The sequence below is a fragment of the Thamnophis elegans genome, chromosome 1 (genome assembly GCF_009769535.1).
Source record: "Thamnophis elegans isolate rThaEle1 chromosome 1, rThaEle1.pri, whole genome shotgun sequence".
Classification (NCBI taxonomy): Eukaryota; Metazoa; Chordata; class Lepidosauria; order Squamata; family Colubridae; genus Thamnophis; species Thamnophis elegans.
Window position 1 is genome coordinate 70,361,742 of NC_045541.1, and position 60,948 is coordinate 70,422,689.

Genomic DNA, 60,948 nt, shown 5'->3' on the forward strand with positions numbered 1-60,948 from the left:
AGCCTTTTATAAAGCCATTTTTCGCCCTCCCCAGGCTCCAGAGGCTTTATAGAAGCCTGGGGAGGTCGAAAGCAGCCTCCCCCTCCCCTCCCAGAGCCTCTCTAGAGGCTTCAGGAGCTTCCCTGAAGCCTCCAGAGGGAGGGCAAAAAAAATGGCCCTAGGGGCAAACCGGAAGTTCGGGAACAGATTTCCGGTTTGCTTGTAGGGTCATTTTTTGCCCTCCGGGGCCTTCAGGGAAGCCTCCTGAAGGTCCCTAAAGCCTCCAGATGGCCTCCGGGGGGCGGGGGAGGCCTCTGGAGCTTGGGGAGGGTGAAAAAAGCATGCAAAAAATGGGGGGGGAGCGCCTGTCATGCACGCATGCACACTGGGGAGGTGTCATGCATCGCATTATGGGTGCGGCATGCCTGCGCACGACCCTCCCTAAGGCCTAAGCTCCCCCAACTTATGGCATGTGAGCCAAAAAAGGTTCACCATCACTGGTATAGTTTATTAGAAGTCAAATGAATTGCAGCAATGCATAGCCAGAACTGAAAATCATGCACCAAAATCCCCAAGTCCTTAGATTTTATTGTTTTTTTACAATAAATTTCTAGAGGAGCTAGGATCGCAGAAATCATTTCATTACACTTTCAGAAAAGGCCATTATATTTCCATTACTTTGAGGAAAGTACCATTTCACAGTTATATGATGGTTTAGATTATTATAATAGATTTTATATTTACAAAATGCTTTGTTCGGGACTTTTGGACTTCACTGTATTTCTCCCACTCCTACAAAAAGAAGAAAAAATATACAAACATATATAAAGTAAGTGACAAATTGATATATTTATGATGCATTCCATAAAGAACCCAAAGGTTCGGTATATCATAATAATTAAAAATGCCTTCATAGATGATGTAGGACTCACATATTTTATGTTTATTGTAGATTTACGAGGGTATAAATTCTAGCCCATAAATAACTAAATGATAAGATATACTACTCCCAGACTTTTAGACTTTGATATTGCAAAATCTTCTGATGGTTTGATCAACCAATTAGTTAAGAGCGTACATTTTTTTACTAGGGAACAAAGCATTAGACTTGGAATTACACCAATTAAGTTGACACGAGTTGAAATTATACCATAGAATCTTCTTGTATTACCAGTATTGCTTAATATGATTGCTTAATATTTATAGACATTTATGGAATGTTTGTGGTGACCTTAATAGGTGAATTAGTTGGGAGTAAGGGGAGGGGGGTGTTTGGCATGTCATCCATGTTATTTGTTGACTAAACACCTGAATGATCTGCGGTCAACGTTTGTTAAATTATAAGACGCCACAAGGTCTTGGTTCTGAAAAGTAATGTACAAAAGATTAAGATGTTTGTCTTTGACAGGGAAAATGGCATGGATGACTGCCAGATATATACACTGTAAATGGAGAAAAACTAGAGCAAGCAAATCAATTTGTGTACTTTGGTGAAATGCTTACTACATATAGGGAAATAGAAAATTTTTAGGATAAATGCTGGCAGAAATAGTGTCTCCCCCCCCCCCCCCCCAAAAGTTCTGGTATGAGATTGTTATGTATAAAAATGTGCTTCTGCCCAATTTGTTATAGAGGTGAGAGGTGGATGTTAGGAGAAACATAAGAACTTGGTTGCAGCTAGAATGGGATACAGTACTTAAGTATATGCAGCAAAGGAAAATATTGTCAATATTGAGGGTTGTTGAGTGCATTTGGATTGAATGCAAAAGTGAAATGGTTTGGTTATTTGTGTAATGTCGTTATTTATGGAGAATGAGAATCAAATATCAAATATACAAAGAAAAAAAAAGAGAAGCTGAAGAGGAAGCTGATGGTCCAAATAAACAGATGTGGGAAAATGTAATGTAAAAAGAAAAAAGCTGCCTATGAAGAGATGAATGGGAACAGTGGAACCAAAGATGCAAGGATAGAAAGATTTGGAGAAGTCTAGTGAGCAGTTTTCGTGTAAATTGCAGCTTTTTCCTTTTCTATCTTCCGTCTCTCCCCCCCCGCCCTCCATTTCTTATTCCTTTCTACACTTTATGAGGTTGCTTAGCTAGAAAGTGTCATGTCATGGATATATATATAGATATGAAGTTATTACATATTAGATCAACGTTAGGAAAAATTAGTGTTAAATGATAATTTAAATTATTATTGGCTAGGCAGTAATGTATATTGGAAAGGATATAGAGAGAATGGAGAGACAATAACACAATAATAAATGAGGAAGAAATGAATCATGAAAATTAAAATTTAGAGAATAGAGATGCTTCAATGTTAAAAGAATTGGAGATGAGTTAAATCTATTGGTCTATGGGGGGGGGATATGGTCACAAAAATATATCTTTAAGAAAACTAAAGGTCAGCTAGCACAAGAGTTATGAACCTGTGAGATAAAAATGAAGCCTTATTGATACAATATAAATCAAAGAGAACATGTTGCGAAATTTCAAGTATAAATTAACTGCAACCTTATTTCCAAAATCCATAGCCATACAATTCTATACAGTTCATCAAATTTTATTATCGTAATCAATTACATATATGCAATTTCTTCCATCAAGCCTGAAAGTCAGTCAAATCTATTGTTCATTTTTTAAAATATAAATTACAGACAAGCAAGAGGATAAAGTGCTTAGCAAAACTATTTTGTTTTCCATTACATCTCCTGCATTCTATTAAAAGCCAGTGTTTCTTCTTCTCAACCAAAGTGGAACAATGAGCAAAAAGAAGGGAAATGCCTCCGTTTTCTACATTCCCTGTAAAATTAAAATATTAAAGAAATGAATCTGGATATGATGGAAACGACAAATCCAAATTCCTGAGAAGGTTGTCACAATCAATAATGTAGGTAGGACATTACTTCATTTATTCTCCAATATAAAAAATGCATAGTGATTTGGCTTTCTATTAGTCTATAATGCTAGCCAACTGCCAAGCAATGCCAAGATCACAAGTTCCTTAGGTCAAACAAAATCATAAAAGCAATTGTCCACATGCTACGTATGGACTGAAGAAGTCATGGCAAGTTTTGATTCATGGTATGAAATCAAAAAAGTGCAAGGTATTTAAGTGTTATGGAAGAAAAGGAGAATCCAAACAATGGCAGATTTTTTTAAAAAAAAATGCAGTGTGGGATGAGAAGCACCTTGTGGACTTTGTGGAAGCTCTCGTCACAAATTGCAAAATGGGTGGACAATGAGCATAACTGAGCAGAATAGTTTTGGCCTTTGGTGCTGACCTCATCCATTGTTGTTAATGCAGTTCTATGAAGAAACATGCTCCCTTAGACTGACAAGGGTTCTCCAAAGCTTCCGTATGGGAACATCCAGCAGCAATTGTTTGGTAATCTGCTGTGGCTACGATCACATGAAGACTGACTGACTTACTTACTTACTTACTTTCTTTCTTTCTTTCTTTTTCTTTCTTTCTTTCTCTCTCTTTTCTTTTTGTTTGTGGAGTTAGAAAACATACTATTCCTATCAAGGAGGTATGTCCTAATGCCAGGAGAAACTTTAGACTTCTTTAGAAAGCATGTTTTATATCAGAAAGGCTTAACTGATTTCTCAATCAGATTCTTTGTAAGAATATAGGTATATCGAACTTTTTAATATATTTTAATATACTAAATTAGAAAACTACACACACACACACACGCCCCCACACAAAACCAGATCCAGGTTGCTGTCAATTAAGTCTTCTTTAAAGAGCTTAGCAAGCACAGTGCCATGATAAGAGCTCTGGGTTTTTGTATGTATTTTATACTATGGCTTGAACTGAATGTCTGGTCAATACTGATTCCATTAAGGCTGCCTACCTATACTTACAAACAGAACCATCAAACAGTGGCCTTCCTTTACAGTTCTTAACAGTATTATTCCATCATTTATTCCATCAGTGTAATGCTTATGTATATATGTTTCTCAGGATGCCCCTCCCCAATTTTCATCTTGGGGTTCATTAGCTAGCAAGACACCATTTCATCAGCTACCATGTAAAATACTGCCTGGAAAGCTGGTCTAATATCCAGACCAAGTATGGCCCCGAGGGGGAAGAGGTGGTGGCAGATACCCATAAGATGGAGCTGAACCTGGAGGATATGGAGGCTGGGAGGGAACAGGGAAGCCAGCCGCTGAAGATTGAGTGGGGTAAGGACAATGTGGTGTTCCTCCTGATGGAAAATAGGGAGGCTGCATAGGCTGAGGAAATCCTGGTGCTACTGATGGAGCCCTGAGAGAAGGCTGTGGATACCCTGGTCCAGAAGATGGTGTTCTGGATGGAGACCAAGAGTACCTGGATGAAGCCAGATCACCTGTCTGAGGCTGGGGTACTGGATTACTTGAAGGAACAGATGGGTATGGTTGATATGGAAATGGGGGCTGGGCACTTGGTTGAGAGGAAGCAGCATGTCCCACTGTAATTGGTGCTCCTCCAAAGGAGCCTGGCTGGAGAGCCCCATGAGCTGAAGGGCCTGTTGGAACACAAGGAGATAGACCATAAGGTAAAGGAAAAGCTGGTTCCCCAGCTGAACGCTTCTGTGGCTGCTGATTTATAGGTCCAGAAGGTACATGGGAAGGAGCCTGGTGGTTAAATTCATTATCATTTGCTGGCTCTGGCATGGACTGAGATTTTTGCAGCACTTCTTGAAGTTTTTCCACTTTTACACGTCGTAGATGAGATAATTTCCTCATGGTAGAAAACTGCTCAAGAAATGTTTCCAAAGGCAACTCCCCCTCCAGGAACTTTTCAGCCATCATCTGGAATGAAAAATAAATTAAAACAATGTTTCCATCTGCATCAAAGGGAACATACAGATAACCATTTATTTGGTGACCGTTCAAAGTTGCAGGAAGTGGTATTTACAATTAGGCTTCAAAGTTTCAGCTGTCCCAGCATCCTCATGGCCACGTGATGATCTGGGCATCTGGCAACCAGCTTGTGCTTACTTTGTGGTTTCCCCTGCAGGCTCCCATAAGTGAAGCCAGCAGGGAAGGTCACAAGTTGCTCGGCTAAGTGTCTCCCAAGCTAAAATGGTGTGGAATTGCTTAGCAACAGAAATGCCAGCCCCAATTACCATCAGACCCCAAGTACTATTGTATTCTAATTCCCCGATGATAAGACTTCCTTAACCAAGCTATTCAAAATCTCCTGAAAATTGTAGGATAATGCAAGAAAAAACTAATGGTTATTCTTTTCCAATTTACAAAATAAAAGGAAGAAGCTTGAGACTTAAGTTAAATGGATGAAGAATTTGAGTAAAAGTTGCAAGTTCTGTAAATTTCCTTTCATTCCTAAATAGCACAGAGAACCCATTTCCTGCTATATTTTAGTCTGCACTCCACTCATCCTTAGGTGACTAACCTCAATTAGACTCCCAAGTAAAACTTTGCTTAGGTGAAACAATCCCTCAAAATAGATGAAATGCTGAGATGAGATAACAGAACACCTCCTTTTGATGCCTCACTGAATTTACTTGAAAACTAGTAAATTAGTTGCTATAGACATAGTGAAAGATCAAAAGCTGGTAAAAATACTGATTTATTGCAAAGAAAATACCTACCAGACCCAAGGAGGAGAAGTTGAGGAAATATACTCCATTTCTTTCATCACTAGCCCAGTGGAATTTTCAGATATAATGGATATCAATTTCAAGGGTAAATAAGGGATGTATTTAAGGGCCATATAAAGATCACAGGTATTTGCTTGTGTTGTATAACAAGGACAAAATGTGGAAAAGCTCAGCTAGACTGACTTTTAAAGTTTAATTTCTGTCAATAAAAACAATTAAAATAATTTATTCTCTCTGGAATTTAAATAACAGACTAACCTCAGATTCTTCTTCAATTTTGAGTCCTTCCACTTTCAGAAGATTTAACAGGGTATCAGGCTTTGTTGCTGCTGAGAATTGCTCTGAGAAAAAAAATAGACACTAAAAATTAAACAAAAACACATCTCTCTTCTTCTTTTAATTTCAATACAAGCACCAGGTCCTTACATGGAGGCTATCAACTTCTAAAAGAATTCTGTTGCTTTAAGACAGTGGTTCTCAACCTTTGGATTGGGACCCTTTTGGGGGTCAAATGACCCTTTCACTGGGGTCGCCTAAGACCATCGGAAAAAAACATATTTTCAAAAAAATACAGAAAACAAAATAATTTTATGGTTGGGGGTCACCACACCATGAGGAACTGTATTAAAGAGTCGCGGCATTAGGAAGGTTGAGATCCACTGCTTTAAGAGCTAGTGTCATGGAATCTGAACCCATAACCAAGAAGGAAGAGGGGAAAGTGATCAATTAAAACCAAAACTCTTTTACAAGTGCAGTTTTTGAGTAACCAGATGGTCACTGACACTATAATGCTGTGCAGGCTTGACCACTGGGTGGTATCAACAAATGCATCCAGATGAGACAATGTCAACCATACCCTCTTGCCATTCTATGCCCCAAGACTAAGATGAAAGAAATGCAAAAAAAAAAAATCTTGGCTAGATAAAATCTATTGGCTAATTCTATTCCACCTCTATCCCTATCAGCCACAGCCATCTGAAAATTTACCCAGCTTTGACTTTTGCTCCTCGCATCGCTCTATCAATTTTTGTAGATCTTGATATCTGTCGGAGAGGTTTGCACGTCCTGTTTCTAGGGGATCCTGGAACTTCAGGTTTTGCTCCGCAAGACTACGATTTGTGGCTAGAGCCATCTCCCTTTGCAACTGTACATTCTGGACCTGAATGAATGAAATGTTAGGCAGATGTAGTTCATTTAAAAAATGGTTTCTCTCTTCAATAACTTCCATATTTATCAATGATTACCTCATCTGACTCCAATGCCAACCGTTCAATCTCTTCTAAGTTTTCCTGCAGTTCTTTCAATTCATCTACAGTCTTGTCTCTGAAGGTCTCCATCTTTTGGGAGGGTTCATCAATTCCTTTGGGATTAAGAGAAAAAGAAGATGAAGTACTGTATATGTAGGTAAATATATCATACAAACTACTGTTTATCCACTTTAAAAGAGGGACCAAAACAACTGGAGATAGATGCAAGAAAGTATAATTCATTGGCATACAAGAAGTATAGTGATCCTTGGGTTCTTTGCCAAAGAACTGCAGAAGAGCCCCAAACAAACAACATTGCAGATTATACAGTTTTGGTATATCTATAGTAGAAACGAGAAAGAAAATATTGTAAATCACAGCCTGACCTTTACAGTCAGAATATAGCAACTGATAATGTCATGGGGTGAGCTTATTACGATCTGACCCAATGCTTCTAAATTCTGCATTCCTGCCAACTTCTAACATAAACAATATTTTATATACACACACACACACATGTATGTATGTATGTATGTATGTATGTATGTATGTATGTATGTATGTATATGTTTTCTCCCTCTCATCTCTGGGAATTAGCTGAAAAAACGTTATGCTGAAGCCTAAGCAGGATTTTGCATGGAGCATTTTCAACCATCCCCCTGAGTTGAAAAGACTCCCTCTGCCAAAATTCAAGCAGAATTTTCAGCCAATGAGGATTTTCAGCTTCAGAGAATTCAGAAGACTGAAAATCCAATCAGTTTCGAGGACCTTGTACACTCTCCCCATATCTCCTCGCACCCTATCCCACCCAGCAGAGTCTCGAGTTTGCAATCTCCTGCCAGCTTCCTCACTGATTTGATTGTGGGAAGCCAGCAAGAAGTTGCCTCATCTAACAACCAGGGCATTCACTTAACGACAACCAGGACTGCTTGGATTGCTGTTGCTAAGCAAAGTGGTTGCAATTTAAGACTGCATTGCTTAATAATAAGAGTTCCTGGTTCCCATTATAGGTCAATGACTATTTGTATGATTATCATGAAGATCCATGATTGAATACCTGTTCTGACATTCCTGAGACAGTACAAAGCACAAGCTTAGTCCCCAAAACCCTCTTTTTATTTCAATGGCTGTGAATTAGTCATTCACAGCCCGTAATGAGTCACAAATAGTTTGTAAAGAGTCCGACAGAAGTCTGCCAAAGTCTTTTGGGATAAGGCTGCTAAGCACTCACCTTTATCTCCCTTGAAACAATACTAAAGACCTAACTGCCAATTAGCTTCCTGCAAAGGCTCATGTGCCTTTGCTCCTCCTCTATGTCTTATGGTAGGGGCCAATCATCTCCAAGCCTTACTCCTGAATTGCCCCTTTTGTCTTAACTGTTCTTCCCTTCTAGCAGCTCTATGCATGCACGTACTGGGAACAGGCTCCCCCTGTTCCTCTGCCTCGCTGATGTCCGACTGGAGGCTCCGGAGGCAGCACATTTTAAATGCTTTTACTTGTTGTGAGCCGCCCAGAGTCCCTAGGGAGTGGGTGGCATACAAATTCTATTAAAGTTTAAAGTTTAAAGCACATAAGTCCCAGATGGCCCTGATCCCCTCTCTGCCTCTGACCCAGAGCCCTCATCCGAGCCTAACCCAGACTCCATGACTGGCCTATGTTCCTCCTCAACCTGCTCACTGCCGATTCTGCTGCCAGCTCTACAGACCGCCAGCAGATCATAACAATACCATAGAGCCCGGGCTTCCAGTAAAAAATACCTCACAGGATGGGGATAAATGAGAGAGCTATATAGACTGACTTAAGCTCTTTGAGAAAAGAGGAAATATATCTCTAACAAATGAATAATATTCCTAAAAATGTAACTTTCCTCTTCAGGAAATACAGGTAGTCCTCAACTTATGATCACCTATGGAATTTCAGTCATAAATCATTGTGATTATAAGTCAAGGCACCACGTGACTGAACTTGATTTTATGAATCATAAAGCAAGTCACTGTGGCTGTTAACTGAACCATTTGGTTGTTAAGCAAATCCAGAATATCCAATAGGCATTTATTGTCATTTTCTAAACTAGCAAAAAACATTGCAAACCATGGTCACATGCCTGAAGGACATTGATACTGGTCATAAATGTGAGCCAGTTGCCAAGCACTCAAATGTGATAACATGACCATGAAATGGGGCATATGTATATGGCAGTTGCAACTTTGAGGGTGGGTCATAAGTAACTTTTTTGAAGTCCATCATAACTTTGTACAGTCATTAAACTATCAGCCATAGTTTGAGGACTGCTTGTATATTTTGGCAATCAAAATCCTTATTATGAAGCATTAATTTCAAAAGGAAATGACATGAGGAAAGAAAAATAACTATAGAAAGATAAAAATGTCTTTTAAAATAGCCATGAAAATATAATCATGGATCACATATACTTTAGTCTCTTTTATTTAACTCCAACATCTCAAGCTCTTGTAAACTAGACGATAGATAGATAGATGATAGATAGATAGATAGATAGATAGATAGATAGATAGATATAGATAGAATGATAGATAGATATAGATAGATGATATAGATAGATGATATATAAGCTGGAAATATTGGAGTTAAATTGAGATGTATATTAAATAGATATTAAAGTGAGATACACACACACACACACACACAGCATCTTACGCTCTGCTACTGATTGTTCTACCTTTGATTCAAACAAAATGTTTCACAGACTTGTTTCTGAAGAGTCACCATCAGTATCTGGAAAAAAAAAGCCAAGTTTCTATTCGTTTCCATAGTTCCCAAAGTGAATACTAAATATCCTCTGGCTAAGGAGTTAATATAAGTAATAATTGGGTTGTTCTCTCTTTATTGAACACTAATTCTTACTTTATGAGTAATGAATAAAATGCTTTACATATAACTTGAAAATGAAAGTGTGCTTTCTGACAACTTGTTCGTGCATAATATAATTAATATTTTCAAGAAAATGTGTAAGTCAGAAATAGTTCTTTTAGTTCTTTTTTTAATAAATATTTAGCTAACATCTCCAGATCTTCTTGTATGATATTTAACTATTAATCACAGTTAGCCCACTGCAATGAAAAGACTCTTGGAGGCTTACATAGAACACAAATCAGGTAAATTTTTCCTGTTATAAAATTCCATAAAAAGAACAAAAATGAAAACCCACCAAACATAAAAATATAAAAAATGAAAATAGAAATTAAAGATAGGATTAAATCAGGACAGCGCTTTCTCATATATAATGATACAAGTACAGGACCATTTACTCCTATTTACCAATGCCCTTGACCCCAAAAAGGAATTGTCTAATTGGAAAAGAGGAGCCTGTAAAATCATTTCCTGTGCAAAATATATTTCCGTTGTGTCAGATGAATCCTTTCTACAAGTCAGTATTTTCTACTGATACGTCTGTCACCTTATAATTTTGAAAATTATAAAACTGGGAATAACTTTTATGGTACATTTGAGAATAGCAAAAGAAGAGGAGTCAGTTATCAAGTACCAGTAGAAAAATGACATCTACAAAACATTAATTTCCATGGAAGTTGCTCTTTATACTCCTTATATGCTCTTTATAGTATACTTTATACTATATGAAGCAAACACAAATACCTCAGAATGATGCCACTGCCAAATCTCAAGTGCCCACCTGGGGTCCAACAGGGGATGAAGGGCAGATAAATTTGGTGCTGCATGAGATAAATGACAAGAGACCTTATCACAAACTAAGCATAGTATTATACTCACTTTCACTATAATTTTAGTGACAAATTACAGTACAATAAAACAATTGGCACACCTCCCCCAAGCCTATCAATACACTCAAAAGAACACAATCACCCACCCCCTTTTTAATGTAAATTAAACATTTACCCTGGAAACTGTTTGGTCACTGATACAGCCTTGCCCCAACCTTGCTGCATTACAGCAATCTACTACAACCCCCATAATTCCCAGTCAGCCCGCTCAATCCTGGACTTGCATCTGGAGGACCCCAGATTGAGATTCATTGTAAATCCGACTCTCCCACGAAGGGTTCCCCCCCTGATTCAGCCCCGAGGCTGCCGTCACAAGGGTGGGGCCTTCCAGAACGGAGCTAACGCCGGTAGCCTCCCTAACGGACGCGCGGCGCTTGGAAGGGAAGCATTGTTTCCCTCCCCCCTCCCCACCCTGGCCAGCTGATGCGCGCGGGACTGCCAAGCGCGGGGGGTCCGGGAGGCGTCGCGCGGACATCCAGCGACCCTCCACCCGCTGAGAGGGTCGTTCCAAAGAGGAGGGCGGGGCGGGAAGGGGGCTTTCCTCTTTTCTCGCGAGAAAGGCTTCCAGCGATTCGCCTCTCTGACCTGAACGATGTACCTGGGAGAAGCCGGGAGAAGGAAGAACAGAGGGACGTAACTCCTGTAATGCCGTCAAGTGAAGTTTCCGGGAGAAAGCCGGAAATTGCGTCCGCTCAATGGTCCGTTCAGGTTACTACCATGAACGTATGGAGGAGCGGGGGAGTGATTCAAAGGTTCTTATTACCCGGAAAGGAGATGGTTTAATCCGCTGACAGAGGCAACGAACCGGCGCTCTTTCAATTGAGAAGCCTTTGTTTTCAGCCGCGTTGTGAATTAGACAATTTGAAAATTGGTCTCTGTTCCGCGGATCTCTTGTCTTAAAAAATAGAGGCCTGTTAAAATGCAATGTAAAAATATGTATCGCATCCAAGATACGATTTGTGAAAGACAGTCCTTTTGCATTTCATGGCATTCTAATCTCATTGTTTATTTTTAGCTGCTGTAGAGTTAAGATATTCGCATTGCAAAACTCCGGACAATCATTGGATGGAAGCAAAGAAGGATACATTTTCTGTATCTCTTTGCCACCATCTAGTTACACATACAATGAAATTCACGTAACACACAGAGACCAGTCAGTAACAATCCCCAAAACACATACACACACACCAAAAAAAAAAAAACCCACCCCTGAACCACCCAAGCATCCACACAACAGACTGTCCAATAGTGCTGTCCAATAGCTCACTGATGGTGAGTGACCCTTTAGTTCATTATTGAGTGCAATTATAGCTCTGGGATAAAAACTATTCAGAAGACGTGTAGTCCTAGTTTGAATTGTTCTGTATCTTCTGCCAGAAGTCAACAGTCTAAAAAGATTGTAAGTAGGATGGGAGGAGTCTCTGAAGATGTTATGCATCTTCCTCAAACAACGAGATGTGAAGATGTCGTCCAGGGCCGGTAGCTGGAGCCTAATGATATTCTGGGCAGTTTTAATAATTCTCTGCAGAGCTGCTCCCATATCATGCAATAATTTCATATGTCTAAGGTGACCAGATTTTCAGATTGGTAAAGAGGGACACTTGGGGGGGGGGGGGTGTTGTTGATTAAAAAGTTTATACGGAGCAACAAAAATTTTCATACAACGCAAAAATAGTATTGTAATGTTTTTTTTATTTCAACATAACTACAATTTACAAATATAAATTGTAACTGTTGCCAAACATCTGAATTTTGATCACGTGACCATGAGGATGCTGCAACGGTTGCCCGGGGGCGGGGGGGAGGTCCGTTTTGTTGCTTTAACGTTTTAATATCTTCAATGAAAGTACTGAGACAGAGAGAGGGGGGAATTAGACAGGATGTCTTTTGTCTTGCCCCGGTTAGGATTTCTTAAGTAAATCCACTGGGCTTTCAACATGAAGCCAGAAAATCGGGACTTTTTTAAAAGGCGGAGGGACACGGGAAAAATTGTTATAAAGCGTGCTTGTCACGCTGAAATCTGGTCACCCTACGTATGTCAGGACACTCTCAATGGTACTGCGATAGTAGGACAGAAGTAGATGCTGAGATAGATTTATCTTACTTAGCATTCTCAGGAAGTACAGCCTCTTCTGTGCCTTCTTCAGTTCTAGTACTATATCGCATCCATACCCAACACGGTATTGCATTTCAAAGTAAAAGCCAGAAAAGAAATAGGATATAATTCATACAAATGAAAGGCATAAGATACCAAAAGGAAACGGCTATAGCTAGTTACTTCCCCATGCCTACCCTTGCTTGCGAATCATTCATATACTTCAAATTGTAACTCTGATATAGCTAGTTTAGCCAGAGAAGCTCCCTTTTTTGTTTTGTTTTTTGTTTTGTTTTGGTTTTGTTTAAAACCCTTTATTTTGCTCATTTATGTTCTTGGATATTTTCTTGGGTCTTACATCCTTGATCTAAAATTCCTGCAAGGCCATATGATATCCTTATCAAAGAACAGGTACCATTCCTTGCAATCGCACTCTTTCTGAGAGAATGGCTTCAAAGACCAGATGACTAGAAAGAAATGACCAGATGGCTGCAAGGACTATGAATCCTTCCATTCTACATCATTCAGTCAGAACTGAAGAAACTTCTTGAATGAGAAGCAAAAAGCCTTCTATCAATAAAAGAAACTCCAGTTGCCTTCTAAAAGAAAGCTACCTTTGGAATAAAGCAGGCTGTTGTATTTTCTAGCAATGTAAAAAAGAGGCACTGCTGAACATAACAACAATTGTTTATGATAACCAATGCTAGTATCAGAACAGAAGAGCAGAGGGAGAGACATATTTGGAAGTATAAACATTTATAGTCACCAGAATGGCTGCCACAATAAGGCCAGCACCTTCACCTAATCTGATATAGCATTCTTTGTATGAAGATTGTATAATAAATTCTTATAAAGATTTATAATTTATAACCCTGTAGACCTGCCAACTCTTTAACATTTGTTTGACCAGGAACTCAGTAACCTGTAAGTCTGTGCATACCAATAAACTATACTTTGTCGTAATATCTTCAAATGCTTTAGCTCTTTATTTAATAGACATATTTTCCACACAAGATAAATAACACACATGTTATTTATAGATAGAAAAGTGATTCAGCCCCAGTAGCTACAGCATGAATATGCCCTATTGACTTTTTAAGGGACTCGTGCTTGTGATGGAGCTTTTGCCTTGTCCCCCAGTCCACCATATTTAGCATTTCTATTTTTATTATTTTTTTCTGATTCTACATTCTTATACATGCATTCTACAATGCCTTGTTAACAATATAGATCATGCGATGGAATCTTGCATGTATGTTCTTACTGGGGGCTTTCCACCATTGAAAACCTCACAAGTTGCTAAACAAAGTATTTCATACAATATTCCTTTTTGACTTGGGCTGCTGGAAAATTCAGGCCTCTGGCTTCTGCAGAATCATCTGCCTAAATGATGCCTGACTGGCCTTTTCAAACTACCACTCCAGCATTATGTGAGCTCCTTATGGAAAAGAGTCTAGGATTCTTCTAGAAAACCATTAGATCAATTTTAGCAATGTTAAACAGTGTTTTGAAACAGCATTGCATCTGTGTTTTAAATAGCGACTTGAGCTGTCAAATGGAAGGTTTGATTAAAATGGGGAAAAGGTTGGGTTCCGTCAACAATGTGTTGGAAGAAATGTCCTTCTTGGTTCAGTTCCAAGTGGGGAAAAAGATACTGGAAACATGGAAGTTGCTTGAATGGTTTAATGGTAACAGAATCACATGGCTTGAGCTCCAGAACAGAAAAGGGGGACCACATGCTTCCAGATGTTGGGTGAAGCAGAAAAAGAGAGCAAGATGCTGAAAGTTCTTGGCTTTATGCCCTCTCTGGCCTTTGATCTTGATCTTGTATTCTGATTGGTTGTCAGACTCCTATGGGGCCATGCAGGGGCAACTCTCTAGGCTGTGTTTTGAGTCCAGGTTTGGTTGAGCATTGCTTCTTCCCAGGTGCCCTGTGGTGAGATGGGTAAAGGGCTAATACTATCATGCCTTAATCCCATCACCCTGGAGCTGAAGGGGATCTTTGTTCTGTAGAATAGACTGGTTTAGGAATTTTAATGGCCCATTGACAAAGTTGGGGGATATTAAGAGTGAGGTTTTTTTCCTACCTAAAACATGTTTCTCCCTTTCTGATCCAGGGAAATATAATATTCTGCCTTTTCAATATTTCCCAGGATATTTCATTTTTCTAGGATGGGGAGGTGTTAACTTCCTACAAATGGATGGCTGGTTCCATCCCAATTGATTGCATATGGTTTCCACTGCTTCCACTGGCAAGAGGTTTCTTGTGGCTGGCTTTCTAGTGTTTGTATTGCTACAAGAGGGGAGCATTTAGGGTTCTTCCAGCACCATTTTGGAATTCTACTAGCCACAATCGCATTAATAGATTTGGGATATTTGGAAGCTGGGTAAAATTGTCAAGAGTTCTGTCAATTTGCCCATATATCCTCTGTATCTAATCTGATGAGAGATAGAGGCCCAATATAAAACATCAGGGGAGAAGTCTCTTGGTGTGCCTTGCAAGCTCCTTCTTGCTTCATTCCACATGATTCCTCTAGTCCAGTGTTTTTCAACCTTTTTTGTGCAAAGGCACACTTTTTTCATGAAAAAAATCATGAGGCACACCACCATTAGAAAATGTTTTAAAAAATTAACTCTGTGCCTATATTGACTATATTTAAGGTGTTTTTCCCACGGCACACCTTACACTATGTCACGGCACACTAGTGTGCCGCGGCACAGTGGTTGAAAAACACTGCTCTAGTCTACCACAACAGCCTATCACCCAAGGCTGTTTTAGAAAAGGCACAAGTGACAGGTTTACTGCTGCAGAGCATTTTTGTGCTAGCAACCTCTCACTCGGGAAGTCTGAAAAAATGACTAAATCCAGGCATCTACTCCTAATCGTTTAACCCCATGTTAAGGAGAATTATCTTTCTGACTGGGTGAATTTAGGAAATTAAGCCAGAGAGATCCGCCAATCATTTTCTGTAAATTACTCCCAGTGAAGCTGTAAGAACGCTCCTCCTTCTCATCCCTGAAGCAGGTGAGAGCACAATCATTAGAACAGCATAAATTATAATTACATATCTTTCTGCTGACTTAAGGAGAAAAAGAAAAGAAGGGAATGAACATTAACACTATTGTGTTAATTGCGTTAAAAGTAACAGAATATTTTAATATCATGTGTGCAAAAATAGTCCTGCAGAGATCATTATAATATTTTGGAATCCCACAAATGAGAGAACAATAGCTCTAAAGAAGAGAAGAGGGAGCCAGCCACAGGTAATCTTTCCAGGGCTTGTGGAAAGGAAACTAGCACTTCATCAACCTCCTGTTTCTCTTTGAAAGTTTCTCTCCTGCCTTTATCTGCCTTTATCAGTCAGATAAAAAATGGAAATGATAACATTGTCCTCCAACATCTTCTTTCTTTGAAGGAAAATATCTTAGAGACTTTAAAATGTTCCTTTTTTTCATCCCTTTCTCCCCCGCAAACAGTGACAAAAGCTGAAAACAGTCATGTAAAATAAACCGAGAAAAAATATGAAGCACATTGATTTCCATATTATTTATTTCCATACTATTTATTTTATTTCTATTTATTACTATTTAGTTATGGAGGCATCAAACAAGAGAAAGACTATAAACCTGAATAGCATGAAGATGGGGTATTTGATTTTATCTTGTCATGGTTTTCAGGCAGTAGAAGGTAATTTTTGATGGTCGATGAGGGAGATTAATAGAACAACTGAATTGAAAGGGACGATGGAGGTTTTCTAATTCAAACCCCTGCTCAGGCAGGAAATTCTATGCCACTTCAGACAAATAGTTGTCCAATCTCTTCTTAAAAACCTCCAGCTTCAGAACACTCACAACTTCTGGAGGCAGGTGGTTCCACTGATTATTGTTCTAACTGAAGGAACAGCAACAAAAAATCTCAATAATAACTGCTTTTTCTAGCAGTTAGCAGTTAGACTTATATACCGCTTCATAGGGCTTTCAGCCCTCTCTAAGCGGTTTACAGAGTCAGCATATCGCCCCCACAGTCTGGGTCCTCATTTTACCCACCTCGGAAGGATGGAAGGCTGAGTCAACCCTGAGCCGGTGAGATTTGAACAGCTGAACTGCAGAACTGCAGTCAGCTGAAGTAGCCTGCAGTGCTGCATTTAACCACTGCGCCACCTCGGCTCTTTTGTTCTGCAAAGCCATTCAAATAACCTATAAAGATAAATTGGTACAAAACACTTGGGGGGGGGGTGGTGTCTTGATATATTAAGAAAAAAACTGCCACATTACATATTTTTCCCATTGTCATTTCTCAAGGTAATCTTCTGAGAGAGATTACATAAACAAAAGTAAAAGATATTTCTTTCTAACTAGGTGTAAGAATTTACATACACAAACTTGCAGTATGTAGTTTGTTTATTGTTTGTTTGGGATCGCACTGGACGGTGGGAGGCTACCAGTGGCAGTAGGTGGTCTCACAGGTATCCTGGACGTAAGCCATGGAGCGCTTTAAAGGTCATAATTAGTACCTTGAATCGCACCCGGAAGACAACCGGCAACCAGTGCTGGCCGCCTAAAAAAGCACAACATGGGAGCACCTAGGTACCCCAATGATAACCTGCGCAGCTGCATTCTGGACCAGTTGAAGCCTCTGGGTGCTCTTCAAGGGTAGCCTCATGTAGAGAGTGTTACAATAGTCCACGCGAGAAAGGACGAGGGCATGAGTGACTGTGCACAGAGCATCCCGATCCTGGAAGGGACGCAACTGACATACCAGGTGAACCTGGTAAAAGGCCCCCCTGGTCGCGGCCGTCAGGTGTTCTTCTAAACTAAGCCATGAATCCAGGAGGACTCCCAGATTGCGGGCCCTCTCTGAGGGGGCTAAAATTTCTCCCCCTATCATCAAAGATGGAACAAGATGCACAAATCGGGATGACGGAAACCACAGCCGCTCAGTCTTGGAGAGATTGAGCTTGAGCCTGTTCCTCCCCATCCAGATCCGCACAGCCTCCAGGCATCAGGACATCATGTCGAGGGCATTGTTTGGGTGGTTTGGAGTAGAGATGAAAAGTTGGGTATCATCAGCATATTGATGATACCGTACCCCAAAACCACGGATGATCTCACCCAGTGGTTTCATATATATGTTGAACAGGAGGGGTGAGAGAACCGACCCCTGGGGCACCCCACAAGTGACGTGCCTCGGGGTCAATCCCTGCCCCCCCAGTCAACACAAACTGCGACTGATCCGACAGGTAGGAGGAGAACCACCGTAAAACTGTGCCCCCCACTCCCAACCCCCTGAGTTGTCGTAGTAGGATACCATAGTCGATGGTATCGAAAGCCGCCGAGAGGTCTAATAGGACCAGTACAGAAGAACAGCCTCTGTCCCGGGCCCACCAGAGATCATTGACCAATGCAACCAATGCCGTCTCCATCCTGTATCTGGGCCTGAAACCTAACTGAAACAGATCCAGGTAGACAGCTTCATCCAGGTACTGGGGAAGCTGACATGCTACCGCACTCTCAACAACCTTTGTTACAAAGCAAAGGTTGGAGACCGGACGATAGTTTGCTAAAGAAGCTGGGTCCAGGGAAGGCTTCTTAAGGAGGGGCCTTGCCACTGCCTCCTTCAAGGTGGTAGGAAAGAACCCCTCTCTCAACGAAGCGTTGGTAATCACCTGGAGCCAGCCTCGTGTCACCTCCCGGGAAGCCGAGGCTAACCAAGAGGGACATGGGTCCAGCACACAAGTGGCAGCACTGAGTCTCCCCATAATCCTGTCCATGCCCTTGGGGGTCACAGGGTCAAATTCATCCCAGATGGTCTCCACAAGATTCATCCCCATCGACTCGCCCGAATCTACCCAGTCAGAGTCCAAGCCTGTCCGGATCTGAGTGATTTTATCCTGCAGATACTGGACAAATTCTTCAGCCCTATCCTTCAAGGGGTCTTTCCCAGTTCCTTGGTTGAGAAGGAGCGGGTCACCCTAAACAGGGCAGCTGGGCAGTTATCTGGGATGCGATAAGAGCAGAAAAATGTTGCCGTTTTGCTGCTTTTATCGCCACTAAGTAGGATTTAATATGAATTCTTACTAGTGTTCGATCAGATTCGGACCAGTTGACCCTCCAACCACTCTCTAGGCATCTTTTCCAGCATTTCATCTCCCCAGTAAACCAGGGAGCTACCCGGGATCGACACCGGGTCAGAGGCCGCAAAGGCACAACACGATCCAAGACCCCAGTGGCCGCCCTATCCCAGGCTTCCACTAGGACTTTGGTCGAGTTGTGAGCAAGGGATTCAGGAAAAGTCCCAAGCTCCATCAGGAACCTTTCAGGGTCCATCAGGCGCCTGGGGTGGAACCATCTAGTCGGTTCCGCCTCCCTGCAGTGAGGGGTAGCAGTATGGAAGTCAAGCCTGATAGTTAATAAAAAACAAGTACGCTAATATATTCCAACTGACATTAAGATAAACTTCTGCATCATTTGCCCTTCTTTGCAAATCTAAGATATAATCATCTTAAAAAATGGCATTATCATAAAGGTGACTATAAAGTAAAGGGTTAACATAAAATGTAAAGTTAAGCTGGACAAGAATGCCCTGAGCTTTATCCATTCCACAGGGGATTAAATACTTTATCTACCTGACTAGGTCTAGGCGGGAAATTGGTAAGATTCTATCCTCATAAGGCAATCAAGATATCCTGTCACTAGGGTTAAGGTGTACAAGGCATACGTGACACGGGAAGAATGTGTATTTAGGAGAATGATCAATATCCTGCCTGATAAAGTATAAAAACCTGTAACAAACTGCCCTTTGGGGTTCAGATTCTGCTTGAGCTATCACTGCTGAACCTTGCGCAATAAACCTTTCCCTTCGACAAAGAGCTGGTCTGGTGTCATTTCTGCAACAACTACATTATGACCATTTTCTATTGCCAAAGTGAGCATGTGCAGGAATCTTTGGCAGTCTAAGATGGAATTGATCTGGTGCATATTTTTCTATGTTTTTGAATACTTGTGAGACACACAGCTTATGCTGTTGTTTTGTAGGGGAAGGTTAATAGTTTTCACTTCCGAACACTATCAAAAGCACAATTTAGCCCTGACCCAGATTTCGCCTTTTGTGCTTGATAATTCAGGCTCTCTGTTAAAAAAAGTTCTCTGGGGAAAAAAAAGTTAAAATTGGATTCCACCCAATAGCAAATACAGAGTGCCAAGCAGCAACTGGTGAGTGTTATTTGAAATGCCATTTTCATACAATAGGATAAAGGAGGGCAGATATGCTTCCACGGCCAGCACAAGAATGTGAAGATAACACTGCAAAAGGACTTTTAATAAAGGTTGTTCTCAGATGTTGGAAATTTTCACTTCGAGGAGTCACACAGAAATCAACGTTACTTAGCATTTGCTGGGTCTTAGCAAGTTGCCAATTATCCTAAATGGAAAGTAAATTCTCTTGTCGAAACTTAATAGGATACTAGTGATAACTTTGGGCTTGGATCAGGGGTGGGTTTCAAAAAATTTTACTACCGTGTTTCCCCGAAAATACGACATGTTCTGCTAATAAGCCCAGGCCTGGTTTTTGAGGTGGGTGTAAATATAAGCCCTCCCCCCCAAATAAGCCCTAGTGAAAGGGTCCGTGGCAACTACAGGAGGAAGCCCTTCCCTTCCCCAGTCATCTCAGGGCTTCTCAGCTCCTTAATTGGATCACTTGAGCCGATCTGGCTGCCATTCAAAAAGCAGCTGATTTGCGGGTGCTGTTCAGGCAGAGGTGGGTTCCTACCAGTTCACACCTATTCGGTAGAACCGGTTTGTCAAATCTACTGAACTGGTTAGAAGAGGTTCCACCAGTGGACCCGGAAAGCATGCTACACCTACAGAAGAGGTTCCGAATTTTTTTGAAACCCACCACTGGTCCTTGGATATGATTATTCTACACTATCATGCTCATATTTATAAAACTCTGTGCCTCTGTGAAAGGTAAGGATGACTACTGCGTTTGTGGTGCAATCAGAACATTATGTGTGTTGAAGTTGTTTTAACGCAAACCAAAGATGCCTTTTAAAAAACAAGTTTACATCATATTCTTATGCATGCCAGTGCTGTGTGTGAGGTAATTTAAGGTGGTTCTGACAAGTGTCCTCGGCATCTTCATATCCGGTCACATGGGCAGCAAGCCACTCCCATCTGGTCACATGGGTGACAAGCCGCTCCCACAAAGGAGGCCACACCCACAGAGTAGGTTCGAACAATTTTTGAAACCCACCACTGTGTTCAGGTCACGGCCTCTAGCAAGTGTGGCTGCTTTTGCCATCAATTACGGCCACAAAAACATCAGGAGGCCAAGTGGTGCACTCCACGCGCCTTGCACTGGCCTTCCAAAGGGTACTGTAGCAGCAGTTATCCACAATTTTTTAATCATTATTTTGTCCCAACCCTCATGGCCCAGTGAGCCACGTGGATCAGGACAAAATAAGGATAAAAAAATTATGGATAGCTGCTACTACAGTACCCTTCGGAAGGCCGGCTTGAGTCTCCTGCTGCAAAAGTAGCTGCACCCGAGACTGCTTTTGGAAGAGGAGACAAAGGGGAAGCAATCAGCTTCATCTCGCCCTTGCCCTCAGCCCGCCCCCCCCACCTTTCCGCTGAGCTCAAGCAGAGAAGTGGCCCGCACGGTTTCAGGAGCAAAGTTGAGGCTGACAGGAGTCAGGGCGTGGGGGGGGGGGGGATGTCCAGTGCGGTCCCAATGCTCTTTCCTTGGAAACGGAATCTTGGGAGTGGGAAACGGCATTCCCAGGAAGGGTGGGCATGTCGGTATGTGTATAAAAAACACAAAGCGAGGGAGACAACAGCCGCGGATTAAGGAGCTTTTTGAAATGTTACACCTATACGCAAAGTTTGGCAAGGGAGGGAGAAGAGATACTTCCCTCTCTTGGCAGTGTTTTGCTTGAAAATATTTGAGAATCAGCCAGAGAGACGGAAGAATGAGCCCTGCGAGGAGATGTTGTCAACACTGTCGCCTGCGGACACACAGACAGGGCGAAGTTCATTGAAGACCTCTCCGGCCAGCCCACAAGACTGTCCGAAGGTGGAGGGGGGGGAGATTTCCTGCACATCGGCAGCGGCGTCTTCTCACAAGGCTTCTTCCGACATCCCCAGTTGTATGGATTTCTATACCTTCCTTTACGGGATGTTGCTTTGCACCTGGGACATCGGGAGAAGCCCTGTGAGGAGACGCCGCTGCCAATGTGCAGGAAATCCCTCCCCTCCCCCCCCCCCCCCCCCCCCGCAGATCATCCTTTCAAAACGTAGCTTCACTAGGATGAAGAGGTGGCTAGAGGCAGCGTTTGCATTGGGTTGGGCTTTCTTTGCAAGGCGGACAATCTGGGGAGCAAGAGATTTAGGAAGCCTGGGCTGGCATGGGTCTGTTTCTCCAGTGAAGCATCTGATTCATCCCCAGGGGTGAACGTTTTACCCTTCATCATCTCTCTGCCCTGGCCTGGAAGCTGCAGAGGAAGCCCAGTGAGGGGGGGGGGGAGGGGGGGAAGAGAAGTGACAGCAAGAGGAGCCATGTCTCGCTCCACTCACTTCTCCCCTGCCTCACCTGCCACCCATCTCGCTAAAGAGATGGTGGGGAAGGGAAGCAGCTTGGGCGGGGAGGAGTTGGGCTGCGACACACGCATCCTACCCAAGATTTGCAGCTCCGTCGTGTTCCTCCCTGTTTTGTCCAGAGAAGTTGAACTTTACCTCTGGTCCATCCAAATTCAATAGCATCTTGACTGTAACCCACAGTCTGATTGCTCTGATTACCTCTGCAACTGGGTTTTAATAGTTATACGTATCAATTTCAAGTGTATTGTATATCTGGGCCACTGGTCATGCAACTATCATCGTGTTTAACAAGATGTTCTTGTGAAAGAACATCTTAACAAAACAGTGAAGGTGAGCTGCTTCCTGTTGGTCAGAATTTGAATGGACCAGACAGAAGCGGAGAATATTAGGCTTGTGCTTGTTGAAAGAAGACTTTTATTGCACAACATTTTGCAAAGGATAGAAGATTGCAACCTCTTTTTTCTTTCCTATACCAAATGGCTTCAGGACTTTTCAGACACCCAGCCTCTATGTCTTCCAATTCATTTGACTCCAAAATAAAATGCATCTAGGATTGATTTGTGCTGTTTCCATTGATTATCAATCCATTCCTCGCCTTACTTTCCTTTCAACTTTTCCCAAGCAAATCTTTATCGGAGAAACATAGACCTAAGTGAAATTGACTAGAACTTTTCTGGTTTGGTTTCATTTTCTGAGGAGGTTATAAAGAAAACAGATGGTGGGTTTTAGAGAAAATTATTGGCTACAGGCACAAGATTCTGAACAGTGGTAGACTGCTGCCAGTTCAGACTGGTTAGGGCGAACTGGGGCACGCACTCACATTTTCGGTGCAGTTGTTACATTGTATGATGCCCGCCTTTGATTCTGAATCACCAGAGGATTTGTCTCTTGTCAAAGCCAGGACTGAAACTTTGTGCAGTAACTTTCTGTACCAGCCATTTCCTGTGGCATTTTTCTTTCCAAATATCTCTTCTGGTGAAAAAGAATGGCTGCACCAAATCTTTTCTCTGGTAGTGTTAGTACCAGAAACCCTCCATTGGAAAAGTTCTCTAATTGTGGAAATTGATATCACGGGGAGAAGTGAGAATGGTAAGTCATATCTATATCAAGCAATTCGCAAAAAATAACATAAAAACCTAAATAAAAATCATTATTGAAGACCTTGTTAAAGGACATGTATAATTAGTAGTTGAGTACAAACCAGTCATAACATTCAGGAGAACCACTGGGCAGGTTTCACATCACACCTGAATCCCTGAATAAAGTCATGTTTCAGAATCTTCTGAAAGGCCAATAGAATCAGGGACTGTCTCATCTCCAAGGGATGATGCCCCCAAAGATGGGTGTCATGGTAGAAAGGGTCCTTCCACTCAAATGAAGCTCCTTAGTAGATGGGACCCCAAACCTGCCTCTCCTGCTGTACCTAATGGTACAGGTAGATGTACCTGGGTAGAGATGCTCCTTCAAATAATCCAGTCCCATGTCATGTAGGGCTTTATAGGTATTTACGAGCATTTTTAATTGAAACAAGGAAGCAAACCGATAGAGGAGCTTGTAGAGGGCAGGTGTAACATATACTGATCAGCCTACACCTATGCATTTTGCACTAGATGAAACTTCTGTAAGTTGCAGAATGTTGCAGTCCTGAAAAGGCTACCAACCTGTCTAAAATATCTTTTCAGAAATTGAACGATGCTGGGTATACTATATCTGAAGCCCCTAATTGTAAACATTAAATTTATGTTTAATTCATTATATAGTTTATTTTCTAAAAAATAAAATTCCATCCAGATTACTTTAAAAAGAAAATGTACATTTTTACCTTTGGTTCACATGTTGAAAAGTTATGGAAAACATTGCTTTACTGCGCTTGGGATGTACCAAAGTCTTTGAAATGGTTGCCAATGTCACCTACACCTGAGCCTGTTTTCTAGGTCAAGAACTTAATGCAAATGAAAAGAATAACATGGAGAGTTCTTCTGAAGGACATTTTTTTAAAAGATAATCATATCAGGAATGTTTGCCTTTTTATATGATATGCAAATACGATAAGAGAGTCTTGGAACTATATATGTGTGTGTAGCAAACCTAAGTGTGTTGCTTAGAAGCTGGGACCCACACTTCATTTGAATTAACAACTTGGGGATAAAGGAGTAATCATGAAGTTCCTCTTACTTCTGAGCCTGGTGGCACTTTCCCAGTGTCTGACAACAAAGTGAGTATTGACCATTGTGCTTTCTTTAAAGGGAACATGTACCATTTTCTTCAGAAGGATCTAATTTTCTTTCTATGTTATGTTCCACAAACTCTTTCAGCAAACTTTCTATTGTGTTTGGTGAGCAAGCCACAAAGCCAGAATCTGCCTAGGTTTTCCACTGACAGTATTATTTTCTTTCCCTTTATAACTATATCTGCAAATGTACTGTGTGTTCATCAAGTAGAAGATGCTTCTTTCTCTAAAGAGCATACCTAGATTTCAAATCCTTCTTCCTCAGCAGAAATAAATCTGAACCTAACCTTCCCCATCCCCAGGGCCTCCAATGATATGTTGCAATTATAACTTTCATTCTAGCTGGGAATTCTGAAGGTTGTAGCCCTCTTAAGAGTGTTGAATCAGAGAATACTGTCCAAAATGCATTTTTTTTTCTATCTTTAATGCTATGAGCACTATTTTTCATTTATTAATCATTTCCCTTCCATTATTCAATGCTTAGAGTTCACCTAAGGAAAACAAAATCCATGAGGCAAATCCTTAAAGAGAATGGGCTGCTAGATGATTTTCTGAAGAAGCATCCTTATAATCTTGGCACAAAATATTCCCCCCGGCTGCAAAATACATTTGTTATTGAACCCATGCAAAATTATCTGGATGTAAGTATTCCATATTAGGAGGAGGTGCTCAGCATTTAGCCTATGGACAAGTCTATAGAATCTCAACACCTGTTGATTTAAATCAATAGCCCTTGGCTCTGGAGAGCAATAAAAGAGACATGCGGATTGAGGAAGTTATACTTTTAATGATTGAAAGCGATTTGAGATCGTGGAACATAAACGATATTCTACTGTAACAAATAGGGCATAGTGGCTAAGACACTGAGCTTGTCAATCAGGAAGGTCGGCAGTTCAACAGTTTGAATCCTTAGTGCCGCATAACGGAGTGAGCTCCCATTACTTGTCGAAGCTTCTGTCAACCTAGCAGTTCGAAAGCATGTAAAAATGCAAGTGGAAAAATAGGGACCACATTTGGTGGGAAGGTAATAGTGCTCCGTGCGCCTTTGCCGTTTAGTAGTGCTGGCCACATGATCACAAAGACATCTTTGGACAATGCTGGCTCTTCAACTTTGAAACGGAGATGAGCACCGCCTCCTAGAGTCGGAAATGACTAGCACATATGTGCCAAAGGAACCTTTACCTTTACTGTAACTAATTGAGCAGATTTGTATTGTCTAAAAAGCCTGTCAAACTTGCTTTTGTCTACAAAGAAGTGTTCATTTCTCTTGCTTCAAAAATGTTATGGACATATTTTCTGCTCCACAGCTCGAATACAGCGGCACTATTTCTATTGGCACTCCACCACAGGAGTTCATAGTCCTCTTTGACACTGGTTCTGCCAACTTGTGGGTCCCTTCTGTGTCCTGCTCCAGTCCAGCTTGTAGTAAGTAGTCCCCATAAGTGATGTCTTCAGAAAGAGGCTACTCTAAATTCAAGATATCCACAAGCTAGTACTTTCCAAATGTAATGGACCACAAGCCCCATCACAGTATCTGTGTTGGCATGTTGAGGGGGAATCCTCAGAACTCCAATTCCAACACATTTGAAAGAGATCAAATCAGGGAGAATTTTTTATTCTCGTGTCCATCTATTTATAAACCAGTTTTCATGTTAGCTATGACTGTGGACAGAGTTCACACATTAGAGAATGAGTTAAATGCCAATATTTCTCTTACCCTCTATTGCTCTTTCTGTTCTGTTATATATTTAGTATGCCCACATCATGCTACAATTGCTTATCTTCGCAGCTAACCATCATAAATTCAATCCACAACTGTCGTCCACTTTCAAATCCACCAGCCAGAGCGTAGCCATCACCTATGGCACCGGAAGCATGACTGGAGTCCTAGGCTATGATACTGTCCAGGTAAATTGCTAAAGAAAGTAGACTGAGAACTATCCTTTGGGAAATTAGACTGAGTCAGCATGGGTCAGGTGGACAAACAGGGAAGACCTAATTGAATTCTATATAGAGCTTACTTATGGCAAAAGGTTTTTATCTTTTTCCAACTTCTGTTAATCTCAGAGGCAGCCAAGACTGTGGTGTTTGTTTTGGTAATCAAGAAGAACAAGGAACTTTAAGAAGCCTTGTTATGTATGCACTCATGACTAAATAATTAAAAAATTAAGAAATGCAGTTATATACTAGAACAGGAGTGTCAAACTTGATTTCATTGAGGACTGCATTAGAGTTGTGTTTGACCCTGGGGGAGATGGGGGCCATGGCCAATTCGACGTCACTCATGTTGGGGGCCCGATCGATCTGCCAGTGAAAACAGGCTCCTGTGCTCCATTTTCGGCCGTGACAGCCTCTTGCAACCCTCTGCCAGTGAAAATGGAGCTCATTCGCAGCCCTCCTGAGCTCCATTTTTGCTGGCAGAGGCACTACAGGCCAATTGGCACTACAGGCCAATCTTTGCTGTTTCCAGGGAAGCCCCGCGGACCAGATCTAAACACCCTGCAGGCTGGAACCAGCCCCCAGGCCTTGAGTTTGACACCACTGTCCTAGAAGATCTAAGCGATTTAAATTAGCAATAAGCATTTCTCTTGGGAAGTTGTGCCATAATTGTTTTTTATTTATGATATGAACATTTTTTCCCATTTACTCATGGGCAATTTTCAGAGGCTGACTGGACAAGTCTTGCCGTTTTCTTAGTAAGGTTTTCAGAAATGGTTTGCTATTTCTTGTTTCCTAGGACTGAAAGAAAATGACTGGTCCAAAGTCATCCACCTGATTTTGCTTCTAAAATAGGATTAGAACTCTCGGTCTCCCTGTTTTTAGCATGATGCAACAGACCTAGATATAATTGTGTGTGACAGCTGACAGCATGTATACTAGGGCAGGCAACCTAATATTTTTGACATGTATATAAATGTCACATCATTCAATTGGCAGATCCTTCATAATCCCTTTTTACTTTTACCACTCTCAACAGCAAATAGGGTCATCTCATTGTTCAGCCCTAATGTCAGATCATTCATATCCAAGTGAAAACCATTAGTTCAAATGCTGATCTTTGGAGACCAAATTATGCTAATGCAAGAATTGCCTATTTATTCCTGTCTTTTAAACATCTCCTAGTCCAATGGGGCTCCTGATTCCATGCCAACTGGCTTTAACAAGGAGACTTTTTGAGGATTTTTTTTCTAAGTCCAAGAATACAGTCTCTATTGAGCCACCTAGCTTACATGCTCATTAACACTTTCCAAAAAGTTTGGAAACTTAGAGAATTATTTTCAGAAACCATCTTGGTTTGTTTTCACAAAAGCCCATTTTTTCCCCTACCAACTTGTTTTCTCTTTAATAATGCTTCCAACTATTTTCCCTGGAAATAATAGACTGCTGTCTACTTTTATCTATTCTGGAACCCAAGAAAACAAAAACATGTACCATTTTCAATTCTTTGCCATCAGCTGTAAATTCATGAAACTTGCTGATTGAGCTTATGTTTCCTTTCTTAATATTGAACTTTAAGAAATTTGGAACATTAGCACAGTAGTTTCACTTTCTATTTTTATTTTTATATTGAGCTCTCTTTTACTATGACCTAGCAAAACAGAGTCATTAGCATATTTCAGAAGCAGCACTGCTTATTTTGATTCCAGCTGTCATTTCATTCCATCCTATTATTCTGTAAACACATTGCTGTAAAAGTTAAATGGGTACAGGGTCAATACTGTAGGAGGTTCTTTTCATAACATTGTGAAAACTGATAACAGAGCTGACAGTTGTGACAACAGCCAGGAGTTGCTTTCTGTTTTGTCTTCATAAAAGAGGCAAATGTCCACCTCCTCCCAAAAAAAGCAGAAGGAAGCATGCAGCATTTGCAGCCTAAAATTGTCTATATATAAATGTCTCATTTGAAAGTAGAATGTTTCTTGAGATTCTTGTGACATAAGATTAATTTTTCATCTAATATATAGTATGGATCTGAGCTTTTAGATTCTAGTTGCACAAACTGTTTCCAGTGTAGATTGCAGTGAAAGCACATCTGATGAAAATGTATCCTGTCACATTCTCTTTTTAGTTCTGAATCATTCTGACTGTCCAGATTCACTTCCTATAGTAACTTCTTCTTTACTATAAAGGCTTATCAAAAGAATAATGACCCATTAGTAATATATACCACATTCTGGCATGACCTATAAAGGCTTTGTTTTAATCAGTGAAGTAGTAGCTCTTTCTATTTTTTTGTACTCTTCATTATTATCTGATGTCAGCTAGCTACACCCCCCCCCCCAATACAAATTTGCCTTTTCTGCCATTTACCTGTTCATTTGGCATTTAACTTTAACTTTAACTTTTATTAGATTTATATGCCACCCAATCCCATAGGACTCTGGGCGGCTTACAGAAAAAGTTAATATAAGAAGTTAAAATAAAGAACAATTTAAAAAGAAACAATTTAAAAACAATGCACCATACATTCAATCTGGGTGGGGCTAGATCTCATTCCTGAAATCAACAGCCCCAGGCCTGCCGGAATAGCCAGGTTTTAGTGGCTTTTCGGAAGGCCGAGAGAGTGGGGAGGGTCCGGATCTCTACGGGTAGGTCGTTCCACAGGGCCAGAGCAGCTACAGAGAAGGCCCTCCTCCAAGGAGCCGCCAGCTGGCATTGTCCGGTCGACGGCACCCGGAGCAGGCCCAGTCTGTGAGTTCTTATCGGCCGTTGGGAGGTATGTGGCAGGAGGCGGTCTCCCAGATATCCAGGTCCTGGCTTTTTTTGTGAGTTATTCAATAACACTGCTTGTATGAGAAATTAATCCACTGCTTTGATAATTGCATATTGTCTTGGGTCTCCCTTCTTGGGCATAAACACTTATCTTTTTCACGCAACATTTCCTGTCAATAAAACTGTAAATAAAATTAGATTTCCTTCTTGTCTTGCAGTTTTGAACAGTTCAGTGGATTTTTCATTTGTCAGGATGAAAGTGCTTTCATATCTGACAGCTAGTCTACTGCCTCTTCTATCTCAAATGCTATTTGAGTTGGTTTCTGAATATATTCCCTTTCTCTATAAATGTTCCTGTTACTCTATAATCCCATTGTAAAAGGTTTCATTATAGCATAGTCAACTTCCTTTAATCTATTTTTCTCTATTAGATCTCTTCCACGATTACTGTTGGGTATCCTTCCCTTAGCAATAAGATATCCTGTGAGTGCTCTGATTTTTTTTTCAAAACAAATATATTTGTTTTTCTAGTTATTTTCCTCCATTGAGAGAGTTTTCCCTATACTTTTTTACTTAATAATAATCTCAATTTCAGTCATCATATATTGCTCAAGGCTTTAATTTACTTATCTTTCTCTGGCTTGTTTTGAAAACTAAGAAGATTTTTTCCTCTTTGTATTGGTTTTCCTTCAGTTTTCGATTGTTACGATCTCCTTCTTAGAATACCTCAAGTTGCCTGTCGTTTAAGTTAAAGGTATTAAATAAATGCCTCATATTAGCCCCAGATTCTGTTTCTTTGTTCTTCTGATCAAATCTTGTTGGTGTACCTGTTTTCTTTATTTTTCTGATGTTAACCCATTTATTAAACAGAAATAATTCATGGTCTCTGCTCCATAATCTGCAGCTAGAAGTATCCTGGTTTACAGGATTTCATGTTTCAATTGTTTGTTTCCTCTTGTGTAATTGACTGGATTCAAGGCTTATATCTCAAGTGAAATCCAAGTATAGTATCTGTATTTAAAGTAGTTTTTGTAAATAAACAAATAATTATCTTTACCAAATTCTATTTTTGCTTTATTGTGTTAATTTAGCCAGGGCGACTTTCCTATATTTCCTGGGTTCTTCATATTTTTGCATTCCAACACCCATTTGTAAGATTTATGTCTTTTCCTGATGCTACACTTAGCACTTCTTGTATTATCCATAGAATTCATCCATGTCCACTATTGAATCTGTAGGAGATGTATATACTAATATATAATGTTTTTTTTTATTCAAAAGTTTTATTTCTTTTAAAACACAAATATTTCATCATTACTAATATATAATGTTGATATCAATGGATATCCGCTAATTCTAATGGATAAGATCCAGTCATTTATTGGATTACAGCTCAGTCTATATTCAGCACTGTCTTTTTTGAGACTCATTGCCAATACTTTGCTAGGAGATTAATCTCAACTCTGCGTCAATTACACTTCTTTCAAAATTTAGATTGGGCAGAGAGAAATAGTTGATAAACTAATAGGCTATAAATAGAGATTTCTTTTGAGGCTATTTTATGTGATAGACATTAAACTGCAAAGCAGTTTATTTAAAAGTGGTGAATCAACTAGAATCAAGTGAGTTACATGAATCGTTCAAGGTCAGTTTGCAAACACACATGTATGTATCTATGCATAAATCTGCTTGAAGTTGAAATTAAGATGCCTCGGTATGTACTTCCGACACAAATGTAGTAGTACTGCTTGAAATTAAAAAGGAATTTTATAACCATTTCTCCCTGTTCTTCTGCACAGGTTGGAAGTATTCGGGTCAGCAACCAAATCTTTGGTCTGAGTCAGACCGAGCCTGGCAGCTTCCTTTATTATGTCCCCTTTGGTGGCATCCTGGGTCTGGCTTACCCTAGGCTGGCTGCCTCTGGTGCCACTCCTGTTTTTGACAACATGATGAGTGAAGGTTTAGTATCCCAGGATCTCTTTTCCGTCTACCTGAGTCCGTAAGTAGCAATGATTTGTGCACATTTTTCTGAATAGACTAATTACCATCTCTTGCTAGAAGAGAAAGAGGGCATGGGTACCAACCGTATTACTTCTGGAGAAACTCAGCAATACACAATCCTTTCTGGTTTTACATGTTTTCAGTGCATTACTGTACAAAATAACTTTTCACTATGAGTGGCAGGTAGTGGCATGTAGGTGACAGTGGTTGATCCCCAAAAGACTAAGTGGGGTTAGACCTGTTTAGTATTTGGATGGGGAACTATAATAAAAACATCCAGGACTGTTGGCTAGAATAGGAACTTTTTAAAACAAAAATCCTGCAGTAAGTCAATGGTAAATTACTTTTATCCCATTGAGTTCTGCTAGATTGCATCATCATAGCAGCAGGGATATTTCTGAGAGGGATGAGTGAAGAATACTAGAGGTATATTCCAGGAGTATGTACACTACAGGTAGTCTTGAGCTTACAACTATTAGTTTAACAATAGGATTTTTTTTTTGGTGGGGGAAGAGTGATTTATGACTGCCTTTGCATTTTCAACTATTGCTGCATCCCCCTGGTCACATGATCAAAATCCAGTAAACTCATGAGTTGACATTGTAAAGTGACTGACAATATAAAGCCTGATAATAACCCTTTTAGGTTTGATTATACTCAACATACAACTAAGGAAAAGTTCAGGATCTTTCAGAGTACAGTTTATTTATGACACAACTAGATTAAAAATGCAGGGATGTCTAGTTGCTGATTTTGCCAGGCAGGAAAATAAAATCTGCCAGCAAATCTGCAATAGAACCCAGATCATACCAACCCCAAGAAAGAAAGTTTAGCACTGAATGGAAATTATAATACCATATCCATAATTTCACATGCTAGTAAAATTAAACTTAAGATCAAGCAAGGAAGGTTATCTGGAAGATAATGCCAGAGGTTCAAGCTGCCTTTAGAGAAGAGAATAAGAAATGTTATTGCAATGCATGCTGGGTAATTGAGAAAACTGCAGAAAAGAGTTTATGTGAGCTTCTATAGATTATAGAAAGCTCACTAACTGTGTTGACCATGAGAAGAATGTCCTCCAGAAATTTGGAACCACTGAACATCTTATCTCCTTACATGAAACTTATACATGGGACAGAAATCAGTAGTCCAGAGGGAACATAGTGGAACAGATTGGTGCCAGGTCAGTGAATGATTGAGATAAGCCATATACCCTCTTATTTATTAAAGGGTTAGGGCTGTGATGGCAAACCTATGGCACACATGCCCAAAGTGGCATGCAGAGCCATCTGTCTGGCAAGCATGGCATCACCCGTTCCTCTTCCAGGTTTCTGGCGCATATGCATGCATGACGTTAAGTTGGCCTTCACATGTGTGGTAGTGCCAAAAACTGGAAGAGCTGGTCTCCTGGTTTATGGTGTGCGCATGCACGCTGCCCAGCTGATTGTCACGTGTGCATGCATGACAGAAAACAGAAGATCAGCTGGCCAGTGTGCACTGGAAACCGGTGCACACGTGTCCCCAGGCAGCTCCTCTTCTGGGTTGCAGCCCCAATGAGCACACATAATGAGCCGCCATTCTCCCTCCCTCTTTGGCACTCACTGCTGAAAAGGTTTGCAATCACTGGGTTAGGATATATTCTGAATATATAGGGAAGGGAATGGACTGAAAGAATCTGCAGTTTTACAGCTCATACACCAATTCCCAGAGCTAAACAGCATTTACCCCTGTCCATATGATCACTAGATAGCAGCCAAGAGTTACAACTCTTTGCCAGTAGCTTATAGGGGAAGCAATCAACTAATTAACCCATCGTTTTAAGGATATTATTTTTTAAAAGTTTCAATGGGTCAACGGTATAATAGGAAACAAAAAAAGAAATGAAAAAATATTTGCAATTCCTCTAATTGGCATGTTCTTATATGTTCATTTTTCAGTGATGAGGAGAGCGGGAGCTTTGTAATGTTTGGTGGCATTGACTCCTCCTACTATACTGGAAGTCTCAACTGGGTGCCCGTTACTGCTGAATACTTTTGGCAGATCACTGTGGACAGGTAACCCAACTTCTACACCTTCAGCCTTCACATCCCTGCTTCACAAAGATGCAGTCAAAAACCAAATGCAAAATAATGGCAAAAGAAGATACCCACCAGTTCCACGAAGCAGGCCAGATTAGGAAACAGACATTTTAACAATTATAGGAATGTAGTTTAGTTTTGTGATATAATAATAGACTCTTGAGAACCTGCCAGAGTTTCCTTCTGCTCCCCTTTATAGGGGAAAAAAGGTCAAGGTGGATTATTTTGAATCTTTCTCATTCTTCTTCCTTTCCCATGGCCCAAGTTGTTTTATCATTTGAAAAGACATGCATGCAAAAGTTGTGGCACTTTTCTTTCTCTCATCTTTACCTGAATATTTCTTTTCAGCATCACCCTCAATGGTAAAGTTATCGCTTGTTCCGGTGGCTGTCAAGCTATTGTTGACACTGGTACCTCCCTCTTGGTAGGTCCCCCCAATGGCATTGCTAGCATTCAGAATGCCATTGGTGCTACCCAAGCTAATCAGGTAAGCTTGATAATAATGATATACAACTATAATTAATATACATAAATAAACAATAAATAATCATTACCAGTAATGGAAAATTGCTGGAAACATAGTGTTGAGAAAGTAGTAAAAAGTGAGCAGGTTAAAATGTCGGATTTCCAAATACAAACTGATAAAGTCTTGCCTCACAAAACGCCAGATTTAATTATTATTGAAAAGAAGAAAGCATGGATAATGCATGCAGTAGTATCAGGGGATAGTAGAAGACAAAGAAGATCTGGAAATCAGAATTGAAAGGTTATAGCATAATGCAGCTGTGGTGGTTCCAGTGGTTATCAGTACCTTGGGTGCTATACCAAAAAAATCTTGGGTGACATTTGAAAATCTGTCCATCTGACAATTGCAAAAGGCGACACTACTTAGATCCACCCATATGCTACACTGATACATTATGGCATCCTAGATTCTTGAGAACTCAATGCGTATGAAGGCCAATACTAGCTAAAGAACTGGCAGCTGTGATTTCCACATTATTGTGTATATACGGTAATTCTTCTTAAAGGTTGAGATAGGAAGATGGACCAAGCGCATTATGCTAGCAGATCTTTAGAGATCTATGGTTCAATGACTTTGTGAATCTTAATAGGTTTTTCAGATCATTTCTAATGTATTTTTGCTATTGTTATGTACAATCCATTGTCTCCCTCTATTCCAATTCTTATGCAAGATTCTTGGTTTTCCCTAGCTTCCTAAAGTGATTTAGATAGGGAAATGCCTTTTTCAGCCCTAATTAATCAGCAGACTCATATAATGGCCATGCGGAATAGAGTGGCACATTATGGAAGACAGGGCTGGTCAGATCAGTGATTGCAAAGACCATTACACCAGACCAAAGCCTCATTGTTCTGCTGACATGCGGTATGCCTTCCACACTGCAAATAGAATATAATGGGATATAATCCTGATCTCAAGTCATCATTGTTGATTCTTGTTTCAGGAAGCATCATTCTAATGCAAGACTGAGCAATTAATTTTCTCAAGGGGCTACAGGAGAAACTGAGACTATTGTGGAGGGTTGAACCAGTAGGGCGGTGAAGGTGCATAGACATGCACATGCACACATAGATTGGGGGGAAAATGGCTATCACCTTCAAAATAAAAGCAATCCACATGGGACAGATAGGGAGGGCCAAAGGGTCAGAGGTGGCTTTTGCTGTGTGTGTGTGTGTGTGTGTGTGTGTGTGTGTGTGTGTGTAATGTTCAGATTTGTTTTAATGCATTTTTTCTGGAGAATTTGTACTCCATAATGCCCAGCTTCTTTTTCCTTTCTCAAATGTTATGGGGCTACTAATATATGTTTTCTGTTCATCCTACTTCATATCAGTATACGGTCAACTGCAATGCTATCAAAGAATTGGCTGACATTGTCTTCACCATCAATGGCATTGAATACCCTGTGCCCGCCAGTGCCTACTTTCGCCAGGTAAGATCTGTGGTTTATCCAAAAAATTATCTCAAATAATTTAGGTCATACTCACACAATAAACCTCTAAAGAAAAAGAAACCTGATCCTGAAAGAAGTATACCAAGACAATCTCAGTTACCTATATTCAAGTGGGAGACATTTTCTAACATTTGAAATGTTTTTGATAATTTTTAGCATAGCAGTATGCATGAAGAATTGAATTCTGCAACTCTGAATATGAAATTCAACACATTTAGTGATAAGATTATTCTCATGTAGACCATATTCATTTCTAGTAGATGTCATTTCTCCATAGTAGGTCATCCTGAATATGTTAGACTTCAATTCTCAGTGTTTGGACTATTTGGGGGATTATCAGTTTAGAAATCCAACACATTTAAAGAGAACCAGGATGAGGAAAACCATAGAGATTATTTTAAAGAAAGAGTATTTGTTTATCATTCAGTTTATCATTTTGGTCTCAAGAATAACCACTGTGTTTAGTCACAAATATTGCAATATAAAGTTAACGTTCATAGTATGGAAGATACACGTAAAGTGATTCTTTCTTTATGGCATTATTATTTCATTATGCCATAATCCAAATTGTTGGATTGTTTAAATGTTCTAGGAAAACATGGTTAAAGAGCAAGCCCTGTTAAACATGTATGATTCACTGTTATATATTATCCATGGGCTCTTCAGAAAGTTTCATACAGGGTCTAAACATGATTCTCAGCATCCTGGTCTTTCTCTTGCGTATAAACTAGATACAATCATATTCTAGCTACAGTTACTTTCCTCCATGGCATTGCCTTCATTTTCTCTCCAGCCAGGGGTGGGTTCCTGCCGGTTCTAACCGGTTCGGTAGAAGAGGTTCCACAAATCTACAGTGCCGTTTAGAACCGGTCGGAACGCTTGGCTCACTCCCCCCATCAACGTGATCTTTCTCCATCTGCCTCATTCACTCGTTCGGGCAACAGAACAAAAGGAGATCGCATAGCCGAGGGCAAAGGAGACTTCAGCCTCCTTCATTCAAATGTTTGGGCTGTTGGGGGAGGGCTTTCTCACACACTTTCTTTCTTTCTCCAAAGGCGTGTGAGAAAGCCCCCCCCCCCATTGCCTGAACGTGTCCCAGAACTGTGCCATGACCTAAGAGAAGCAGGTCTTGGGAGAGAACATCTGTCCTCCTCCAGAGAGCCCATGCCGAAAGAGAGGAGGCAGGCTGGTTTGAATGCGGGTGAGCGGATGGTCCGCCTTCTTTGCTAATTTGGGTGGGTGGAGAAAGGAGGCATGCAATAGTCAAAGGCGAAGGTGCTCCCCTTTGCCCTTGGTGTCAGGGGTGCTTTATCACAAGCCTCCTTTCTTTCTCTGCCTGCCTGAATTAGCGAAGGAGGTGCTGACCCCAAATGGCCCGCTTGTCCACATTCAAACCAGCCCATCCCCTTTTGTCTCCCAGCATGGGCTCTCTGAAGGGGGAGGTTCTGTCTAAAGACTGGCGTCTTTCCAGAGTGGCGGCAATGACAAGAAGTGGCTACCAGGAAGCTCTCAGCGAAGGCAAGAGTCCCACCGCTGTGCCGGATTCAGCAAACCAGGTGGCTGTCAGATAGAAGAGGACAGCGCATGTCCTTGGGCTTGTGCAGCAGCCGAATCCTCGCCTCCTGTTCTTCGGTTGTTGCACAAGCCCACGTGGCATGCGCTGTCCTCTTCTAACCAGCCGCCTGGTTAAACCAGCCGAAGAACAGGAGGCAAGGATTGGGCTGCTGCACAAGCCAAGGGCATGCGCTGTCCTCTTCTCTCTGACAGCTGCCTGGTTAAAAAGAACGACAAGGCTCTGCTGGTCCGGAGCCCATCTGTGGGGGGAGGAGTCCCCCTCGCGTTCCTCATCTTCTGGATGGGCTCCGGAGTCATTGCCAGCCATGCAGAGCCTCAGCGCAGCTCCACACCGTAGAAAACATAGGCACGTGCACACACCCCATGAATTACAGCCTCGGAGACTTCATAATGGCAGGAAACAGTTGGGAGAGGGGCTTTGGTCCTGCTCCGGGCTGCAATTGTGCTGGGCATGCACGCACCTATGTTTTCCATGGCGTGGAGCTGCAGCCAGAAGACAAGGAATGGGAGGGGGACCAGCGGGGCCTTGTCTTTCTGAAGAGGACCTGTCCCTGAAGAGAAAACCGCCGCTGCCAGGTACTTTTAACCTGTGATTGGAACACAAGGTGACCACAGTATGAGTGTCTCTGTGTGTGAGAGTGAGTGAGAGAGAGAGACAGACAGAGAGAGGCACAGACAGAGAGACAGAGAGAAGGAATCAGAGAGAGACAGACAGACATACAGAGAGAGAGAGACATAGAGGGAGAGGGAGGAGGGAGGGAGAGACAGACAGACAGACAGACAGATAGAGACACAGAGAGAGAGACACACACACACACAGAGTGAGTGATTGAGAGACAGACAGTCACACACACATATATACATACAGAGTGACAGAGAGAGGAAAGGAGGGGAGAGAGACAGAGACACACAGAGAGATAGAGAGAAGGGGGAACGGAGACAGAGACAGACAGACAGACACACACACACAAACAGAGTGACAGATGGAGAGGGAAGAGAGACAGACAGACACAGAGAGAGAATGACAGACAGACAGAAACAGAAACAGAAAGAGAAAGAGAGAGAAAGTAAGGAAGGAAGGAAGGAAAGAAAAAAACTGGGAGAGAGAGAGAGAGAGAGAGAGAGAGAGAGAGAGAGAGAAAGAAAGAAAGAAAGAAAGAAAGAAAGAAAGAGAACTTATGACCACAATTGAGCCCAAAATTTTGGTTGCTAAGCAAGAACATCATTAAGTGAGTTTCACCACATTTTCCAAGTTGGCCACGCCCACCTGGTCACATGACTGCTGAGCCACTCCCACAAAACAGGTCATACCTACAGAATAGGTTCTAAAAAATTTTGAAACTCACCACTCTCTCCATCTCATGTTTTAGTCAGTGTTACGGTAGCTGTACTAGGATGAACATAGCATTTCCCCTTACTCCAACATAACCCAACAGCAGGTTTAAGGTATGCAAAATCTGTAAGGGTTTGTCATCCATCACCTTGGAGTGAAATCAGATGACTCCAGATTTAAACAAGAGGCAAGTTAGAGGTAGACAATGGAGATAGCCTATTCAATGCAAATATGCTATTCTGCTACTCCATCATGGATAAGGAACACTCAACGGGAGGAGGAGGGGAATGTCAGCTCCCTGATGCTTTGCAAAGGCCCTCTAGTTATGCCATTCAAATTCATCATATATTTGAACTTCTCTTTCAGTCCCAAGGTTATTGCACGAGTGGCTTTGAGGATATGCCCTTCCAGTATGATCTTTGGATCCTTGGTGATATCTTCATTCGTCTATACTATTGTGTCTTTGATCGAGCAAACAACCAGATTGGCCTGGCTCCTGTGGCACAGTAATAGCAACATCTTATTAGTCATACTATGCTAGCCTAAGGATAGTCTTGACTCTTTGGAATTAAATTTGGTAATTGTGCTCCTGATCCCCATGCTTCAATATCAGCAACAATAAATAAATATAAAAATAAATGGCTTTGTATTCACTGCACACTGACTGCAGGTCAACTAACGAACTGAAGTTAATTCGTTCCAAGTGAAATTTCCCAAGTGAATACATCCAACCAAGGGGAACCCACCAACTTTGTGGATAATGGATATCACTGTCAAACTACTCTTAATTTTAGGAAGCTTTCTCCAGGTTTCAACAAACATTTAACTTTCCTGCATTTAGCAAAGAAGTCAATCAACATACTTTCCAAAGCTTATATTTGTATACAAAACAAGCCTTTTAAAAATGAACTGTATCAAATTCAGTTATTTAAAAAATATAGTTTGAGAATATTCAGATTAAATTTGTTTTCCATAATTTTTATTATAATATATATTTCAGTTTTTAAAACCAACTATTTTGTTTAAATGGAAATGTTCACAGCAGTGTAATACCAATTTTTATAACAATATATGTAAAACACAATATAGGCATTTAGTTTGACATGGCAACATACCAAGGTAAATTCACCTAGAAATGTCCTCTAATTCCTGATCAAATGAACACATGCATGTCTGAAGTGACAATCTCAAAGGGGCTTTATCATATCTACCAATAAAACTTTGCTTGCATATTGGACATATTGTCCAATAGATGGCATCAACTGATGTGCCCTAAGCTGTCCTAATTAGGAAATATTGGCAAGAATGGCTATGAATCACCCTAACCCTAACCAGACAAGGTCACTTTAAGCCATAAACTGTTGTTAGTTCAAGGTATAGAGATATGGGGCCTTACAGGTCTTTATTCCCCCTTCCACAAATGTAGTTCCATGAAAGAAAATTAAAATCTGGACCAGTGAATTTTTAGTCTCCTTGTTCTTTCAAGATTCCTTGGAGGAAATCAACTTTAACCCAGCATAAAGCCATTACAAGCCCTCTGAGGTAGGGTGGTTTTGACAAATCATAAACTGAAACAGCTTGAGACCCTTAGCAAAGTCAGTCAGAATGCCTGTGGCATAAAGTATAAAACACTGCAGACTCCTATACTGGCTTCTTTTTAATATGTGTATTTTCCTGTCCAGCTTCTACTGTTTTGCACTTTCTGGGTTTTCACCTGCAAAAATTCTGAGTACATGATTAAGGTTTAGAAGCCAACAAAGCTAGAGCTGAGGATATATTGGCTCTATCTGCCTCACAGAAGTTGACGAAGCCAGCCAGCCATGGAAGAACTGTGGATATACTTCAAATCACTTTTCAAATTGCCACTCAATGTGTCCAAAGTTATATTTCATGTGGCTGTGCTGCCTTTGGATTCAAAGGAAAAAGGGTGCCCTGGAACAAATGCTCTTTTCCAAAAACACTATTATAGCTGCAAAGCACAGTTATGTGATACAGGGAAAAGTTGCTGCTGCTTTATAGAGCCTTAGGCAGGTGACATGTTCCTGCTTTTGTGCTGTCTGTAGCACCTTTGTGGCTTTGAAAGAGACTCACTGCACTGCTCTAGTAGAGTACGTCACCAGACTCAAGCCTACTGAGGAACAATGATGCTAGCTATTAAGTTTTAGGAAGCACAAAAGTTACATAAATGATTACCCAATGAAGACTTATTGGACATCTCAGAAAATTAGAATTCCCAGAGATCGAAATAGAGGAAAACAACGGCAGTATTTCTAATTTCAATTATGAAAAGTTGATATGCCCTTACAAGACACAAGTACATTGTCTGTAAAGTAATGCTTAGTTCATTTCTGACTTCACTGAAAGCTAGCCACATTTCTTCAATATATATACAGTGATCAGTCCTGAAATGTCCATATAAGACAGCAAGCAGCAACAGAATGTCTATATTAGCCACATTGTGAAGAAAATTTATCCTGGCACAAATTATTGCTTCCTTTGCTGGCATTATGCCAATCATACAACATGCAAAATAAGTGGTTGAATTAACCTATGATTCTACTATTTGTCATGCTTTTGTTCTGAAATCTTTATGCTTTACCAGAATGTTTGTACTGATATTGCAAATAAAAGGCATTTTTCTACTAACTTCTAGGTCCAAAGGGGTATTAATTAAGTAAGAACCTCAATACAATCAAGAGCTGAAATGATATCCCCAATAAGAGGAGAAGGTTAACATAAATGCAAGGTTAAGCCAGATAAGAATGCCCCAATGCCTTATCCATTCCACAGGGGATTGAATACCTTATCTACCTGACTAGGTAGAGACAGGAAATTGGTAAGATTATATCCTTATAAGGCAATCAAGATATCCTGTCACTAGGGGTTAATGTGTACGAGTCATACATGACATGGGAAGAATGTGTACTTAGGAGAATGATCAATATCCTGGCTGATAAAGTATAAAAACTTGTAACCAACTGCCCTTTGGGGTTCAGATTCTGCTTGAGCTATCGCTGCTGAACCGTGTGCAATAAACCTTTCCCTTCGACAAAGAGCTGGTCTGGTCTCATTTCTGCAACATTTCTGGCGACCACGAAGGGACTACCAAGCAATCTTTCGCTCCAGACGCCTAAGACCCCATGCTGGCGAAAGGATCCGAGCCCCGGATACCTCAGGCGCCATGAGGCTCTTTGCTTTGGAGGAACGGGAAAGGATGCCTTTCACCGCTGAGGGCACCTCCAGTCAGTCCAAGGACCCTTTGTGTGAAAAGGGAAAGGAGAGAATCTGAATGAATCCTGGCCAAAATGAGAGGGTGAGGAAAACCTGCCGGAAGGCGAGTATAATATAGTGTTGTGTACCTACTCCGCTTGAAAGTAGAAGAGGGTGCCTGATCATCGCCCTGGACTCGGGATGTCAGTCCTAAAGAAGCACTTATTAGGTTGTGTGAGAGGTTAAACCACTGCAGTTCCTGTTGAGTGACCGTTGAGTGTCTGGCACCGTGGGTCAGTGGTAGTGTCTTTAGAACATGGGTGGGGGAGGGAGTGTCCCAAGGACACCTCTCCAGTGGATGTTGAAGAATTTTAAAAGGGCGTATGGTGGAGATTATGGGGACCCCCCCCCCCAGCAACCCCGTCTAAGCTGAGGAAGCTTTGCGAATCAGAATGGCCCACTTTCAACATAGGGTGGCCATCAGAAGGGACCTTAGATCCCCGAATTATAAGTCTAGTTCATCAAGTCATAACCGACCCAGAGATTGGCCATCCAGATCAATATCAATATATTGATCAGTGGCAAATTGCAGTCGGAAAAAGTCTTGATTAGCTTAAAAAGTGCAAAGTTGAAATGCTGAGAGTATGTGTAAATAATCTGCCCAGAGAATGAAAATTTTACTCACAACAAAGGGGGCAGCCATGATCTTAACAGGAAGGCAGGAGGAAGATGAGTGTCCCCCACCTTACGTCCCCTGCTATCCCCCAATACATCAGCCACCTCTGGTAATGGAAGTGCTGATCCTGAAGGAAGACCCAGTCAGGCCAAAACAGAAAGGGGCATCAGCCCTACTGAAGACAGAGACTGAATCCAGCGCAGGTCTAGAATCCCCAATTTCAGGAAGGACTAGAAGTAAGGCAGACCAAATCACCTTAATGTCTCCACTTAGGCAGGTGGATCAAAGGGTCTTAAATGCACAAAACCAAACCCAACTGGTGTCAATTTTCCAATATACTCCATTCACCACGTCTGATCTCCTTTATTGGAAACAGCACTAAGGTCCGTTTCCCCAAAAATCAAGAGAGGTGATCGAGCTGGTTCAAACCATCATGCAGACCCATCTCCCAACTTGGGGTGATATTGTCCAGCTGTTAGGGACATTGCTCGGCCCTGAAGATAAGGAAAAGTGGAGGACAGCGAAAGAGAAAATTCTAAAAGAAAGATTTCCGAATGAGACTGTAGCAGATATAAATGAGAGGAAAATCAAAGCTGTGAATCAGGATCCCCATGGGACGTAAATAATCCAGTCCATATGACCCAACTAGTAGAATATCGAGCTTTGACAATGGAAGCTTTAAAACGAGCGGGGAAAGCTCCCGTAAATTTCTCCAAACCTGCAACTATTATTCAAGAACCTCAAGAAAGTCCCAAGTCATTTTTCCAAAGGTTGGTTGCTGCATATGAGGAGTATGCTCAGGTTGACATATGTGTGCCCTAGAATCTAGCAATATTAAATGAAAGATTTATCACCCAGAGTACAGATGATATTAGGGGAAAAAACTCCAGAAACAGGAGGGAGCATTGGGAATACCACCCAGCTCCTTGAGATAGCCAGGAAAGTGTATGTAAACCAAGATAAGTTTGAGAAAAGGGAGAAAGACAATAGAATGCAGAAAAAAGCAGTACTTTCAGCGGCAGCCATAGGAGGAGTCACACTCGGATCCAACCAATGTGTTCTCTGTAAAGAAGAGGGACATTGGCAAATGGAATGCCCATGGCATTTGGGATACCATTCAGGGGGAGAGGTAGGGTGTTGTCCCCCCCCCCCGGCTCTAGGGGACAAAGATTTAGAGGACATGGATTCAGAGGAAGGGGACGATATGAGACAGACAGAAGAGGAATGCTACCGCAGGAGGCAAGAGAGATGATGGGATTAGCGGAGATGAATTGGTCTGACTGAAGGGGACAGGGCTCAGAGGACCCACCCCCTGAGCCCTTGGTTAAGATACTGGTGGGGAATACAGAAACAACCTTCCTTTTAGATACAGGGGCTAGCCATTCAGTAGTGAATAAGCCAATTGCACCACCAACAGACAGACAAATTCAAATCCAAGGGGTATCAGGAAGGGTTTTAGGGACACCAATTCTTAAGCCCACGATATGTCAATTAGGGAATACTGTTCTGAAACACCAGTTCCTATATATGCCGGAATTATCCCATAAGGGGAAAATAGGTAATAGGGAATTAATCAAACAATTGCAGGGGTTGAATACGCACTAGAGGTCATAAAGAAATATGTAGGAGAACAAACACCACCTTTACGTGCTACCAAATGCCATCCCTTTAAGCCAGGGGACAGAATATGGGTAAAGTATTGGAAAAAATGAACATCTAAAAGCTAAATGAAAAGGGGCATATATTGTAGTCATTTGTTCTCCCCTGGCAGTAAAAACTCTGGAATCCAAATCGTGGATCCATTGGACGAGATTGAAAGGAGCAGCTCAAAGTGATCCCGTCCAGTGGGAAGCACAATCCACTGATAAACCCTTGGTGCTCCGGCTAAAGCGCAAGTGACTTTGCCTTTCAGTAGCAGTAGAAAAGAAAAAAAAACTGTAGTAGATTGTCTTGTTTGCGCCTGAAAGGACACTCTGCTGAACCTTACCAGCAATAGGTTCCCTGCACACAGTGTCGAAGACGCTCTGCTGGATCACTCCGGAAGCTGATCCTGTATGCATGGTGGAAGAATGGAACCAAGATTTATATTATTAATTATGGTATTAGAATGTAAACTCCAGTTGGGATATGGTGACGTGTATATTGAAAACTTAGGGGAATGGGGTCCTAGCCATAGAATTGCTCTGAGTGAACCAATAGGGAGAGTGGACAGTGAAACTAACAGAGTACCCTGCATATTGAGAAGAGAGATGGCCATGTGATGACCCCAGAGGATTCGATTTGCATGTGTCCATAATGTGCATGTAAATTGGGCCCAGGAACTCAGAAGTGTGCAAACATATAGGAAGGTTATTCAGAGTTGGGATATGTAATCACCTTCTGATGTCCTAGCGGCCTTGGATTGTGGCCAACCTCCTTCCGTTGTAATCGAGTGAATAATTAGCCCTTTCCAATTGAAGAGTGGTTGGGCAGGGTTGTGTAAGGTCCAGAAACAACCATCCTTAGTAGCCCCCACTTGGTATCAAGGCACTCCTGGAAAACATAGGCACCGAGAAGCCATAACAACAGAACCGTTCAAACAAGGATCTGACAATTGTCAACAATGTATCACCCAGGTAAAAGAAGGTCGGGCTACTGTAACCACTTTAGTCTATCTCACCCAAGCCCCAAGAGATTGTAAACCAATGGGAAAAACTTGCCAGAGAAATGGAAGCATGTATACATTATGTACTATAGGGGGTAAGGAAACCTGCTACAAACCTGAAACCCTGGAAAGGCTAACTGTTACTTTATATACTGGGTTCGGACAAATTTATGGTGGAAAGATAGAGGGTCTGTATGCATAGGTAAATCACACCACTGTCCTTAAACAAGAAAAGGAAAGGATAGTATTGGAGTTCGATGCTTGCATGGCCATAGACGAGCCAGGCAAAACAGGTAGAGGTGTCTGAAATATTGTTGGAAATGTAATTGTAAAGAAGATACATTTTATCATCTTTGATGGACTTATGATAAAGAAAGAAATATTGGGGCCAGTTTTATATTTTAATTCAGAAGATTCTTTAAAAAAATACAAAATGGAAATGAGAAGTTTTTCTTTTAGGACAATTGGACAAAGAGCTTGAAAAACAATTGGAATTTTGTTATTATATATGTTGACTGAAGTGAGAATTTTATATGCATAATAATGGAAAGATACGTCAATTTCCACAATGAGGAAGATGAGATGACAAAATTAACTGTATTAATAAAAGGAAATAATGTATACAGTTTTACTTCTACCTGAAACCAATTGTGGACTTTATGCTCAAAACAGGAAAAAAAATGATCCTGGCTTTTGATGATTAGATTATACTATTGTTATAGAAATGGCTAGTATTTACTAAACATATTAAGTAAAAAATTGAGGTATTTTATATTTTACTGCACTGAAAAAGATTGGAAGTCACTGTTTTTGTTTCTTTCCCTCTTATCTGGCACCTTCTTCCTTTTTCTTTTTCCTTCCTTAGTCCTTGGAAATTTTTAAAACTGGAAAACAGCATAGAATTTCGATGTAGGCTCTTTTCATTTATGGCCCTCCTGGTCAGTAGATTTGTAGAAAATGTTTTGCTTTCCTTACATCATGCAGTAGAGTTCTCGCTGCATACAACTCTCTACTTTTATAACTAAATGTTCTTTTACTCAGGTTCCTTCCACTTAGAACACTAGATACTAGGAACAAACTTCTGATCTTATACTTTTTTGGTGTATTTACTTTCTATGTGCAGGTTATTACAAACCGTTATCATAATAAAACTATGACATAATCACTTATTCCCTATTTGCTTGTGAGGAGGACATTTCAATATTTCAAGGACAGTTGTACTCCAGATAATTATATTTACTTGACATTTCCATTATTTATTGTTTTATTTATTTATCACTTTTTTGACCCCTCTCCCCAAATTCATTTATAGAAGGAAGCACTCAAGCATTCAAAAGTCTTTATACTGTGAATCCTATATATACTCATAGGATATCTTACTTGTTGGGATAAAATCTTTTAAAGAATGACTTCCCACCATTTCCACCCTTCTTGTTTTACACTGTCTCAAAAGAAACAAGATATCTTCAGGGCAATAATTAAGTAATCACCTGGCTGGCAGGGACAACAATCAGTCTGAGCAGAACTGGGACATGGACTGGGTGTACATTCTGCAGAAATACAGGAAATGTTGCCTGCCTGGAATGAAAAACAAACATTATAGTGTGGTTTGTTTGATTTTTCAATTTCTACAATGCAGTTTCAGCCTGATGACACATCTGGATTATATTTGTGAATGTGTTCCATAAACTTGTGGCATCAGGATAATTTAGATTTCAGCCACTATAATTTCTAGGCAACAAGGTAAGAAAAACTGTGACAAAGAATGAACGGATTGTTGTGAATATAATCCTTCATCTCCCAAATGCTCACACCCATTGTCTCCATTAAATTCCTAATGCTCCTCACTCTGGACCACCTCAGTGCATTTTGCCATCTCAGATAAACAGTACATGTTCTACATCAAGTGTTTAGTATCAAGGCCACCAACACTATTTTCGGCTTTGAGACGGAGGCATCCTAAAAGTATCTCTTTGGCAATAAATACAATACCAATTAAATTAACACTGGAGAATATGCTCTCCTTTCCTGACACCTACTGCTTAACAGTAGGATTAGTATTGCTCCTAGCCATAATGTGGCTGGTAAAGAGTCTCAGTGCATCTCATCTATAAAATGACCCCTTGGAAAAACTCTGCTCACCCAATCAATTCTATGCACTCTTCCTGGATAGCAGACTTCAACCACTGGAGACAGGCATCCCAGTGGTTATGTAGATAAGAGTGCTAACAATGAAGGCTGAAAAGGAAGAGAGTACAGCTTGTAGTGAGGGGATTGTAAGGGGCATGGGAGAAGGATAGTAACACACTATATCCTGCTCCTGCCTAGGGAGTCCTTGTACAGGTTTAAAATCAAAGGAAACCCTCCTTGAACCCTCTGAACAGCCAGGTTCAGAAAAGGTGTTTGGGTGGCATGAAAGCAACATGAAAATGCAAGTTTGATAGAAGCTGGAAAATATTTTGTCTTTCACTATAGTATTGTTCTTCCCTCTTTCTGTATTTTTTTTTGGGGGGTGAGGGAAACTTGGCATCTTTGATAAATAGTTGAAAATCAGTGACCCAAGATATGGCTACATTATAAAATCACGTGGGTCTGAAACTACATGTTAAATTGTATAATAATTCGTTCTATAAAGTAAAACGGAGGAGGAGGAGGAATAATTCCATCTCTTAATTAACCCTACTTTCTGGGATATTGGTCAAAAAACAGATGCCCATCAAAACATTTACAAGTTTTAGAGAGGAGAGCTGACGTCACGACGGCACGATGTGCGATCTTGGTGTTCTGAGATCGCAGTTGAATTCCTGCCGCTGGACAGTCCATTCAGACCTAAACTGTCCCGCAGAGACGGTGATTGAGAAGGGCACATCCTGCTGATCTCAGGGACACAGCAAAGTCCCTGAACGATCCAGGAATAGCCTTTTTTTCTGGTGACAGAAACGCAGCTAACGAAGCTGCTGAAGTTGGGACAGCTCTGAAACAGGAAGAAAGCAGAATGAGAAAGTGTGTCAAATGGTTCAATAAATGTGGTGGGGGAGGGGAGAAAAAGAGTTTGTGTTGATATCAAAGGAGAGAATGTGGGACGAAGACATGCTTTGTGCAAATGCTTGGAAAGCAAAGTAAAAGATCAGGGATAAGAGGGGTGGGAGCATATTCTAAAAGGAAAAGACAGCCATTGGCAAGCTGACCCACAAAGAGCCAATCTGCTCCTGCTTTAACCTTAGCTCAGCAGTAAGGCAGCCCTGTGGCCCACCCACTGAAATCCAGCTTGGAATATTTAAAATCAGCTTCAGTGATAGCAAGGAACAGCATAAGAGAAGGGGGGAAATAGGCTGCCATGCAAAATTGTTCAACCACATTGTGGCAGCCAAAACCTGGATCACCTAAAGCAACCAAAATCACTTTAAAGGTACAACATCATTTTATTAGCATGCAAACAATAAAACAGGCTTCCAGCACAGCAGTAGTAGCTTGTTGGACAGACCAGAGCAAAAGCAAAGTCAGAAATTATATACTCTAGGCCTACTACATTGCAAACAAAGTAGAAGTCAGACACAGTAGAAATTATAGTATGACGTTGATAAATATTTAATTTAGCCCACCTGAGTGACTTTATTATTTAGTATTTGTTTATTATTTTATCAAATTTCTATACTGGCCATGTTACCTAAGTATCTATATATCCCTTCCTTACTAGGTCAGAATGCTAGCTGCACTATTTCAGAGATATGGTCAGAAAATAGAAACAAGTTAGCTGCAAGTCCTTGACTGATTATATCCCCTGCCATCACTCAGGGACAATTCAGCTTGCTATTAATATTTCCTTATAAGGACACCTTAAAGAAAATGTCATGGATGTTCTCACTCATCCAGGTCATGGTCATCCCAAAAGGAGCTTTTTTCAAACAGCAACTGGAGGTTTTTTAAACATCTTCAAGAAAAATCAAGAAAGTCCAGTTGCTGTTTAAGCAGTTCATATGCATGAGGAGACATCTCATAGCTCTGTGATATGTGAGACTGTCAGGTATGATACAAACAACAAAGAATTCAAAGAAACTAATCAGCCCCCTTTTAAATATGCAGTTTTAGAAGCCCAAATAGTTTTGTCACTCTGATTTGGAAAAACAAACCACACTGCAGAGCCCTGGAGTCACAGTCGAAACAAGCTGTTCCCCAAAACTAAAGCAGTGATGATAACATACCTGCCTGAACCTTTTTTAAATGAAAGGAAATAAATCCTTCAAATGATTCAGTTCTAATTTGTTCTCCAGAAAGCTATAGCTCCCACAGAGCTTTTAGGCTAGTGTAAACAACTAGTTTTAGAAGAAAGGTACTGTATTTTTCCTCAAAAAAGAGGCTGAAAATCTGGGTGCATTTTATAGATCGAATACAGCATTTTTTGCCTCTCAGAGCCCCACCCCATCACCAAAATGGCCATGCATACCCTTATGGAGGCTTTCAAAAAGCTCCTGAGAGCAGAAATGAGCAAAAAATGGGCTGTTTTTTGCTCGTTTTTGCCCCTCCACCCCCCCAGGAGCACTTTCCAAGCCTGCCCAAGGCTATTCATACTTTTTAAAAAAAAAAAAAATGGGCCCGTTTTGGCAAAAAACAGAGGTTTGCAGAGTACAAAAACTTTTTTTTTCCTTTTAGAAAGCTCTTTAACTTATTGATGAGAATTACATTGATCAAGTGCTGTGCCAGCAGAAACAAAGTCTTAGATGCTGCAGATTATCAGCGATTTCCTTCTCCAGCACATGGATAAATACACGTGGAAACATCTACCTACCTACTCTCTCTCTCTCCCTACCTACCTACTGTATTTCTCTCTCTCTCTCTCCTCCTTTAACTACCTACATACCTACCTACTCACTCTCTCACTACCTATCTATTGTATTTCTCTCTCACTATCCTTCTACCTACCAACCTACCTACTCTCTCTCCATACCTACCTACTATATTTCTCTCTCTCTTTCTCTTTCTCTCCCTCTCTATCCCTCTATCTACCTACCTACTTTTTTAAAAAATTGCCTCTTCAAAACCTCGGTGCATCTTATACTCTGAAAAATACAGTACTTTTCTGGATTCTCCAACAAAAGCAGAATCACTCACCCACACATGAATGTCGGTTGCCATGAAGGTAGAACCCAGGATGGCAGGAACATTGATAGCTACCGATACTGTTTTGGCAGTGCTGCTGACAAGGTGTTGTTAGGCACTCATCAGTATCTGGGATCAAGATGATTAACATCATTGGACCATGACAATCTATCCTACCAATGTTTCTTCTGCAATTTCTTTTTTTTTTTTTTTTTTTTAAACTTCATCCAGAACTCCCTTCCTGCAATTCCAGTCTGACCCACCTTGACAATTGTTCCAGTCAGTTGCAAGTTGCATCCCAGGGCCACATTCACACACAAAACCCCCTTCTGTGTTCACACAAAACCCCCTTCTGTGTTCACACAAAGCCCCTCATAGGAAGCACTCAGGCACTCATCAATATCTGCAGAAAAAATATTGTGAATCAGCAAATATGAAGACAGGAGAAGAGATCAGCTTCACCAAAAGACAAAAATGGGGAGCTAAACAATCAGAATCAGTGGGAAACCTCTTATGCATTTATATGGGACAGAACCAACAACTTAAAGCTGGCAGGATACCATCTGGTGTCAACCAAACTTCTGTGCCATGTAGAAAAAGGGAATACGAGTTCTACTTATTAAACAGAGGGCTAGAGCTTTTTTTCCAAAGAATGCCAAAACCTTATTTTTTTAAAAAAACACAGATTTAATGCTTTTGTAAAAAGTGTTAAAGTCATGCACACAAGTTACCTATGTAGTGATTGACTAGTGATGTAGCCTGTGGAAATCCAATCTCTCCAATAGCCCAAGTCAAAGTGCCCAAGGAGGACCCAACTGAGTGATCAGAAGGTGGGCTAGGTATAACAGAGTAGTGGCTGGGATGGATAACTTGAAAAAACATTTCAGAAGAAGGCAGTGCCAATCACTTTCCTAGTGTCATGTCTGAGATGTCAGCAGTTGAGCTTGACTTGAAGAAGAGATTCCTTTTACTTTTTTAGTTCATTTTGAATCATTTTAGAACACTGAACCTATCACCACACATTTCCCCTTTAGCACAACTCCAATATTATTATTTTGGTCAGTGCCGGTTTAGCATTGTTGCTGATGTATTCGTGTGTCTGTGTACAGAGAAAGTCTTTCAATGAAAACATGCCACTGAGCAAATGCCAAACCAATTATCTTTTTCACAAGTCTTATGCTCAAAAATACATTTCAGGAGACTGAAATGCTAAACAAGCCAACATGAATTATAATTATTGATCCAGCTTTTAAGGAAGGTGCAAGCAATATTTTGGATGAGGGTGACCCCTTTCCCTTTCCTCTCCTTTCCCCCTCCCCCACCCCTAAGGAAGAGCTCTGAAATATGTAAGACTCATATGGCATATGATGTTAAGAGAATGGTTAGAATTGAATTTTTTTAATAGAATTTATTTTTATTTTCAAAACAAACACAATACATAAAATCTTCCTTCTTTACATACTGTAGAAAGTGTATCAGTTGGTTACAAAAGGTTTTTCATGCATCTCTTCCACAGTCATCAAGAATAATTCATATTAACTCAAGTATTTTAACTCAGATACTTATACATGTTACCCTTATACCTCCATTTTTATTTGACTATAATTATTTAAATGTCCTTCATCATATAATATGCCAAGATTTAATACGTAACGTCTTTCATCATAAAATATACCAAGATTTAATACATAACCACATACTGGCATTTCATTTAATATTTCTAAAATCCTCCAATAACACTGAATTCTTATGTCCTATTCTAGCTAAAAATCCATAATATTTAATAACAAACTATTCTAATCCTCCTTTCCAAATCGTTGTTGACAATTTTCATCTAGTTTCCTTATATTATACATTTATGTAGGTTGTCATCATTATCCCTCCTTTATTTGACTATATCCTGTATTATAACATTTTCCCCCTAATAATCAAAACTTAACTGTATCTAACTTCTTTTTTATTAACTTTTGTATATAATCCAAAAGGATTTCTAATCTTCCTTTCATGGGTAACATTCAATATTCATATCCAATTATTACTTACCATAACACTACACATTGTATACATTATCATCATTATCAATTATTTATTTAATTATATCTATTATCACTAAATTTCACTAAGTTTAACTAGTTTTAAATTATATTCTTCCATCTATCAACCTGTATCTTTCCCATAACAAAACAATCTCATATCTTCTGCCATTTGTGGTACCAATTCTCTAGTCATCTTCTTGATCAGCTTTGTATGGACTCCTCTTAGCAACTCCTTGCTTATAAGATCTCTCATATAATCTTGATGCCCTCTTTCTATTTCCTTATTCAGTTTGTCTTTGATTGTCAGCAGTGTTATCAAAACTTTTGCTAGTGGAATTTCTTTAAGTCCATAGGTTCTTTAATTTTATCTTCTTCTATATCTTGACCTTTGAAATAGATTTCCTCTCCATTTAATTCCTCTTTCTGTATTCCATTCTTTCCATTTTCAGGAACAAACCAATTACCATATATATCAGCAGGTTTAGTCTCTTTATATTCATTTTCCACTTCGGTTTTTTGAATTTCAATCACCCCGTTTTGCATTTGATGAACATTTTCAATTTTTTCATCATATTTTCTTGTTATGTGCTCTAGGTATTCCAGTTTTTCTCTTCTATATTTGATAATTTCTGTAGTTCTGAAAATATATTTTGCAAAGTCAAGACCTCTATTTTTCCTTGGGATTGTGTCATTCTGACAAGCACAGCTACTTTAGCTTGAAATATCAACAAAATTAAGGCATAGATTCACAAAGAACGCTGCTCTCACTTCTCTCTGGTCAAAAACATAGTTCAAAGGGACTTCTGTGCACTCTTATCAGTTTGTAGCCAAACAGTAAAATCTTGTGGCACCTAGTCAAAGCAATCAACGAAAGAAAAAAAATGTTCCATTTTGAATACACAAAACTCAGATCAACAATACCTCCCAGCCTCCGGAGCAAAGACACTATTAAAGAGCTTCTTTTTGTATCTTTTTTTTATATCAAATTAGAAAAAAGGCCAAATCTTTAAATGAATTAGAAAAATACCCACAGCAATAAAAGAGGAAAACTTTAGTCTGTAAATTACAGAGAGTCACAAAGAGAAGGTAGAAGAAGAAAACTTAATCCATCCGTTTCAAAAGGTTTGCATAGATTCGATCCATGTAAATAACATTTACCCTTGTGACTTCTAGACTGAAGAGCATTCGGAGACTTCAGCTTGTCCAGAATGCAGCCGCGCGAGCGATTGTGGGTGCACCTCGGTTCACCCACGTAACACCTATCCTCCGCGAGCTGCACTGGCTGCCTATTGGTCTTCGGATACGCTTCAAGGCGCTAGTCGTCACTTATAAAGTCCTTCATGGTATTGGACCTGGGTACTTGAGAGACCGCCTGCTGCCAATTACCTCCAATAGACCGATCAGATCCCACAGATTAGGCCTCCTCTGAATTCCATCCGCCGGCCAATGCCGACTGGTGACTACCCGGAGGAGAGCCTTCTCTGTGGCTGCTCCGACCCTCTGGAACGAGTTCTCCATGGAGATTCGAACCCTCACCACCCTCCAGGTCTTCCACAAAGCCCTTAAAACCTGGCTGTTCCGACAGGCCTGGGGCTAAAGAGTTTTTGCCCCCCCTCTCAAATGGTATGGTTGTTGTGTGTTTTTAAATTTTGTATTGTTATGTCTCGTTGTCAGCATCCCTCCATTATATAATTAGGAAAGAAAGACCAAGAGATTCCATGTGTTGGAAATCAAAAGTACTTTTACTAATTACAAATGGTTAGCGAGCAGTTGCGAAGCGAAGTCTGTTTAATTAGGCGCAAAAGCAATTGATATATAGAATAGTCCATTCCCCACCCCTTGGGATCATAGCCTCAGGCCAATCATAAGTCCTTCAAGTGTCAGGTGTGAGATAACTTCAAAAGGCATCACGAAGATGGAATGTTGGGGCCGTTGGTCCAGGCGGGAAGCACCCACGCATGCGTAGTCCAACCATCCAGTAAATACTAGAACATTCCTCCAGCACATCGAATAACCCCTCCCAAATACCAAACCCTCCCTCCCCGTTTCATGACAGCTGAAGCAGTAGCAAGGCAAAAGCTGACATCCGGCCGTCCCCCGGAAAAAGGCTGTCAGGCCTAGAAAAAAAAACAAACGAACAGACAAACAACAAAACAGAAAAAGAAGAAGGGAGGGGGGAGAAAAAGTTAAGGCTTGTCAGGGTATGCAGCATAAAACTTCCGAAGCAGTCTGGGAGCACGACCATGGGATTTATCAACCCATTCCGTGTGGGAGGGAGGAAAATGCTTCCAAGCCACCAGGTATTGAATGCGATTACGGCGCTTGCGGGAATCAAGAATTTCACGAACTTCAAAGTGACGTTCCCCATCGACGAGCAAAGGAGCAGGCGGAGGGTCATCAGGGGGACGCAAGTGGGAAACACAAACAGGTTTTATGAGGTTAATGTGGAACACCGGGTGGACCCGGTTGAGGTGTTTGGGCAATTGTAAACGAACAGAGACAGGATTGATGACCTTCACTATGGGGAACGGCCCCACATATTTGGGCCCCAACTTCTTTGACCTCTGCGTCGTGTGCAGGAACTTTGTCGACAAATAAACCAAATCACCAGTCCGGTATTCATACGGCTGAGAGCGTTTCTTATCCGCCTGTTTCTTATGGGCCCGATGTGCAGCGTCCAAAGTGGAGAGGGTCAATGGCCAAACACGACTGAGACGCTCACTCCAGTCCGCGACTGACGGAACTTGCAGCTGGTCCTGAGGCAATTCAGGGATAGGAACAAAATCTTGACCATAAACGACCCGGAAAGGGGTGAAACCCGTGCTGGAATGGACAGAGTTGTTGTAGGCCACCTCAGCGTGTGGTAACAAGTCTACCCAATCATCCTGTTGATAATTGATGAAACAACGTAAATATTGTTCAAGAACAGAATTAGTCCGTTCACAGCCGCCATTAGTCTGAGGATGGTAGGCGGAGCTAAGGCCCTGGGCGGAGCCAATACGTTTGAGAAATTCTTTCCAGAAAACAGATGTGAATTGGACACCACGATCAGAGATGATGCGATCGGGAACTCCATGCAAGCGGTAAATGTGGGAAATGAAGAGTTTAGCCAGCGCCTTAGCGGAAGGAATTTTGTGGCAAGGCACGAAATGAACTTGCTTGGAAAACAAGTTCGTAAAAACCCATATGACAGTGTGCCCCTGGCTTTCGGGGAGCTCAACAATAAAATCCATGGAAATCTCCTTCCAAGGGGCAACCGGGCGAGCGACAGACTGGAGCAGCCCTTGTGGTTTCCCTGGTGCCCGTTTAGCGGTCGCACAAACCGGGCAACTGGCCACATAAAGTTCAATGTCCTTCTTTAAAGAGGGCCACCAGAATTGCCTCTTCACTAGATGCAAAGTTTTCACGAATCCAAAATGACCCGCCAATCTGGAGTCATGTGCGCGACGAAGGACCACCAGGCGTAGGGAGGCGGGGATGTACAATTTGGCGCCGATCCACAGCAGATCATCCCTCATAGTGCACTCGTCCCGATGGTTCAGGAACCAGTCGTCATGAGGAAGCGCTAGCTTGAGGTCAGAAAGAAGATCTTGAGGCACATCCTTCTTGCCGCAGGCCTGTTGGCGCGTGACTACTGGAGCCGCTAGGAACGGTTGGACGATGCTCAGTTTAGAGCAATTATATTGAGGCAGTCTGGACAAGGCATCTGCCATGAAATTCTTCCCACCCGGGATATATTTAAGTGTGAAATTGAAACGGTTGAAATATTGGGCCCACCGCATTTGTTTGGGGGAGAGACGGCGAGGCGTTCTCAAAGCTTCCAAATTCTTGTGGTCAGTCCACACCTCAAATGGGTGCTTAGCGCCCTCCAGGAAATGGCGCCACGTGGTCAGGGCCCAACGGACCGCGAAAGCCTCTTTCTCCCAAACTGCCCAACGTCTCTCTGTGTCTGTGAGCTTCCGGGAGGTGTACGCGCAAGGCTGTAGGTTACCTTGGTCGTTGGCTTGCAACAAGATGGCCCCAACGGCGACGTCGCTGGCGTCAGCCTGGACGACGAAAGGCCTGTCCAGGTCAGGATGCTTTAGCACCGGCTCAGTGGCAAACAGACGTTTAAGCTTTTCAAAAGCCGCCTGGCATTCCATGGTCCAGTCCAGAGGCTTGTTAGGCTTAGGTTTCGGCTCCCCCTTGGATTTGAGCAAATTAGTTATAGGAAGCGCAATTTTAGCAAAAGAAGGAATGAACTGACGGTAGAAATTAGCAAAGCCCAAAAATTTTTGTAACTGTTTACGAGTTTTGGGCGCGTCCCATTCAGTGACCGCCCACACCTTCTCAGGGTCCATCTCAATGCTGGCAGGAGAGATGCGATATCCAAGGTAGTCAATTTTAGTTTGGTGAAATTCACATTTAGACAACTTGGCATAAAGATCAGCGGCACGGAGTTTTTTCAAAACAGTGCACACAAGAGCGACGTGTTGGTCATAAGTGCGAGTATAGATAAGGATATCGTCCAAATATACGATAACTCCTTTGTAGAGATGGTCATGCAAGATCTCATTGATTAATTGCATGAAGACTGCAGGGGCCCCCTGCAGGCCAAAAGGCATGACCCGGAACTGGAAGCAACCAAGAGGGCAGTTGAAAGCAGTCTTCCATTCGTCTCCCTCCTTTATGCGGACCCTATAATAAGCCTCCCTGAGGTCCAGTTTAGTAAAAATGCGGCCCTTCCCCAGCTGGGCCAACATGTCTTTCATCAACGGAAGTGGGTAGACATTCTGAGCTGATATCGCGTTCAAGTTTTTAAAATTCACACATAATCTCAGAGAGCCATCTTTCTTTTCACGGAAAAGCACAGGGGCAGTCACTTTAGAGCCGTAGAGCCGAGGTGGCGCGGTGGTTAAATGCAGCACTGCAGGCTACTTCAGCTGACTGCTAGATCAGCAGTTCAGCGGTTCAAATCTCACCGGCTCAGGGTTGACTCAGCCTTCCATCCTTCCGAGGTGGGTAAAATGAGGACCCAGATTGTTGTTGGGGGCAATATGCTGACTCTGTAAACCACTTAGAGAGGGCTGAAAGCCCTATGAAGTGGTATATAAGTCTACTGCTATTACTTTGGGGCGAGCAGGTTCAATGAATCCACGTTCCAAATTTTTATCAATGAAAGTCCGCATTTCCTCCATCTCTCTGGGTGACATGGAATAAATTTGGGGTTTTGGTAGCTTAACCCCGGGTAAGATGTCAATGGAGCAGTCAGTAGGCCTGTGGGGTGGCAGTTTGTCAGAAGATTTTTCGCTGAAAACCTCCTTAAGGTCCCAATACTCTTTAGGAATTTTTTCCTCTCCATCAATCCTCTCCTGCCCTCTAGCGGCCACTTCAGGAGTGTGAGTCATAGTTTGGCCAGGAGTGCCCTCCCCCTCCGGAGGCTCCTTTGTGCGAATGCGCAAGCGGCCTGTTCGCCAATTTATGTGAGGGTTCCACTTCCGGAGCCAAGGGAGGCCTAAAATCAGTGGCCTGTCCATGCCAGGCGCAACGACAAAAGAAATTAGTTCAGTGTGGGAACCCATCTTCATCTCCAAGGGCTCCATAAAAAAATGGGCGCGCCCCCCCCCCCCGCAATGGATCCATCTATCTGGCAAAACACAATGGGGGTTTTCAAAGTACGCAATTTGAGACCCAATTTTTCCACCATAGCCGGGTTGATCATGGATCGGGAGCAACCCGAATTGAGCAAGGCGTGAAAGGTTGCTGGTTGCCCCTCAGGGGGAACTTTTAACTCTATGGGGATTAGCAGGGGCCCTTTGTTTGAACTCACCCAGTGAGGCGATGTTTCGTCATCGGAGTCCTCAGAAGAGGAGGAGTGGGCGGCTGTGTCTGTGTCTCCCTCCAAAGCCTGGCCGAAAAGGGGGGGCCTGGAGTCCACAGCGAAGGCAGCTTCTTTCTTCCTTTTGTCGGAGGCTCTGCCAGACTTCTCCTCTCGCTTGGGCGGGGGTTGGGCGGTGATGGGCAATTTAGCACGGCAGTCGGGGGCGCGATGCCCCAATTTCCCGCAACGGAAGCATGTTACGGGTCTGGAGTTCACTGAAGGGGCCCCTCTCCCCTCGCCCCTCCCTCTGAACTGGGCTTTGCGGCCTGGAGGGGGGGTGCTTTTTGCATCTTTCTCCTTCTTTTTCTTTCTTTCCTCTTTGGCACAACGAAGCCTGTTTAAGTCGAGTTCAGCATCAGCTGCGTGTTCAAACCAAGTGGTCAAACGTCTGGGCAGATTGCGATTGACACACTGCTGATAAATGTCTTCATCTAAGCCCAAAGCAAATTTGTCCAAAAGGGCGTCCTCGCCCCACCCTCTCATATATTGGGACAGGCGCTGAAAGTCCTGGATATATTGGGCTACAGGCCTATCGTCCTGCTCGAGGGTTATAAATTTCAATTTGCTTCGCTTCTCAGTCAAGGGGTCATCAAAGCGCCGTCGGAAAGCCTCCATAAACCGATTGAAATTCCTCAGGAGGGGGGAAGCAGACATATGCAATGCAGTGGACCAGGTAGCCGCTTCGCCGTCTAATGATAGGAGAACCATCCTCACCCTCATAGTATCCGTCTCAAAATCACGGCCATAAATCTCCATGTAATTGTAGACTTGCATAATAAAAGAGGCCAGGCTGGCAGAATCTCCATTGTATCTCACAGGCAGGGGAGGGATTTTGGCCATCCTGTGCCTTCGGGGAGGTGGGGCCCCCGGTCCGGCAAAAACCCCAGCGGCAGGGGGTGAAGCAGGCCGAGGGGGGGTGAAGCAGCGCGTGGGTACTGTCGCTCCCAGCCCCTCCAGTCTTCCTCATCTTCCCCACCTCTTTCCCCAAAGTACCTTTGTCCCCCGTAATCAGGCAAATCACTCCTCTGGGGTTTTCTTACGGCTCCCGTCTCCAGTGGTCATTGTCGGGGTTGCCTTCGGGTAACCCCTGCATCCCAGCTTGCCTCTTCCTCTCTTTGTCCTACCGAAGTGGACCATCGTTTGTGGGGGGGGGTCAGGCTGGCTTGATATCTGCAGTTGAAACAAATCTTCATGAAGCGAGAGGTCGGGAGGTCCGGCCTCGTGAAGCGAAAGTTCGGGAGGGCCGGCCTCGCTGGGATCCACATCACAAGCGGCCTCCTCTTCTTCTCTAACCGGTGAAGACATTTACTCCCTTCACGGTAGACGTAGGTCTCCTGGAAAGGGTTTTAGAGAGACTTCGCTTCTTGTCAGCATCCCTCCATTATATAATTAGGAAAGAAAGACCAAGAGATTCCATGTTTTGGAAATCAAAAGTACTTTTACTAATTACAAATGGTTAGCGAGCAGTTGCGAAGTGAAGTCTGTTTAATTAGGCGCGAAAGCAATTGATATATAGAATAGTCCATTCCCCACCCCTTGGGATCATAGCCTCAGGCCAATCATAAGTCCTTCAAGTGTCAGGTGTGAGATAACTTCAAAAGGCATCACGAAGATGGAATGTCGGGGCCGTTGGTCCAGGCGGGAAGCACCCACGCATGCGTAGTCCAACCATCCAGTAAATACTAGAACATTCCTCCAGCACATCGAATAACCCCTCCCAAATACCAAACCCTCCCTCCCCGTTTCATGACAGCTGAAGCAGTAGCAAGGCAGAATCTGACACTCGTCTTTTTTATCCCCCTGTCTGTACCTCCTTCCCTGATTGAGTTGTGAGCCACCCTGAGTCCCCTTCAGGGAAAAGGGCAGCATATAAATGTAATAAATCAATAAATCAATCAATTTAAAAAGTAAGATAACCACTTTCCAAAACCATTCCAAATTCAATTCCACCACTTGATTCTTCCATTCTTTAATTTAAATTTGTTTTTAAGGTTTTATAGGCAGTCTCTTTTTTAAAACAATAAAAATTCCTCACCAGCTGGAAACACTTTCTCTTTCCGTATCCTTCTGTTTTGGAGCCGCCCCAACTTTGTCAGCGTTGGCTGGATTTTTTGTCACCAGCTTGAAGAACTTCTCTTGCTTCTTTCAAGGATTTTGCGATATCCCCAAGCTCAGCAAGACATATTCTTCCTGTTCACCATCTCTTTGGGACAGTTTAGGTCCGTTTGGACCACCCAGTGGAAAAGTGTTGGCTGTGGTCTCAGAGCATTGAGACCACACAACCATCTCGTCATGACATTGGCTCCTCCCCGCAGAATTGAAAATTTTGACCTTCTGATGACTTGTTTCCCATTTGTGGGCAAAAAAGTGAAAACGATTGCTCATACCAGATTTCAGCAGCAGGATCTGGGGATGTTCTGGAGCCATAGCTGTGGCCAGATGTTGACAACTTTTATTATAATAAGATATAATAACAATATTAACCAATAAAATAAAGTATCTTCACAATTATTAAACATTTAACTAAGATTGATGGTGATTATAGGCTAACAGTATTGGACAAGCCCAAGTTTTTCCCTCCTGTCTAAAGTGTCTAAGAGTCCATGTGAGCCATATATACTGAGGCGTAGAAGTAGCACAGGATCCTACACCATGGCAAGCTAGATAAATGTTCCTACACATATAGAGAACTTTTGCCGGTCATTTTGTACTACAGATGATCTCATCCTATCTCAGAAAACTGTTCCTCATTTCCCAGTTTTTTCAGTTCTGTCATCTTTGTCTTTGCCTAATATAGTTCTCCCTTTAGAGAGCTAGAGTGATCGAGGAATTGCATCACAGGTTGTTTTTTGGCTTTGTTATTATGGGAAAATGATGTACAACTAAGATATGGAACGAAATAAAAAGATTTCAATCCATTCCATAGACTCTCTGTTATGGGTTCCAGATTTTAAAATACATCCTAAAGCCACAAACTGTGCATCTCATCTTGTGGTACCAGGCAAACCCTCCATAGGAACCATCCATCCTATCAGTAAACAGTGCTGATGATAGCATTTCAGGAAATGTAGCTTACCTTGACAGGTGATGCCCTGCCTTCCATCCCGGCAAGCACAGACATTGGGAGCTATGCAGAAGCCACTGCCATAGCCAGAGGAACACAGTGCTAGGAGAAGGACCAAGAAAACATTCATTAGACTTGGCGCGCGTGTGT

The 60,948-nt window shown here is 41.6% G+C and overlaps 2 protein-coding genes across 6 annotated transcripts; one reads left to right on the forward strand and one right to left on the reverse strand.

The window, feature by feature from the left end:
- Nucleotides 1-2,525: 2,525 nt before the first annotated feature.
- VPS37C (VPS37C subunit of ESCRT-I) lies at nt 2,526-11,287 on the reverse strand. 5 transcript variants are annotated; one of them, XM_032222174.1, is made up of 7 exons: nt 11,215-11,287; nt 10,471-10,547; nt 9,536-9,591; nt 6,835-6,950; nt 6,578-6,749; nt 5,849-5,931; nt 2,526-4,778 (listed from the first exon to the last, which is right to left on the reverse strand). In XM_032222174.1, the coding sequence occupies exons 4-7, from the start codon at nt 6,925-6,927 to the stop codon at nt 4,041-4,043; spliced, it is 1,086 nt and encodes a 361-aa protein (XP_032078065.1). In that variant the 5' UTR covers nt 6,928-6,950; nt 9,536-9,591; nt 10,471-10,547; nt 11,215-11,287; the 3' UTR covers nt 2,526-4,040. The 5 variants fall into 5 exon arrangements, with proteins under 5 accessions (XP_032078065.1, XP_032078075.1, XP_032078085.1 ...); XM_032222184.1 differs by having other exon boundaries at nt 11,202-11,283; XM_032222194.1 differs by lacking the exon at nt 11,215-11,287 and adding an exon at nt 11,028-11,169.
- A 13,180-nt stretch (nt 11,288-24,467) lies between these two features.
- On the forward strand, nt 24,468-38,721 carry LOC116512120 (pepsin A-like). The gene is made up of 9 exons (XM_032222408.1): nt 24,468-24,523; nt 25,023-25,179; nt 25,846-25,963; nt 26,328-26,446; nt 31,051-31,250; nt 33,190-33,306; nt 33,679-33,835; nt 35,196-35,282; nt 38,578-38,721. The coding sequence occupies exons 1-9, from the start codon at nt 24,468-24,470 to the stop codon at nt 38,719-38,721; spliced, it is 1,155 nt and encodes a 384-aa protein (XP_032078299.1).
- Nucleotides 38,722-60,948: the final 22,227 nt, after the last annotated feature.

Bases quoted from the DNA above. Each gene is read 5' to 3' on its own strand.
- VPS37C (XM_032222195.1), bottom strand. From the start codon at position 6,927: ATGGAGACCTTCAGAGACAAGACTGTAGATGAATTGAAAGAACTGCAG. The intron at 5,932-6,577 runs GTAAATTTTCAG...TTTTTTTCTCAG, and splicing joins GGAGCAAAAGTCAAAGCTGG to AGCAATTCTCAGCAGCAACA. The intron at 4,779-5,848 runs GTTAGTCTGTTA...TTTTCATTCCAG, and splicing joins AAATTGAAGAAGAATCTGAG to ATGATGGCTGAAAAGTTCCT.
- LOC116512120 (XM_032222408.1), top strand. From the start codon at position 24,468: ATGAAGTTCCTCTTACTTCTGAGCCTGGTGGCACTTTCCCAGTGTCTG. The intron at 24,524-25,022 runs GTGAGTATTGAC...TTCAATGCTTAG, and splicing joins TCCCAGTGTCTGACAACAAA to AGTTCACCTAAGGAAAACAA. The intron at 25,180-25,845 runs GTAAGTATTCCA...TCTGCTCCACAG, and splicing joins CCATGCAAAATTATCTGGAT to CTCGAATACAGCGGCACTAT.